Source organism: Pseudophryne corroboree, chromosome 4 (genome assembly GCF_028390025.1).
Source record: "Pseudophryne corroboree isolate aPseCor3 chromosome 4, aPseCor3.hap2, whole genome shotgun sequence".
NCBI classification, from domain to species: domain Eukaryota; kingdom Metazoa; phylum Chordata; class Amphibia; order Anura; family Myobatrachidae; genus Pseudophryne; species Pseudophryne corroboree.
This window is the reverse complement of record NC_086447.1, coordinates 935,172,134-935,244,222: the sequence shown is the minus strand read 5'-3', so window position 1 is coordinate 935,244,222 and position 72,089 is coordinate 935,172,134. Positions and strand designations below refer to the sequence as shown.

The 72,089-nt window shown below is 42.9% G+C and overlaps 2 protein-coding genes across 14 annotated transcripts in view; both read left to right on the top strand.

The window, feature by feature from the left end:
• ESRRG (estrogen related receptor gamma) overlaps positions 1–18,603 on the top strand; it is a 1,264,625-nt gene extending 1,246,022 nt beyond the window's left edge. For all 13 annotated transcript variants that reach the window (XM_063919111.1, XM_063919106.1, XM_063919101.1 and 10 more), the window contains 2 exons: positions 10,884–11,153; positions 14,846–18,603. In XM_063919111.1, the coding sequence (XP_063775181.1) occupies positions 10,884–11,153; positions 14,846–15,090 (515 nt within the window). In that variant the 3' untranslated portion in view covers positions 15,091–18,603. The remainder of the gene's footprint in view (positions 1–10,883; positions 11,154–14,845) is intronic.
• A 22,558-nt stretch (positions 18,604–41,161) lies between these two features.
• Positions 41,162–59,984, top strand: LOC134911038 (putative uncharacterized protein DDB_G0286901). Its single transcript, XM_063919431.1, has 5 exons — positions 41,162–41,411; positions 41,991–42,050; positions 42,126–42,338; positions 42,957–43,417; positions 59,322–59,984. The coding sequence occupies exons 1-5, from the start codon at positions 41,258–41,260 to the stop codon at positions 59,982–59,984; spliced, it is 1,551 nt and encodes a 516-aa protein (XP_063775501.1). The 5' UTR covers positions 41,162–41,257.
• Positions 59,985–72,089: the final 12,105 nt, after the last annotated feature.

The following is a 72,089-nucleotide window of genomic DNA, read 5'->3' as shown; positions in this document are numbered from 1 at the left end:
GGGCGCACCTGCTTCTAAGCAGTCGATTGCTCGTTGGATTTGTAACACAATTCAACTTGCACATTCTGTGGCAGGCCTGCCACAGCCTAAAACTGTAAAAGCCCACTCCACAAGGAAGGTGGGCTCATCTTGGGCGGCTGCCCGAGGGGTCTCGGCATTACAACTCTGCCGAGCAGCTACGTGGTCGGGGGAGAACACGTTTGTAAAATTTTACAAATTTGATACCCTGGCAAAGGAGGACCTGGAGTTCTCTCATTCGGTGCTGCAGAGTCATCCGCACTCTCCCGCCCGTTTGGGAGCTTTGGTATAATCCCCATGGTCCTTTCAGGAACCCCAGCATCCACTTAGGACGATAGAGAAAATAAGAATTTACTTACCGATAATTCTATTTCTCGGAGTCCGTAGTGGATGCTGGGCGCCCATCCCAAGTGCGGATTATCTGCAATACTTGTACATAGTTATTGTTAACTAATTCGGGTTATTGTTAAGGAGCCATCTTTAAGAGGCCCTTTCTGTTGTCATACTGTTAACTGGGTTTAGATCACAAGTTGTACGGTGTGATTGGTGTGGCTGGTATGAGTCTTACCCGGGATTCAAAATGCCTCCCTTATTGTGTATGCTCGTCCGGGCACAGTACCTAACTGGAGTCTGGAGGAGGGTCATAGGGGGAGGAGCCAGTGCACACCACCTGACCTAGTAAAGCTTTACTTTTTTGTGCCCTGTCTCCTGCGGAGCCGCTATTCCCCATGGTCCTTTCAGGAACCCCAGCATCCACTACGGACTCCGAGAAATAGAATTATCGGTAAGTAAATTCTTATTTTTTTTACTCTGTGGCCCTGTGGCCCCTCACATCTGTGATTGCAATTGGGAGTGATTGCATTGTAGTTAGGTATTGCACAAGGGGCCTTGGGGGTCAGTCCGACCTGATCGCACACTAGGTTTTTTTTCGCTGTGGTGCGATCAGGTCAAAACTCGGCAAAACTGCACATGCGTATGCACCGCAATTCGCAGGCGCGTCGTACTGGTACAAAGCGGATCGTTGCTGAGCGATGGATTTAACAAAGAATCCATTCGCATAGCCGATCGCAAGGAGATTGACAGGAAGAAGGCGTTTGTGTGTGTCAACTGACCGTTTTCAGGGAGTGGTTGGAAAAACGCAGGCATGTCCGAGCGTTTGCAGGGCGGGTGTCTGGCATCAATTCCCGGACTGGACAGGCTGAAGTGATCGCAGCGGCTGAGTAAGTCCAGAGCTACTCAGAAACTGCACAAACTGTTTTTGTACCGCTCGGCTGCACATGCGATCGCACACTTGCAAAGCGAAAATACACTCCCCCATAGGTGGCGACTATCTGATCGCAGCGCTGCAAAAAATAGCTAGCGAGCGATCAACTCGGAATGACCCCCTAAATTCAGAGTTGATCGTACCAGCAAATTTGTTAACAGTTGGGCAAAACCATGTGGGTAATTCCAAGTTGATCGCAGCAGGATTTTTGATAGCAACTGGGCAAAACCATGTGCACTGCAGGTGGGGCAGATGTAACATGTGCAGAGAGAGTTAGATTTGGGTGCGGTGTGTTCAAACTGAAATCTAAATTGCAGTGTAAAAATAAAGCAGCCAGTATTTACCCTGCACAGAAACAAAATAACCCACCCAAATCTTACTCTCTCTGCACATGTTATATCTGGCATTGCACATGGTTTTGCCCAACTGATAACAAATTTGCTGCTGCGATCAACTCCGAATTACCCCCATATTTATTATAAACTGTAATAATCTCAAACTGCTGGAAATCATCTGTCACTTTCTTTGTGACACAAATAGAAAGTAAATCTTGAGAAACTGTACCGGGTATCGCTGCCAGTGTACTTATATAAAATGCCCCCCCCGTACGCTGACTTAGGTCTTATATGGAGGCTTGGGCCATTTCCGTTGATTTTCATGTGATATTTGCAAGCTTGGGTCTGTTATCTGAAAAGCTGGCGTGGAAATGGGGGGCGAGATGCAGCCCCGCTCTCCGTCGGCGCTGCACTGATAGGTGTGCAGTGTTGACACAACAGTGCAGTGAGTCATTAGACTATAATTAGCATTCAGCAATGATGGGCGCTGTTAGAGGAGGAATGTCTAACGTGTCAGCTCTGTGTCACACAAGCAGCCGTCAGAGCATCAGAACACGGCCGTCAGTGGCCTACTTTGCTGATTGTGACAGGCGTCTGGGTACGCAGAGACCGCTGAGAGCCAGCTCTGGCTTACAAGTGCACGGAGGGAATGCCTAACAGGGGTTAAACTCATATGCCTTTATTGCAGCCTATTTCTGTCAACACTCGGCTGCGGAAACAAACGTTTATGCCTTGTGAAGTGAGAGTGTATTTTTGAAGGCTAGCCGTCAGATATTTTTTGTCCTTCACACTTTCCTATGCTTAGCCTTTTTTGTTAAGTTGACTGCAAAGTGCATCAGTTCGCTGGGCGAAAAAAAAACGAGAAGCAAAAGTAGCTGACAGCTGCCTATGGCGTTGTTGTCAAACACATGGGCTCTTAGTGCAAAATGGCAGGAGCGCTGGTGAACCACATGCTTCAGCCGACCCTTTCCCTGCCAGGAAGGCTCGTTCCCTGCACGCTGAGCTGTTTGGAAACGTTTCCACTCTCTTTGTTTGATTTGCTCACCGCGCTTTGGCCTCGGTAATGGACACTTGGTTACTGTGAGGGACATGGCAAAGATAGGGACACAAATTAAAGAGGGAATTATTGCTGCCTTTTCCTCTGTGCACTTGGCGAGTCGGCGGTAATTTTTCCGGCATCGCATGCATTGAGCGACGTATGCATATTCACCCTCAGTAACACCTTCTCACTGCACACAGGCCTCCTCAGCAACATCTCCTCACTGCACACAGGCCTCCTCAGCAACACCTCACTGTGCACAGGCCTCCTCAGCAACACCTCACTGCGCACAGGCCTCCTCAGCAACACCTCACTGCGCACAGGCCTGCTCAGCAACACCTCACTGCGCACAGGCCTCCTCAGCAACACCTCACTGCGCACAGGCCTCCTCAGCAACACCTCACTGCACACAGGCCTCCTCAGCAACACCTCACTGCGCACAGGCCTACTCAGCAACACCTCACTGCGCACAGGCCTCCTCAGCAACACCTCCTCACTGCACACAGGCCTCCTCAGCAACACCTCCTCACTGCACACAGGCCTGCTCAGCAACACCTACTCACTGCGCACAGGCCTCCTCAGCAACACCTCCTCACTGCACACAGGCCTCCTCAGCAACACCTCCTCACTGCACACAGGCCTCCTCAGCAACACCTCCTCACTGCACACAGGCCTGCTCAGCAACACCTCCTCACTGCACACAGGCCTCCTCAGCAACACCTCCTCACTGCACACAGGCCTGCTCAGCAACACCTACTCACTGCGCACAGGCCTCCTCAGCAACACCTCCTCACTGCACACAGGCCTCCTTAGCAACACCTCCTCACTGCACACAGGCCTCCTCAGCAACACCTCCTCACTGCACACAGGCCTGCTCAGCAACACCTCCTCACTGCACACAGGCCTCCTCAGCAACACCTTCTCACTACGCGCGTAGGACTCCTCAGCAACACCTCCTCACTGCGCACAGGCCTCCTCAGCAACATCTCCTCACTGCACACAGGCCTCCTCAGCAACACCTCACTGCGCACAGGCCTCCTCAGCAACACCTCACTGCGCACAGGCCTCCTCAGCAACACCTCACTGCGCACAGGCCTCCTCAGCAACACCTCACTGCGCACAGGCCTCCTCAGCAACACCTCCTCACTGCGCACAGGCCTGCTCAGCAACACCTCCTCACTGCACACAGGCCTCCTCAGCAACACCTCCTCACTGCGCACAGCCCTCCTCAGCAACACCTCCTCACTGCACACAGGCCTCCTCAGCAACACCTCCTCACTGCGCACAGGCCTCCTCAGCAACACCTCCTCACTGCGCACAGGCCTCCTCAGCAACACCTCCTCACTGCGCACAGGCCTCCTCAGCAACACCTCCTCACTGCGCACAGGCTTCTCGCCATTATGGCGTACTTTCTATTAAGTCAATTATGCTTTTTTATTTTTATCTGGAATCTCTTCCCTTTATAGAATTCTGTATTCCAGCATTGTGCCCCAATGTATAGAGCACTTCTATTGGCCATTAAGCGGATGACGTGCCAAATCACAAATGACTTCCCCCGGCATAAATGGGTGGGTGGGCTCGCCGTGGGCTCTCAGTTGCGCCATTTGTTCGGATGGATTAAGGCAGTAAGTTAATGACAAACCATAACAATAATGAATAATATTCTCAATTAAATGATAATGGACCCCAGCAGCGATTATCTGTATATGGGAGGAATACACACAAATAAACACAAAGTACTCCCCTAAACCGTTGGGAGTTGATGCTTCCACAGTCTGGGTTGAGCAGGCAAGAGTGGATGGTCACAACGGGGTCAGTTTACTAAGGTGGGAGTTTTTTTTAGAACTGGTATTGTTGCTCATAACAACCAATCAGATTCTATCTATTATCTTCTAGAGGCAGCTACATAAATGTTAAGTAGAATCTGATTGGTTGCTATAAGTAACATCACCAGTTCTAAAAAATTCCCACCTTAGTAAATGTACCCCATCCTCTATAATCCGTAGGTGGGTGGTATATATCTTTCCTTTGTCTCACACAACTGATGACATAAAATCTTAATTAAATGTAATGATATAGACCACAGCAGGACCGGATTATAAAGTAAACATTTATTTAATGTTATTTGTTCACAATCGCTGACATGAAATGACATTATTGTACAGGGAACATTATGTGCTGGGCATAGGGTTATATCTGGCCAGTATATGATGCACTCGCAGTATACTGTCAGCGCTGGCGTCCTTCCTCAGGTGCATCTGTGGCTGGGTATTTCACGGTCCACGCAGAAGAGTGCTGCCATCCCATTGAGTGCATTTCAGCACAGGTCTAAATGTGCTAATGGAACGGGTTACAGGTCCCAGCAGGCCGGCACGTTGGGTTGTGAACTGTGTACAGCTGCTGGACGCACAGGCGCAGTGACGCTAAACAATACAGGCATGTCTGCACGCCACTGCTCCTTAATAATGATTCCCGGTGTGTAATAAACAAACAGCACAAAATCACAACAGGAAAGAGATTCATTTTCTCTACAATTAGATATCATTATAGATAACTGTATAATTAATAACAAATTAGAGTTTGACGAATGAAAATATTTATTTTACCCTTTGTATAATCAGTGTATTTACAACGATCACACCTGAGGTCTCATTATGGATGATCAAAGCAACATTCTGACTATAGTCTAATATAGAGTTTATTTGTTGCCAACTATTCTTATTCCCATCTTTGCCTTTTTATTGCGCAGGAATATTCACATTGCAGCACTGCGCATTACAGCCCAAGTCAGTGACATCATACTAATGGGGACTGCGGGACACTAGAGGCCACCTAGGCTCAGATACACCCGTCCCAGGAAATGTATAACATGTGGACAAGCGTCCTGCACATAAGTATCTAGAGGCTACAGTAACACTGCGGTCATCTGGAGGCAATATTATATGATAATGTAACGCCATGTTTGGATTTCTTCTGCACGCGTTTAGGTTGTGAAATCATTTTGCTAAATATTCATAGGGCGGCTAAATATTGACTGGAACCTTTCAGCAACATATTGATTTATCAGCATTCCATTTAATTAAAACATGTATATTTTGTAATTCATTAGAATGCCTGCAGACACGTAGAGCTATTGTTCCTACTCCCATCCAACATCTGGAGATCAGGTGTACACGGGGAGCATAGTGTCCCATCCACGCGTTTCACTCATGTGCGTGGAATTATATTTATTACTGATTGCGTTTTACTTCACAAACAAAACAAACACTCAGACAGACCATAACGGTGATACAACAGGATTCTAAGTATCTGTAAATGGTTCTTTACCAACTTCCAGTGCTGAGGAGATAGTGACAGAACTGGGAATGAAATGCACATATTCGCCCGTACGCAGAGTTGGGAACTTATTTGTGGTGCATCTACCCCCAGCCTGTTAGTTTGATACTCGTTATCACTATTAGTGAGCACCTGCACTTAGCCTATACTTGGTGCGAATTATACACCTGGCTGAATTAGGCGCCCAATGGTTACCTGCCCAGGTGTTCTCAGTATCTCTGTGTCTGTTCAGTTTGGGCAGAACATTGAATTGCTGGGATCCAGAGCAAAACTGATGTCCAGTAATACCTCCGTAGCCTCCCAGATCAGGGCCTTTTCTGTCCATTCTCATCCAGCGCTTCCATCGCAGGGGAATCGGGGGTTCCTGGGTGGCCTTGTGCAGGTGCCCTGAAGGCCTGACATTGGCAGGACCCTCTCGCCTTGGTGACCCATAGCAGCTGCACTCTTTGCCCCCATGGGAGTTCCACTACTCTAAACACAGCACATTTGCAGAAATGGGTTTCAATATATATATATATATATTGAATTCCCGGAATGACAATTGGCTGTAGATAGATGCAGAGGTAACATACGCTATAATCTGTCAGTTTCTGTTATAACGCAGTGTAGAAAAATATAAGCAAATTGTTTCTGTAGGTTATATCTCCTGTGACCATAGATGTCCCCTAATGTTCTCTACTTCCACCATGCATCTGGCAGCAGTAAGGGGGGCTATTCCTGCACCCAACGCTGCTATTTGTCCCTAAACTCCCCGTAAGTGGCCGCCGTCGCACTTACCTCTGAGTTACTGCTAATGGGAAGATGTAAGGGGAGGAGAACATTAGAGCAGCGTCCCCGGCCCCATTGTGATACCACAACAATATTTATCGCTTTTGGCTTGATTAAACCCCACCGAGCGACCCTGGAGCAGGCCGAGACCTGATATATAAGTGGTTCATTTGTAAATGGCTGGGACAAAGGAGAATGTAGAGGAACTTTAAGGTTTCTGTGCACGTAAACGTCAATATAGTGTCTTCTCCATCATCAGCACTAAATTCACATTGATGCCTCTTTTCTTCTCCGTATTGATCCTTCCATGAGAACGTAGATTTCTATCTGTTAATTAATGCGTCCTGAAACAGCGTTTGTATTAATCAGGCAGATAAGAAAAATTGGATGCCTGCACCCTCGCGACAACTATAAAACTGCTTGCCCTGATAAAATCGTGAATGGACCTCAATAAAAAAAAAAAAAAGTTCCACCTTCCATTCAATAAACTAATCATCCCACTTTTAATTATGCGGTAGAAAGATGTGTGGAGATTGGGGAATGTGTAAATCTAATTATTTACTAACAGCAGTGCCTGGGAGGGGAGAGTAGACTGTCATCGGATGGAGCTGCAGGCTGTGTGCTCTGTCCATCTGCTGCTGCGGAATAGAACACATCTCACGTCTTCAGGCGACTGCAGCATTGTGAGCTAATTGGAAGAGCGTTTGTTCAGCTTGCCGAAATTCCAGTGTGCAGGGGGAGAATGCAGCAGAACCAGTGCGGTTTATGGGAGAGCCCAACTGCAAAAGTTTTTTTGGGGGGGTTTTGGAATTTTGTAAAAATTTTTATTGATGCATCGAGAGTCAAAATCACACACAACGTGACAATTATTAATAAAGTTATTGAAACTCCGATTGTACAACAGACAATATTATAAAATACGATCCATCATACAATGTCAGTGATGAGGTACAATACATTTATATTATATTCAATTAACAATAACATTTGTTATAATCAAAGTTAATAGTTGCTGCGTCACCGGTGCCACGCCATCCCCCCCCCCCCCCCCCAACAACCGATAAGGATGTACTTAAAGCACTTCGAATTAAAAAAGTTTTTGCATTTGCAAAATGAGTGTGAATGGCGGATGTGCTAGAAACCGCATGAAATCCAAATTTTAATTTTTTTTAGAAACAATGTAACTTTAAAAAAAAAAATCTTAGTATTATTTTTAATTTATTGTATCTTCCGTTACCCCTCTGAAAGAGAAAATTGTAATTTACATTCCGTTGAATAAAGAAGACATCAAGTGAAATATATGTCGTTCTGTAGATTGAATATTGGTTAAAAAAAAAAAAAAAAAAGTACAACTATTTATATAATCTGTGAGCAGATGTATCAGTCATTAACCTCGTGGGCCCAGAATGTAATGCATTTCAAATTAGGATCCAGAATAATCATACACTGACGTGTGAGGGGGTGGGGGGGGGGGGGTAGTATTACAGCGTGAGGATTCATTGTAACATTTAGGTACTCTGTAATAACAAAAAGCTCAATGAAAATTCTAGCAGCATTAGCAATTAAAGTGTACCTGATTATTGATTTTGGGCCTAATTCAGTTGATTGCAAAACAACATTTTCCTCTAATGGTCAAAACCATGTGCACTGCAGGTGGGGCAGATGTAACATGTGCAGAGAGAGTTAGATTTGGGTGGGTTATTTTGTTTCTGTGCAGGATAAATACTGGCTGCTTTATTTTTACACTGCAATTTAGATTTCAGTTTGAACACACCCCAACCAAATCTAACTCTCTCTGCACATGTTACATCTGCCTCCCCTGCAGTGCACATGGTTTTGACCATTAGAGGAAAATGTTGTTTTGCAGTCAACCTTGAATTAGGCCCATTGCCAACAGAATAGTCACTATTTTGTTGGCAAAATCAACAATCAGCCTATCATTTCATTAGAAACTAGCAATATTATAGAGGCATGAGGCACTAAATACCTCATGCCTCAGCAATGTGGTTGGTTCCTAATGGTTTGATAGCCTGCCTTTGTCCCCAAGAAAATGGCTGCTTCTGCTCTTTGCGAATCAGCGATACCCTTTAATTCATTATTTTCCAACCTTTTTATTTTTTTTGCACACATGGGCGGATGTACTAAGTCTAACCAATCAGCTCTGTACTGTCATTTTTCAAACACAACCTGTAACATGGCAGTTAGGAGCAGATTGTTGTTGTTTTTTTACTTTATCTGTCTCCATAGAACATTTTGTTAGCGGAAAGTCGGTAAAACTCAGTTGCGGATACGACATGCGTTGCTTCTCTCTGTGTACGCTCGTTCACTCTCCAGACGTGTCTTAAGACCCCCTTAAGAAAATCACTTCTAATCCCTGTTGATGGGTTTATTAAGTCCTGTCATTGTCGGGTGCCAATTGGCAAACTTATGTACTTTACCAACAGGCCAGGGAAATCATTTCCCACTGTATATAGCGCTGATGCTTGTAATGTGACGGAGAAACATTAACAGTCTGGTCTAATGCATGTACCGTCTATTAACTCCCGATCTCGCAGTCATGTAGCGGGTTCCGGAGCCACGGCTGTTTCTAAATGCGTTTTGCAGAGGCTACAGATCAGCCAGGAACATAAATAAAGTGACGATTAAAGTTCATAACTTACCTCTCCTGCAGTCACACACCATCTCTCCACACTCTGCCATACAGTGACTGGATGTCAGCACTCTGATTGCTGGAGAGCTCCAACCATCTTCCAATCAGCAAGCTACACCATCTCTCCACACTCTGCCATACAGTGACTGGATGTCAGCACTCTGATTGCTGGAGAGCTCCAACCATCTTCCAATCAGCAAGCTGAAAGCCGTTTGCTGTCTGGCTGCAAGCTGGACAAAGGAAGAGAATGCTGCACTCTGATTGGTAGCTAGCTCCAGCCAGCCACCAATCAGCATGCAGACAGCCACTCACTGTCTGGCTGATGAGTAGATTGTTGCTGATTCTCTCTCATTGCTCAGTCTGGCTGCTTATTGTTATATTTGGGCAGCAATTGGACTTGGCAGCGACTGAGGCTAAGAGAAATATATGTGCGGTGAGAATGTGATCCGACATTGCAGGTCTGGGTATTGTTCTGCGATGAAGCAGATTAAGAGGCTGATGTACTATGCCTTGGAGAGAGATAAAGTATCAACCAATCAGCTCCTAACAGTCATTTGTCAAACACAGCCTGTAACATGGCAGCTAGGAGCTGATTGGCTGGTACTATATCTCTCTCCAAGGCTTAGTACATAGACCCCTAGTACTGTAGACATAAAGTGTAGCGAGAAAGTGAGGACCACCTCTAGGATCTGCTATGGGGACAGTAACCGCATCTATTACTACTAGTAATACTCTGCAGCACTACAGTATAAAACACAAATATAAATATCTAATTTCATAAACAAAAATACAATAATGTTTCTCTAGTGGCTTAATCATAGTAGATAAACCGGAATTGTCATTGATTTTTATATGCTCCTAATTATGTCTTACGCTGTCAAACGTCAATGTCTCAAGAGTATTGTACACGCAGCCGATTGGAAGACCGCCTTGTGATATGTGAAAGGAATCTATAAAGCACTAACGTAACACTGAGATGAGGGGAACGGCGTTGGCCATCGGTGTGCTTCATGCGTGGTTATTGGCCATTGGTGTGCTTCATGAGTGGTTATTGGCCATCGGTATGCTTCATGAGTGGTTATTGGCCATCGGTGTGCTTCATGAGTGGTTATTGGCCATTGGTGTGCTTCATGAGTGGTTATTGGCCATCGGTATGCTTCATGAGTGGTTATTGGCCATCGGTGTGCTTCATGAGTGGTTATTGGCCATTGGTGTGCTTTATGCATGGTTATTGGCCATCGGTGTGCTTCATGAGTGGTTATTGGCCATTGGTGTGCTTTATGCATGGTTATTGGCCATCGGTGTGCTTCATGAGTGGTTATTGGCCATTGGTGTGCTTCATGCATGGTTATTGGCGATCGGTGTGCTTCATGGGTGGTTATTGGCCATCGGTGTGCTTCTTGCGCGGTCATTGTAGATCAGCGCAATGCTGGGAGTTTATTAAACTTTTGTCCTTTCCTCTCCTCACTTCAGGGTTCTCCACCTTGTCCCTCGCCGACCAGATGAGCCTCCTGCAGAGCGCATGGATGGAGATCTTGATACTTGGCATCGTCTACCGGTCCCTCTCATTCGAGGATGAGTTGGTGTATGCTGAAGACTACATCATGGACGAAGACCAGTCGAAGCTGGCAGGGCTACTGGAGCTGAACAACGCCATCCTGCAGCTTGTCAAGAAGTATAAGTGCATGAAGCTGGAGAAGGAGGAGTTTGTAACTCTCAAAGCGATAGCCCTCGCTAACTCAGGTAGGTCACCCGCATCCCCATATTGCAACTTCTCTTTGTTATCTTATACAGCTATGCATTGCAGGAGGGCAATCTCCGCTCACTCATCACCTCGGTAACACTAAATGTATGTATATATTGAAGGTGCTATAAGTGCATTAGAGCACAGGGGCCAGGTGTTTGCAGGTTGGGGCGGCTTTTTCAGCCTTGGGTGGTGCCTGGTGTTTTTTTGTGCACTAGATAATGCAAACAGGTTATTACCCTACATCACTAAAGCACACGAATGTACGCACTGTGGCCTAAGCTGTAGTGCCCGTTAGTCACCCTAGGCTCTCGCAAGGGCCCAGAGAGCCCTGATGGGCCCAAAATGACTCTATCACATGTGCATCTTACTGGGGGTTTTCCATTGACAAATGGATCAGGGAAGGGCCATTAAACAGCCTAGGAAGGTTATGGGGCATATTTATCATAGTCTGCATTTTTTATGCCCTTTGGATAACATAATAATAAGTAAATTCCAACGAGAATTTAGCAATAATCTCTTGCCAGTATATGGGCTCCGATAGGAGATCCTGCCCAGTGAAGAACTGGAAGCAGAGGGATAGCTTACGCTGCCCCTTTACTCCCGGGTTTGGACCCAGCCAGCCGTCAGACTGTGCATGCATCAGTGGGGGCTTACGTAGAAACTCTGAGGATCCCTCGCTATAAAAATATGTGTTAGAGTAGCCCGTCGGCTCCTATAGGTAATGCCATCTGAGAACTGAGCCAAGTACCAGAAGGTTTTACATTCCATCCAGAGTTTGGTAAATCTCACACTATAGCAGCCCCCACAGACAAGGCCGTTGAGGGTGGCTGCGGGCCTGGGTGCTGGGGGTGGCATGGTCAAATGCAGGAAGGCATAAACACCCCCATCCTCAAAAAATTGTGAAAAAAGACTTTGCTTTGCGGCAAAGGCAGCTAAGCAGTACCGCAAAGGCAACTTATACGAGCCCTCGCCAGATCCCTCCACAAGCGGATTGGGTAAAGTGCACATGTGTGCCCCCTCACTCCTCAGTGCCTTTACCCATAGAGGGCTGCTTTTCTGATTTACTAAAAATTGAGATTCGGGCAGATACTCTCTCTAGGAGTGCTTCAAATTTATGATTTCAGCCTAAAAATTTTTTATATATTTTTTTAGGGATATCCGCTAATTGTTTTTGATAAATATACCCTACTATGACAAAAATTTGCCCTCTGGAACATGACTGTAAATGCCCCTCTGCTTCCCTTCTGTTACCGTTGTACATAGGCGGAATTACACCTCCGGGGGGAATATGGTACACCTAGAATGCACAAGCTTGGTTGGTATCTCTCGGAGATTTGTATTAATTAGCGTTATGTGCTGTATTGCTGCGTAATATCTGGTGCAGGATGGCGCCACTGTTTTATAGTGGGCACAGTCTGTTTCAGTGTCATTTTGCACATCCCTGTGTTTGGTCCACACCTATTAATAGTCATCATCGTTCTAAGTGCGCACTTGGACTAGCACTATCCTTAGTGATCATACGTCTGAAATCAGCCATGTACATACATACGTCGCAGTTCTGTGTCTCTAAATCATGCTTACATGAGCAAATGCCATTGCCACCCAGTTACGCCCCCCCGTCAGCTGCAAGTTGAGATGCATCTGAGTGGCGTACAACTCCATCGCCCGCAGTAGGGTTTGTTTAGTGCAAGGGTATGCGCAGTGCAAAAAACACGCACGACACAACCAAAGTCAACATACCGTGACCTGTGCATCAGCTACAAATGAGAGGATAATTATAGCATTACCAGCTGTAATAATGCAGAGGACATTCTGAATGTCTGTCGTATATATCTGTCCGCAAGAGCTGACCATCTACAGATCAGTCCGCAAATGGGCTATCAGCATCATCTAGTCCGACTGATCAATCTTAGCGGAGAAAAGATCTGTAAAAATGTAGAGATTATAGATGTATTGACTCTGATCCTAACGTCGCAGACAGGTGGCGCGGGATGGGTTAATAAAACATTTAGTCCACACGAGCAACTTAAAAGTGCTGTACGGTGGGAGATAAGTAATAATCGTTCATCTTTGTTCTTTTCTCTTTGTGTCGCCCTAATGGTTTCTCTATGGTCCTTAAGTCCCTTTTAGCATTTGCATATACTGGCCTATAGATCCGTGTTTAATCGCATTCTGATCAGCAGATACCTGTATGCCAATAACACGCTCTGACGCCGTCTGCCAGTGACAGTCACACCGTGCCCCCCCCCATCCCCCCATCTGCTTTTGTTTTGACCCTTTCTTTGAACTTTATCTTGGTTTCTGGCCAGTAGTTTTCCCTTTAATTACAAGAAGGAAACTGTCAATAAAATCTGTTAAATGGGATGCAATGAGCCTTCAATGGCCAGCCGGCTATTTGTTCAAATTCTGAAGCATTCAAAGTATTGACAGTTTGTTTTCTGGGGCCATATGCGACGATCAATCTCAGGCTGAGCTCAGCCACGCTGAAAAATGAAAAACCAGATTGCTATTGCCTACTTGCGGATGACGACATGTGACTTGGCGCAGCTCAAGTGAGATGAGAATTTCTGCCCAAATTGCCCCCCTGAGAGACAGGGGATGCGTGACCGGTTTTAGAAATATTTTTTTTCTAATTGATTTTGCAATTAGCAGTTTGCAATATTGCTGCTGCGACTTTAAAGAGAGAGAGAGCGCGAGAGAGAATTTGGTATCAGCAATAAGGTCATTGTTCTATGTAGATCATTTTAAAATAGATTGACCCTCTGATCTTATCACCGTCACCTGCAGCCTGCGAGGTACCGGGAGCCTCCTTCTTAGTTACAGTAGTTGGAAACTTGGCCGGAGACAGAATAAACCTTTCTATCACATCGGTGCGGCTGTCGTGCCACTCTCTTACTAGTGACAGGCATGAGATAAAGGCTGCAGCGTTTCCTCTGCGCGCTGTTGCTTTAGCACAATTGCAAATTCATAAAGGGATGAATTAAACTGTTTAAAGGCATGCCGTCACATAAAATGTGGTTCTCTGTGTTGTAAGCTTTTAATATGTATTACATTTTACAAAATAAATGTATTTCTTGCAGTCTGTATGTGTAGGTTCACCGCGCCCCGGCACAGGCTGCGCACAGCTGTTACGTCTCAGTTACATGTAAAGCATTTCAATTAGCGTGGCCTAGGATGCTGTGGCTGCAGATAACACTATCAGCTAATTAAGCTACTCAGATATAGGGATCACCATCAATGATGCCATCTCTGATTAACATCAGTGGCATTAAACTATTGACGTAGAACCATGGATGGTTTGCACCTATCGATGGACATTGCTCCCGTAGGGAATGGCAGACAGTGGGTCAGTCATTACCAATCCACAACTGGCTGGAGGGGCTAAGCTCTGTTCTTACCACCTGCTCTGCCACTGATAGCGGAGATCCATCGGATCTCCGCCATCGACTGCAAAACCATTGCCCATTGGTAACCAACCATCGATAGTCATCTCTACATAGATAGCAACTGCAAATTTACTATTTAGTGACATTCTGGCCAACAAGACTTTGGAAGGTCTAAGATTACGTCTTTGGGTGGTCTGTTTACTGTTAAAACATTTACATTATCCTCAAGTTTTGACTAGTGTCCCTTTAATAATTGAAATCAGGATTATCGCTCAATATTTTTTTTTTTTTTTTTTTTTCAGACTCCATGCATATAGAAGATGTAGAAGCAGTTCAAAAACTTCAAGACGTCTTACATGAGGCTCTGCAGGATTACGAAGCTGGCCAACACATTGAAGACCCCCGCCGGGCCGGAAAACTACTGATGACTTTGCCATTGCTCCGACAAACCTCCACCAAGGCCGTCCAACATTTCTACAACATCAAACTGGAAGGAAAAGTTCCTATGCACAAACTTTTTCTGGAAATGCTCGAGGCCAAGGTCTGACTAAAAGCACCTGTGGTGGCCTCTCAGCGCCATTGATAGGATAAGGGAAAAATATGTCTCATTGTTTCTGCAAATAATGTACTGAATTAAATGCAAGTGACTGCACTGATAAATAGCAGCAAGACTGGAGCAGCTCTCGACTTTTCCTCCTGCATTTTAACGGTGCAGAATTTTCCGCTCCCACTTTTTTTTTTGCTGCTGAACTTAAAATAAAGTAACAAAAAAAATTAAAAAGTCTTTAATTAAGAGAGATGGAAGCCAGCCCTGCCAAAGGACAGAAATCCATAGGATGCCACTGAATTTAACACGGACCACAATGCCCCCCCAATAACAAAAGGAATCACTGAGAAAAATCATATCTTGCGTATAGTATAAACAATGACTGATTGCGCTAGTAGGATTCCACGGGAGCAGTCTGTAATTTGACTACCTGAGCGACATGTCATTGGCTGCTTCGTTGCATTTTATTTTCCATCCAGGCCACCCAGCCACTTGATTCCTTTATTGTTTTTTGAAGTCTTCCAGATATTTCTCGGTTAAGTACTATGTGATTTTTTCAGGGAATCGTTTTAAGCTTTATTCATCCATGCAATATTACTTACAAAAAATAAAAAAATAACATTAATAAAAATAATAATAATGATATTAATAAAAATAATAATATTAATACAATACAAAAATGCATTTTTGGTTTGAGCAATGAACAATTAATAAGGACAACTAAATCCTTATGGAAGGGTTTGTTTGTTTTTAAAAGAAAGGTTTTTGATTTATTGTTATAAATAGAGGTTGTTTTGTACCAGCTTTACCACTTTTCAGCCATTTACTGATTACTATGTGGATATGTCTCTTATTCAAGCAATAGTTGAAGGATGGTGCATATTACCACGGATGCAATTAATGTTGTGTGCCAGTCTGGTTCGAAAAAAAAAAATTCTGTTTCTTAAAATGTAAAGCCTAGTGTACCTGTTATGTTTAATACAATATTAGATTACACCTGCAATGTATATAAGTAGTCTAATGTGCGTACCATTCCCCGTGAGGACGCTTGCAATTTGCTAAGGTGTCTTAAAAATAGATAAACTTCAGTTATCAATTGTAATCAAAAAAATCTAAAAAAAATAAATAAATAAAAATAAGAAATGTAAAATAATTTTGCCGGTAAGATAAAGGCCAGCAATAAATTACCGTCTGATTTATATATATATATATATATATATATATATATATACATATATAATGAAAAATGAATAAAATGAAAAATAATTGTAAACATTAGTAATTTCTTCTTAAACAGCAACTTTATACGAATCGCTAAAGCAGTCAATGTGATTTCCTACCCCTGTTGTTGCAGCATGATAGCCATTTCAGTATGAGACTGTTGAAAGGTGTAATCTAATGTAATCTCCCACACCTATCCCGCTCACAAATTTACAGTTACCTATGATACATCAACACGCTCTGCCAGTATACCAGTGTTAATAGTTGCTCCCTGTATCATGTGAAACGCCCATATTATATGTACACAAATGTAATTAAAATTGTAATCTTAATCAACAAAAAGAAACATAGTTCTGCTTTTCAATGTTTCCAGTTTGTTGTGCTTTTTTTCCAATCTTTTTTCTTTTGTCAGCTGCATTTACAAAGCTTGTCGTCCTGTTCTCCTCGTGGTTGTTTGATTCTTGTGACGTGCGCTTTATACACAGGGTAGAATTAGAGGCAATATTGGATGTACAATTCCTCAGGAGCATACAGGAGTTTAATCTGTGGCTTCCTGGTAATAGTCTTATCCTAAATACTACTCCTCGGCAGATTAAAAATCCAATTGAGAAACCACACAACAAGAGGCTTTCAAAGAAAAAATAAAATAAAATAAAACTTTTAAAATTATTCTTAACAGAACGCCAAAAATATCTTCTACTTCTACGTTTAACCAAGCTTAATTTTCAAGTGATGTAAATATGGCTTCTTCTGAATCATCTCAGATGTTAATAACTCGCTCTGTGTTGTTGTAAAAAAACATTTTATTTTATGTCAGATTTTTTTTTTTTTTAGTTGCATACAAATTCCCAAATCTATTGCTAATCTGTGTGCTTTATACAGAATTCAATGGGTTGGTGAAACACAGCAGCCTGATTCTATAAATAATAGTTATATAAGGATTATATTGTAGATTGTGGTTTCTCTGTAGAGAAGTGACTGTAGTGTGGTTCTAGATTACTCATCATTAACAATTCATTCAGGAGGTTGAGTACCTTGAAATGTATAGCTCAGATAGGTATTCAGAAATTGGCACATCCCTATATAAGTAACTAAATTGAAATACTCCTTGGAGAAAAATAAAAGGTGCTGATTGAATGAGAATATTTATTTTAATGTTAAAAATATTTTATTTCCAGGTTTCGTTTTTTTTTCGTAGCAATATATATATATGTAAATGTATTGAACAATACAACTTATACTGTACACATCTATTTCACTGTATTAGCTGTCTGTACTTGGGTATAGCTGCACACATAAGCAAACCTGTTGGATTATAATTGGAAATATGTAAAAATTGAGTAACTGTAATCCACTCAATGATGGCAATCATATACTAGATATAGTTACATAGTGGTGTGTCAGATCTCGTTAAAAATCTGCAAACATTGTTCTCAATATTGTTCTCAGAGCTGCATTTGGTCCGGCGTCTATCCGGACATGGGTGCAATAGATCCGGTAGACCTGAACAGGCAAGAATACTAATTTATATGAAAACCTTGTGTGATTTATTGTTAATTTATGTTTCTGTCAATACTACATAAATAGCATGGGGTGTAAAAAAAAAAATAATAATAATAATAATATAAAGGGATTATGATTTTTAAATTTAAATTATTTAGAGTTTTAACTTAATTTTTAAATTAAATTATTTGTTCTTTTCTTATTTAAAGCAATATGATTGCGTGTTTGTGAAGAGTCACACTCGTTATCTCAAACAAATTGGAAAGTTGTATTTATTACACTATTTTGCATTTAAACGATGTAAAAAAAAAGCATATAAAAAATTTAAACTGCTATTTTTCTTATGGAAGAGAAAATGGGTGTCGGTGATTGTATTTTAATTATTTAAACTTCTCTGTTTACCTGCCTAGGAAAAACATCTGAGGGCAGTCTAATGTGCAAGGATCGTTGAAGGAAAATAAAAAAGATGAATAAAAAATAATAATAATTATGATAAAATGATTATAATACTCCAGGAGTTGCAATATAGCCAGAATTAACAAATAAAACCATGTTTATAGATATCGATGGGCTTCACATCTGTAAAACAATCAACTGTATATTTTTGTGCTGTGTACCATACCATGTGCTCCAGAAATATGTCCATTTGTGTAAATGTATTTATTTTATATTGTATATATTGTTAAATGCAAAAAGGAGACATGACTCTGTAACTTCAATCAGTTCAGATGTGTAAGTCAAATTATTATTCCTTTCAGGATGATGGTAGAGCAATATTAAAAAAAAAGCTTCCACTTTTTGATTGTTTTTGTGTTGTGTTTTTATATAAGACCGTTTACATTTTTATTTGCCATATGTAGAGGATTACAAAATAAGCTCAGCTGAAAGATGCTGCATAATATTGTATAACTTTCCCTTTAGAATGTGGTACAGTTTAGGAATTTTTGGGTTCAATAATTCCATCTCAGGTCTCACAAGGGGTCTACTGCACTCAAAAAAAATAAATCCTCTTCCATAAGACGTGTAATGGCATCCATCACATGCTATTACCGTCATTGCATTCATCCATTTTCACTGTGATGGTGGCAAAGCTACAGTGTTAAAAAATATTGGTGGTCATTCCGAGTTGTTCGCTCGCAAGCTGCTTTTAGCAGCTTTGCACACGCTAAGCCGCCGCCTACTGGGAGTGAATCTTAGCATAGTAAAATTGCGAACGAAAGATTAGCAGAATTGCGAACAGACACTTCTTAGCAGTTTCTGAGTAGCTCCAGACTTACTCGGCAACTGCGATCAGTTCAGTCAGTTTCGTTCCTGGTTTGACGTCACAAACACTCCCAGCGTTCGCCCAGACACTCCCCCGTTTCTTCAGACACTCCCGCGTTTTTCCCAGAAGCAGCAGCGTTTTTTCACACACACCCATAAAACGGCCAGTTTCCGCCCAAAAACACCCACTTCCTGTCAATCACATTACGATCACCAGAACGAAGAAAAAACCTCGTAATGCCGTGAGTAAAATACCTAACTGCATAGCAAATTTACTTGGCGCAGTCGCAGTGCGAACATTGCGCATGCGCAATTAGCGGAAAATCACTGCGATGCGAAGAAAATTACCGAGCGAACAACTCGGAATGACCACCATTGTACCTTTTGGTTAACACATTGTGCTTTGATCATCATCATCATCATCACTCTTTATTCATACAGTTGGGCATAATAACACATACAGTAGATGGATAGTCATGAGCTAGCAGTTGCCGCCAGGGTACAGGTGTGATTTGAGTGAACAATTAGCAGATAATTCTGCTTAAGACATGACATTGGGTTGGCAGGAGGTGGTCAGACATGAGACGTTGGGTAGATCATCTTACCTTGTAGAGTCTGCAATAATTCCATCTGTTCCATGTATTTATATCCGCAAGACAGATTAAGATTTTGCTACTGCCTGCCCAGTGCTACTAGTTCTCTAATTAGAGGATTATGGGGTCTATTTACTAATCCTTGGATGGAGATAAAGTGGACGGAGATAAAATACCAACCAATTAGCTCATAACTGTCATTTTTCAAACCCAGTCTGTGACAGACATGGTAGTTAAGGGCTGATTGGCTGGTACTTTATCTTCACCCACTTTATCTCCATCCAAGTCTTAATAAATTGACCCCTATGTCTCGTGCTGCCCCATAGATGGAGTAGTGAGTAGTCCCACTGTCTGGCAGCAGAAATAACAAAAGTTGGTTGTGTCAATCGCTATGACACTGCTGCTCTAGAGGTGAAGCGAAGTCTGCTTTGAGAAATGCTGGTTTATTTATTATGTGTCCAAGAGCCATGTTGGGAATAAAAGAGTTTTCTGGGTCCCGTACCAAAAGAATTATAACAGTTGCAATAGACTGTTGTACATATCTAATGTCAGGAACCAGACAAACTTTTTGGTGTCCACCAAGAGATGTCAAGACAGTATCTAGAGGCCTAACTTCAAAGTCTAGTACAAGTGATTCTAGCCTTTATCATTCAGTCTTTGAGTCAAAGTAAATGAAGGGAACAAAAGGTCAGTATCATTTTAAAGGTGGACTAATAAAAGCAAAAAATAAGACTTTGGACTGATGTTAGACGGCTGTGCTATGTTCTGGAGTACAGCAAAGCATTTTAACTTTGCTTCAGTATTTAATGGCAATATTTCTGTCATATAAATTGTAATGATATTTGAAGTCATCATTACTTTCTACCTTTCACAATCAAGAACAAAATCAATGTCTTAGATTTTTTTAACATCCAAATTTTTTCCCCAATAGCCATTCAGAAATACATAAACTGAGTAAGTAATACATCATTGTGGATAACATTGAAAGACAGAGGGTCCAGGAGCTACAATAGTAACTCACAATCATAAAATAAAACTCCACACACATTAACGATCATAAACTTTGAGGCTGAAGGGTTGCAGCGTTTAAGCCAAGGGTCACCCCATGCTTCTTCTTGTCACGTCTTATGGGTCCATCAAAGAAAGTGCTAATGTGATTCTCAGCTACATTCGAGTATTTGGATTCCTGTATGGCAACACACTTCTCACCTCCAGAAATGGGAATCCTCCAAAGAATTAGGGTGATGACACACAGGATACCCTGCTAAATGGCATTCTGGGACCTGGAGAAGACAAACAACATATAACGCCATAGCTTTATTCTGCGTGTGTGCTTTGTTATTTCTAAAGTACATTTGTTACATGAAATAATGCCTTCCAATTCGGTTGTAATTATTTTTCCTTTTCTAGAAGTTTATCATTTTTTATTACTATATTTCATTTGAAAAAATGTTTCATAGTATTGTAAAAAAAATATATATATTATTATTATTTATTTTTTTAAAGTTATGTCTGTTCATTGGCGTGGATGACTACCTATGTTTTGGACATGCACCAAATTTGAGGAATTCTGATATTCTGATTTTTTATGGGAAAACATTTTGTGAGCAAAGAGGGAAAGTCAAGTCGTTGGGTCAGAATTTTGTCTGACCTTCCTACTCCTAATCTTCTTGTTGACATCCCTATTGTACACAGCAGAACCCAAGACAATTCTGCTTTGGGGACAGTGTCGGACTGGGGCATGTAGGGCCCACCGGGGGAATTCAGTGGTATGGGGCCCATGTTAGGGGTGTGGCCAGTCTGAAAAGGGGTGTGGCCTGCCACCTCATTGGTTTGACCTTCCATTAGAGAGTGCAGTGTCCGGGCCCCTTCATAAATATATACAGTAATACAGCTGCTGCATGCATGATAATGTACCAGATTAATAACAGCAATGCACTGTGGAAAATACACCATAGTCCAGTATAAGGTAACATATGTATAATGTATATTTCAAGTGCACAGTCTGGAACCTGATCCTTAGAGCAGAGGGTGGGGCCCCAGGCAGTAGGGCCCACCGGTGGTTTCCCCTATACCCCTGTGGGCCAGTCCAAGCCTGTTTGGGGATAGGTGCCCCCAATCCAAACACGATTGTCCATTTTCATTAGCCAGGAGGTTCGGCAGCACTGAGGGGTATAACCAAATAGAATGTCACATGGATGGATCTGATCACATGACTCTCACGTCATTAAAATTCTATATTAGGTGTATTTACTATGATTTACTTTTAAACCTATTTTCGCTTAATAAATCTTATTGAATCAATAATCAAGGCTGTTTTTTTTAATGCAATCCTAAAACAATATAAAAAAACAAAGCAACCAGCAAATTCGTTCATATATTACTTCTCCAAATGGATATTTGGTCTTTCTAGGATGGTAAATAAATACATATCTTCATTGCTATGTTCATATAGCTCTCAGCTATTGTGGTACCTGGTTTCGCACATACCTACTTGTCAAGTGGCCAAGAGTTTAAATCCAGTTAGTAAATGATTACTACTCTCAAATAAATACTTCTTTATAAAGCCTTGATAATGAGTCTCACCTATATTAACGTACGTCAAACTGGTTCAATGCTTTGGAGAATACAACTTAAATTAGACATGATGTAAAATGCAGCTTTTAGTCTTTACAAGAACTCGGTCAGTTTTGATTCTCTAATAGGTTTGTGGATAGAAAATTTGCATGTGCAATATAGTGATAGTACTGACACTCTGAAATAGTCTTTTGCATTCTCCTGGCAACTATCTAGTCTTAAATATCTCGGGATTAAATTAAATAGGGACTGACTTTTCGATGATAGTTTTCGCCCTCTGCTTCATATATTTCGGAGCGAGTTTAGGGATGTGCACAACAGAATCTTCTCCTGGTTAGGTAGGTTTAATGTTGTTAAAATGAACATTCTCCCAAGAGTTCTTTATTTATTACAAATACTTCCCATCCATGTCCCTAAACAGTGATTAAGAGATTTGCTGGAGCTGGTGAGGTAATTTGTATGGGGAGGTCGGAGACCCTGCTTTACTGTTTAGATGTAAGCACATGGGGGGGATTTCAGCGTCCACACTTTCATATATTCTATGATGCTGTTATGCTAGCTTGGGTTATGGACTGGACGAGATCTGGAGTTGTAAATAGGGGGTCACTTTGGAAAATCACTCCTGTACAGCTACTATGTGGATATTAGCTTGGAGATCCAAAGTACCCATCATATCACACCCCACTATTGGCCCTACGTTGGCTCATTGGAACACATTAAGGAGGCAGCCCAGGTTTTCCACTGTATTTCCCCCCTCAGTTTGACAACCCAAATTTTGGTCACAGAGGGAGTTGTCACATGTTGAGGGGTGTCTTAATCTGTTGATTTGTAGGCCAAATGGGCTCGACTGACAATGAAATGGGATTTTACATGTATTTTAAGCACTTGGTTCAAAGTGGAGATGTAAGATTGGCCTGCAGTAGACCCCTGGCCCATTCTGAAAACAAGTGCCTGGTCACTTTGTGTCTGAATCATTAACTTTAAAGGAGCTAAAAACTTTTGATTGAACATACATTTTAGACACCTCCTACGGTCACCGGTGATTGCAGATTGAGTTGGATGCGAATGACATTGGGAACCTGACTTGTAGATCCATGTGGATGCGAATGACTGGCAAAAAAAATCTTGTTCTACTTTCTTTTGCTCTATAAATTATTCTGTAATAGAAACTTTATGTCAATGTCTCTCATGCTGGTACCGGTGCCCCCCATTCTCTGGCAAGAATGTACACTGGGGTTTCTGACAGATGCTGGAGATGTAATATGGCAAAGAGATCTCTGCTCCATATCTGGTGGGACTGCCAAACTTTCTGCCCTTTTTTGGGAGGATTATGGATCAATGGGTCGACCTGGATAATGTCGATAGTCAATAGGTTGACCGCTACTGGTCAACATTGACTAGGTCAACATGGGAGAAAAGTCGACACATGAAAAGGTCAACGTGAGATTTTTGAATGTTTTTGGTGTCTTTTTTTTTGCGTAACATGACCAGGAACACCAGTTAGTGCACCGCGCCCCTGTGGATGGCTCTCTTCGCTCACAATGCTGCAGGCAAGGTGCCTCAGTTCGCTACCACTACGCTCGGCACAGGTTACTATTCCCAGTCGTAGTCCATGTGGATGGTATGTATGAAAAACGTAAAAATATTTTTTTTTTCCATTTTACTGTGTTGACCTTGTCCATGTTGACCAATAGTGGTCATCCTATTGACTCTCGAACTACCATCCGGATACCTTTTGGGAGAAGGTAATATTTCTACCTACCACACTCATGCGTAGTGATGTTCCAACAGATCCCTCTTTCTGGCTCTTAAACCTGTACCCTGGTTCTGTGATGACCTTTAAGAAATCCCCTTCTTATATTTCTCAACAATGCGGCTAAGGCGGTAATCCCAGTTCATTGGAGGGCCACTTCTCCACCTACACTTAAAGAATAGTTCGATAGAATAGACCTTTATATAGCCATTGATGACCGTCTTATAAGGATGGAGAAGCATAAGAAATTCTGTTTAGTCTGGTGTATATGGTTGAATTTAAGTCTTACATAACTGATATTGTGACTAACGTATACAAGGCTCCCATGCAACCCTACTGTCAGCCTATAGCAGACCATTGTTTTGACTCTGATTGTTCTCAAGGAAGAGAAGTATTAGAACATGAGGACATGCACTGAAACTGGGGGGAAGGAGGTACAGGGGACATTTGAGGATAAAAATTACTTTACAGAAAGGGTAGTGGACAAGTGGAGTGGCCTCCCATCAGAGGTGGTAGAGGATAATACAGTATAACAATTTAAACATGCATAGGATAGGCCTAAGAGTATCCGTACAAAAAAAGTCAGGATCAAATAAGGTTGGAGGCAACAATATGGTTGGAAAAGGGGCAGACTACATGGGCCAAATGGTTCTTATCTGCCGTCACATTCGATGTTTCTATGAGATTATCAGAATGAATATGAAACATTGCAGTGACGCACAAATTGAGATACAATGAACAGAACGCCGCTGTAACTGCTTTAGTGTCATTTGTCACAGCTGTGTTTATGACTTTATGCTAATGCCAGTAAAAGCCGTTCACCTGGTGTACAAACGTGGGTCTGAATGTGCAAGGAATGCGATGGCCATTTTGTGGATTCGCAACCATTAGAAGCACCATCGAGACTTGCACAGATTCCACTCTAGGGCCCAGATTTATCAAGCCTTGGAGAGTGATAAATTGCATGATGATAAAGTACCTAAGTACTTAGGAGTATCAGCTCCTAAGTGTCATTTTTCAAACAAAGCATGTAATATGGCAGTTAGGAGCTGATTGGCTAGTCCTGATGATGTCCTGGTTGATAGAGAGGGACGAAACGCGTTGAGCCTGCTCCTGGTTTTGGGACCTCCTATTCCTGATGTCAGTTTGGCTCAGATAAGCTCATTATACACTGATATAATCTGTTCATTTGTTCAATGTACGCTTAATATTTTTTATTTGTAATAAATGTACTTTTTAAAAAAAAATATACTGCACTATATTTTCTGTCACTTGTTTTTTTTGTACTTATGTGATATATGTAGTGAATGAAGTGAGATTGGGCCCTGGTTCTCATTTATCACAAAGCACATACACCCAAGGAACTTCTTTGGGTTAATTTATGGGGGTGTCGTACGGTATGCCGGCGCTCGGGCTCCCGACGCCCAGCATACCGGCGCCGGGAGCCCGATCGCCGGCATACCGACAGCGTGGCGAGCGCAAAGGAGCCCCTTGCGGGCTCGCTGCGCTCGACACGCTGCGGGCACGGTGGCGCGCTACGCGCACCACACTATTTTATTCTCCCTCCAGGGGGGTCGTGGACCCCCACGAGGGAGAATAGTTGTCGGTATGCCGGGTGTCGGGATTCCGGCGCCGGTATACTGTGCGCCGGGATCCCAACATTCGGCATACAGAAGACCACCCATTTATGGTACGTGTGGTCATTACAGCTATATACTCTAGAAGAAGTCACTATTATATTGCACTAGGAGACGCCTCTTGCCCTTTGTTTTACCACAGAAATTCTTCCTACTTGTAATGTAGGATCTGGTGTGTGGCAGCCACTGGAAAGTCCGGGTATATATATATATAGTTATGCATTTCCATTGTCCAATCAATATTGCAGTTCTAGAGCATTAGCAGGTACATACGGTATGTAGACCTCTGCGACAGGCGCTACAACATGAATATTACTTCACCAGTTAAACTTTTAGGTAAGAATCCCAGAGCATTTAATATTATTTTAACAACAAGCAAATAATCCACAATAATTTCTTCATTCTCCATGAAGCTGAAATGTAAACTAATGTACCCAGCACAAATGCAGTGTTCCGTGGCCATGACAGTTGGTCCAAAGGCTCGTTACGATGGTAATGACCTGACGGAACGTGATTTCCTATGGCAACAACACAATTGCCTCAGCTAACCTGCTGGGAAAATATTTCATTATTTTCACATTCTTCCCTAAGAGATTTGTTTTGCTTGTTTCCTTTAAATTAAATTCACAAGCACTTTATTGAGGCTCCGGAGTGCATTTCAGATACCAATCTAGAACTGAAAGCAAAGATAGCAAACTGTTTCCACGGCTTCTGAAAAAAATCTATATGCAGTAAGACTGGAGGTGCTCGGGGACCATCGCAACCACGCACGCGCGCACACACACACACACACACACACACACACACACACACACACACACACACTATGCAAATAACAATAAGAATCCATAGAATATCTTATATAATCAGTAAGCCTGGGTGAGTTCAGGTAAACAAACTATGGTTCAGCTCATTACTGTACATTGGCCCTCATTCCGAGTTGATCGCTCGCTAGCTGCTTTTAGCAGCAGATCAAACGCTAAGCCGCCGCCCTCTGGGAGTGAATCTTAGCTTAGCAGAAGTGCGACCGAAAGGTTAGCAGAACTGCTCGAAAAAATATTCATGCAGTTTCTGAGCAGCTCCAAACCTACTCCTACCTTGCGATCACTGCAGAAAGTTTAGTTCCTGTTTTGACATCACAAACACGCCCTGCGTTCGGCCAGTCACTCCCCCGTTTTCCAGGCACGCCTGCGTTTTTACCTGTCACGCCTGCGTTTTTTAGCACACACCCTGAAAACGGTCAGTTACCACCCAGAAACACCCACTTCCTGTCAATCACTCACCGATCAACAGAGCGACAGAAAAGCGTTGCTAGACCTTGTGTAAAACTGCATAGTTTTGTGTGAAAGTACTTCGCGCGTGCGTACTGCGGCCCGTACGCATGCGCAGAAGTGCCGATTTTTAGCCTGATCGCTGTGCTGCGAACAACGGCAGCTAGCGATCAACTTGGAATGAGGGCCTATAAGTGGTAACAAATTACTATAATGTTATCTGTTCTCATTCTGGTTTATTACCACAGAAAGGAACGTTCTGTATACACGTGTAGCTGTGAGGTCAGCAGTGTCCTGAGAACTTAGCGTAGGTCAAGCTTTTACTTTCCAGAGGTCCATTCAATGTTGGCTCACATATCGGGGTTATTGTCACCCCCATAGCTGGAGAAAGTGGAGACATAGGCAGAGATGCATCAAACCTAGTAGAGAGATTCAGTGGAGTGAGATACGCACCAACCAATCAGTTCCTCGCTATTATTTTTGATGCACAACCTGTGACATGAGAGAAGCTGATTGGTTGGGGCTTTATCTCACTCCACTTTACCTCTTCCATCGTCAAGGAAAGCAGTGCAGAATCACAGCTGTTTACCCTGAGTCTATTTAATGCTGCTGAAAACAGAATCCATCCTAGAGGAGGCCAACAGAATAAGAGTGAAGACTTCTGTAGTCTTTTGAGTCACATAGTTTCACAACACAGTGTGTTTCCCTGGAAGTGCCAGGTGCCAATGGTGAATAGATGTAGTTTCTGACCTCTGGTGGACATCTGATGACTATAGGCCTTGTTATATGTGTCTTCTGGCCAGTTAGCCTAGCAGTCTCTTCCAGGACAACATCTCCACTAGGTGGTCAACCACTTCATCATTGCTTTACCTCAGCACAATGAGCGTGGTGGGCCCACACTAGAACTCGTTTGGCTACAGAACTACTATACAAGTGTGATAACATATAATCAATGGGGAGGGCATATACTGTATCTATTTTTAAAAAGGGTATTTTCTGAGAGATCCCGGCAATACATTTATTTGATTGAGTTATGCTCTTGCGTCTCTGCTCAGTAGTATTCCGAAGAGTATTTGTAGAGTTTGCGTTCTGCTCTATGCATTGAATCGGGATGAGGTGTGGTTGGGGTAGTAGTAGGAATTTCCAAAGGGGAAATATATAAAGTCCTGCCCCCTAATGAAGAACATTAACTCCTCAAGTTAGTCTAAAGTCACGCAGACTGGATGCGTCAGTAGCGATGTTGGCGCCATGTTTCTCTACGTACATGATCGCAGCTAAATACAGATACACAATGTCTATCCACAACATAAGTGAAACAATTTTCTTTGATACAATTATGTAAATTTCTTAAAAACAGAGAATGAAGCAGTAGTTACTGCTACTGAGCTTCTTCTCTACTTACCATGAAAGGTGGAGGACTTATGAAATATTTGGACATCGTGCACTCTTTACATGAATGTGCCTGGTTACCGAGTCATTTTATAGCTGAGGCTAGAATGCCAGAGAGAATGTCTGGCAGGGAAACACAGTCAATAAACCCATTTAAAGAGGAGATCTATAGGGACCTAAAAACATGTCACTTTTTTGAGTGACTGGAACTTTACAGCAACAAAAATACTATATAAAGAATACATATATTGTACTATTTTTGGGAAGATGTCAGACCAGAGTTTCCCAAACTCCACCATTACAGTCCAGGTTTTAAGAATATCAATGCTTCAGCACAGGTACCTCAGTTAATATGGTTTAATTATCTGGAATCAAGCATGGATATCCTTAAAACCTGGACTGTAATGGTGTAGTTTGGGAAACTCTGTACTATGGGGGTAATTCAGACCTAATCGCTAAGGTGTGTTTTTTGCATCCCTGCGATCAGGTAGTCGCCATCTACAGGGGAGGGGGTAATCGCTGTGCAGGAGCTCTGCACAGCCCAGGACTTACTCAGCCGCTGCGATGATCGGGAACCGGAGCTGACATCACGGGTCCTCCCACAAAACGCCGGGTCCCTCCTGGGTTTTTCCAGACACTCTCTAGAAACAGTCAGTTGCCACCCACAAGCGCCCTCTTCCTTTCAATCTTCTTGTGATTGCCGGGGCGATTGGATTTTTCGCACCATCCCGACGCTCCCCGTCGCTGCGACCCGTCACGTCTGCGCATTGTGGTGCATACGCATGCGCAGTTCAGACCTGATCGTCCGCTATGCGAAAATGCACAGCTGCGATCAGTTCTGCATTAGCCCCTATATTATACTATGTGTGCCACCCGGGCCTAATTTTAAGATTGTAGGAGGAAACTAAGATTGGGGACACACACACAAGGGAATGGAGCACTGGTTGCATGAACTGTGCTAGGGTATAGGAATAAGGGGAATTTGCCCACATTAAGTTACATAGTAAAAGGGAGGGTGAGTTGGGAAGGATACACAATACAGGGATAGAGGAAAAGAGTAGTGAGTTAGGAAGAGGGCAGGTACACTTTGATAAAAAGGTCATTTTTAATTACATGTTTAAAGTAGCAGAGAGGAACAAAGTCTGACTAGGTGAGACAGCAAGTTCCAGAGGTACCTCAACTGAAATCTTGGAGGTGTGCGTGAGACTAAGTGACCTGGGTAACGGTGAGGCAGAATTCTGAGGACAGCAGGGTGGGAGTGTGTACAGAGATGAGGTTAGGGAAGGTGTTTTGTGTGTGTGGGTGATTTAAGCCATTATAAGAGTAGATGAGAGGTTGGATGGAATTCTGAGGTTGCAGCAGTCTAAGATGGAAATGATGAGAGCATGAATAAGTCTTTTAGTGGCATCAAGGGAAAGAAGGGTCGGATTCCAGGATGTCCCGGAGGTGGAAGTGGCAAGATTGAGGAGAAAGTGTTGCAGGTGACACCAAGGCAGTGAAAATTGGGGAGACAGAAAAGAAAACCCTGGAAATTGGGAAGAGGGGAAAGCTAAGCTTTATTTCAGGATGTTCCGGGTCATCCAGGAGAAGACAGCAGACAAGCAGTTGGAGACTTGAGATATGTTTGGGGGGAGCAAGGTCAGGCGAGTAGAGGTACTGTAGATAAGAATGACATCAGTGTATACTGTATATGGTATTGGGGGCCAAGATTTACAATGGATGATGTACAAAGGGATAATAATAGGTGGATGAGAACAAAATCATCGGGTGACACCAATAGGCAGAAGAGGTGAGAGGGAGTCAAACGTTGATACAGCAAAGGAGCAGTTGGTGAGGTAGGAGGTGAACCATGATAGTAGTTGTGGAGAATGATGAGTGGAGGGTGTGATGGAGTTGGAGGTTGACAGTGTCAAAGGCAGCAGGCAGATCAAAGAGGCTGAGTAGACATAACAGATCTTTGGATATGGCCTCTCAGAATTTATCCAATTTTCCTCCATTCATAGACCCCATATTGTCAAAAACAAATTGCACAAAGGTTGTTGCAGTGGAATTATCAAATATATATTTTCATTCAAATGTCATTTTTATTTTCAAATTATTTACAAGAAAACCAGTCTGAACCGTTGTGACTAATTCATTTTGATAAAATGAATATTGGACTAAGGTTGATACTATTTCTTCTACATAAAGTATATACACTGTAATAAACCGCAGTAAATTCACATAGAGCACATGTGTATGATGGGCACATCATTTATTTAAAATGAAAAAGAAAGGACGACTAGTTGTCACTATAGAATAATTTACTTTTGTTGGTTTTATTCATATATCTCAGCACAAACTTAAACAACTACAAGTTAAACAGAAAATAAAAAAGAAGTGTCAATACAATACAATGCACTTTAAGTCAATTCTCAACAGGACGGCTGATAAGTGCTTCTCTGTCTCAGGCTGAGAACATCCCTCTATGACAATCCCGTGTAATTACTCCATGTAAAGAAACAGTACTATTTTTTGGCAATTACAGTAACACTAAATCTTGTACTAGCCTTGGGAGAGAGTGCAGCCAGGCTTGAAATGTATTGGCCGAGTGCAGACAATTCTTGTTGCCTGAAATTTCTGCAAGCGTAAAAGAAAAAAAAAAGAACAAAAGTGTTGATTCATGTTTAAAAAAATAGACACACTGTAGAACAATGCAATTCAATAAGTCGATAAACACGATGAGTTGTAAAGAATATTAAAGCATACATTAAAAAGCTCTCAAGTAACAGCTCAGATGTGTTAACAATAACACAGAACCCCTTTAATAAGAAAACTAACAAATGCGCAGGGAACGCCAAGAAAGATTTATTCCGCTAAGAGAAGCCTAGTTAAATGCTACTCATAGGGCAGTAACTTATGATATGGCAGCCGACGAGATGTTACTTATTGTTCAGCTTTATTTACAGAGGATACGCGTCTCTAATCTCCAAGGATTGGGAAAGGGAAGAAAAGTGTTTTCAGTACAATTCTTAACTATTCACAGTGGAGATTAGAGGATGCAAAACAAAATATTAATTCTCCTTCCGCAGTGGCGGATATATAGTACATGGGGGACCAAATGGCCCTTCCAAAAAAATTATTTTATAGAATAGTGTTTATTATTTTTATTATTATTATTATTATTATTATTATTATTTATTAACAGTTTCTTAGATACTATATATTCTTACAACTGGAATAGTAAAGTCTCTATTTCATGTAGCGCTTTTGCCAAGAATTCACGTTAAACAGGATATCCACCATAGAACACATTTTTTTATATAAGCAGTTAGAATGTTGACACCAGACTTGTTGACAATCAACATTCAAAAATGTCGACAGCCAAAATGATGACATAGAATTTTAGTGCTATTCCTAGGTTCAGGGTTAGGCTTAGGGTAATGGTTCCTTTACCAAGATGGCCACTGTTATCTAGTCTGCGCATGCGCTGCGCCATCTTGTCACTGTGCTTGAGCGCAACCGGGCTACACCACAATGCGGCACTGAGCTGCATGGTGGACCCTGCGATATCCTGCATCTATTCGGCTCCGTGGTGAGCTCCGCAACATCTCGTCTGCTTGTATACACAACTGTGCACTACAAAAACACAAGACCCTGGTTAAGTCTTTCCTGCTGGGGGTCTACGAGGTGTCTGCTATTTAATAGCTCTGCACATCACAAAATAGTACACACATATCAACAAGGGTTAGGTTTAGGTTTTGAGACACTGTACGTATAGGGTTAGGGTCAGGGTTAGGGTCAGATGTAGGACCAGGGTTAGATGTCGGGTCAGGGTTAGGGTCAGATGTAGGGCCAGGGTTAGATGGAGGGTCAGGGATAGATGGAGGGTTAGGTTAGGGTCAGATGTCGGGTCAGAGTTAAGGTCAGATGTAGGGTCAGGGTTAGATGTAGGGTCAGGTTTAAGGTCAGATGTAGAGTCAGGAATAGATAGAGGGCAGCTTAGGGTCAGATGTAGGGTCAGAGTTAGGGTCAGGGTTAGATGTAGGGTGAGGGTTAGGGTCAGATGTAAGTTCAGGGTTAGGATCAGATGTAGGGTCAGGGTTTGATGTAGGGTCAGCTTAGGGTCAGGGTTAGGGTCAGATGTGGGATCAGGGTTAGATGTATGGTCATGGTTAGGATCAGATGTAGGATCATGGTTAGAAGTAGGGTCAGCTTAGGGTCAGATGTCTGCTCAGGGTTAGGGTCAGCTGTAGGGTCAGTGTCTGAAGTAGGGTTAGAGTTTGATGTAGGGTCAGGGTCAGATGTAGGATCATGGTTAGGGTCAGATGTAGGGTCAGGGTTAGATGTAGGGCTGCTTAGGGTCAGATATAGGCTCAGGGTCAGATGTAGGGTCAGGGATAGATGTAGAGTTAGGATCAGATGTAGGGTTAGATGTCAAATGTAGGTTCAGGGTTAGGATCAGATGTAGGGTCAGGGATAGATGTAGGTTCAGCTTAGGGTTAGGGTCAGATGTAAGATCAGTGTTAGATGTAGGTAAAGGGTTAGGGTCAGATGTAGGGTCAGTGTTTGATGTAGGGTCAGGGTCAGATGTAGGGTTAGGGTCAGATGTAAGGCCAGGGTTAGATGTAGGGTCAGCTTAGGGTCGTATATTGGGTCAGGGTCAGATGTAGGGTTAGGGTCAGGGTTAGATGTAGGGTCAGGGTTAGATGTAGGGTTAGGGTCAAATGTCAGATCAGGGTTAGGGTCAGATGTAGGGTCAGGGATAGGGTAAGGTGTTGGCTCTGAGTTAGAGTCAAGTATAGGTTAGGGATAGATGTCGGATCAGGGTCAGATGTAGGGTTAGGTGTCAGGTCAGTAAGGGTCAAATGTAGGGTCAGGTGTCAGGTCAGAGTTAGGGTCAAATTTAGGGTCAGATGTAGGATTTTGGTCAGATGTCGGGTCAGAGGTAAGGTCAGATGTAGGGTTAGGATCAGATGTAGGGTTAGGTGTCAGGTCAGTTAGGGTTAAATGTAGGATCAGATGTAAGGTTAGGGTCAGGTGTCAGGTCAGACTTAGGGTCAGATGTATGGTCAGAGTTATGGTCAGGTTTAGGATCAGATGTAGGGTCAGAATTAGGGTCAAATGTAGGGTTAGGGTCAGATGTAGGGTCAGGGTTAAGCTACAAAAGTGATAGTGTTATGTCAACATTTTAACTGTCAGCATGTGCAATGTTGGCATTGTACTGTAGATGTATGTATGCAGATGGCAGAAGTTATAACACTGCCAGCCCCATATGTTTTAGAAAGTGCCTATGCAGCCATTATTCAGCATGACTGCAGCTAGTATAGACACACTTCTGTAGTGCTCCAGAGTCTGTGGTGATTTGCACACATCCCACTTTATAGACTAATGACCATGTCCAAATTTCTGTGTGTCGACACGTTACATGTCGATGTAATGTCCAAATGGACATTCGGACTGACAACATATCATACCTCAGCCAGCTTCTGATACCTGACAGAAGTCATTATTTGTCCCATACCTATCACCCGCCAATGTCACCTGCTCTTCATATGGTCGTCTCATGAAAAGAGATAGTTATAAGTAGATCACCCTCTGTGCACCACCACCCACCCTAACATGAACAATGTTCCCAGAGATATATCCGGCTGGCACCAAATCACTGAATCTCTCCTATTTACTTTCCAAGTGGCTCTGCCTGCTGGACTGATGCTGTGTCCTGAAATGCTGGTCACCAAATTATTACATTGTTAAGTCACAAATATTCTGCAGCGCTATAAAGAGAATATTCCAGTCAATCAGTCCCTGTCCCAGAGGAGTTTACAATCTATGTGCCAAATTCAGAGATGTGCACAAATATCAGCATGGCTGCAAATGTGTACGCAGCCACTGGGCAAAATCAGCAGATCTCCAGGAACATGGCGACAAATCTATGGGGCCAGATGGGATACATCCAAGGATACTAAAAGAGCTTAAAGAGGTGCTGGTAGCACCATTAACAGAATTATTCAACCAGTCATTAGCTACAGGAGTAATTCCAGAGGACTGGAAAAGAGCGACCGTAGTCCCACTGCACAAAAGTGGAAGCAAGGAAGAGGCAAACAGCTACAGACCAGTGAGTTTTACATAAGTAGTAGGGAAATTGATGGAAACACTCTTAAAATAAATAGTTGTAGATTATCTCAAATCCAGCAATTTACAGGATCCCAAACAGCATGAATTCACTGGGGGAAGATCATGTCAAAGAAATCTTATTGACTTTTATGACTGTGTGACTAAAGTGATGGATATAGGTGGAGCCATGGATATAGCTTATCTAAACTTTAGTAAGGCTTTTGACACTGTTCCACATCGCAGACTGCTAAATAAACTCAAAAGTTTGGGATTGGATACTAAGATTGTTGAATGGATAAGATCTTGGTTGCAGGATAGAAAACAAAGCGTTGTAATAAATGGAGTGCATTCACAGGAGGGAAATGTTACCAGTGGAGTACCCCAGGGATCTGTACTTGGACCAGTGCTTTTTAATATCTTTATTGGAGACACTGGAAATGGCATTAAAGGGACAGTATGCCTTTTTGCTGATGACACAAACAAATTATTGAGGATCTAGGTAGACTAAAGAAATGGTCAAGAGTGTGGCAATTACAGTTTAATGCCAAAAAATGCAAAATCATGCACATGGGTCTCAAAACTCCAAGGCTAAATATAGTATCAATGGCACTACACTGGAAACTACTGAGGAGGAAAGGGATCTAGGAGTCACTATTTCATGTGACATAAAGGATAAATATAGTAATAATGGCGCTATACTGGAAACTACTGAGGAGGAAAGGGATCTAGGAGTCACTATTTCATGTGACATAAAGGATAAATATAGTATTAATGGCGCTATAATGGAAACTACTGAGGAGGAAAGGGATCTAGGAGTCACTATCTCAGGTGACATAAAGGATAAATACAGTATTAATGGCAGTATACTGGGAACTACTGAGGAGGAAAGGGATCTAGGAGTCACTATTTCAGGTGACATAAAAGATAAATATAGTATTAATGGCACTATACTGGAAACTACTGAGGAGGAAAGGGATCTAGGAGTCACTATTTCAGTTGACATAAAGGATAAATATAGTATTAATGGCGCTATACTGGGAACTACTGAGGAGGAAAGGGATCTAGGAGTCACTATTTCAGGTGACATAAAGGATAAATATAGTATTAATGACACTATACTGGAAACTACTGAGGAGGAAAGGGATCTAGGAGTCACTATTTCAGGTGACATAAAGGCTAAATATAGTATTAATGGCACTATACTGGGAACTACTGAGGAGGAAAGGGATCTGGGAGTCACTATCAGAGGTGACATAAAGGATAAATATAGTATTAATGACACTATACTGGGAACTACTGAGGAGGAAAGGGATCTAGGAGTCACTATTTCAGGTGACATAAAGGATAAATATAGTATTAATGGCACTATACTGGGAACTACTGAGGAGGAAAGGGATCTAGGAGTCACTATTTCAGGTGACATAAAGGATAAATGTAGTATTAATGGCAGTATACTGGAACTACTGAGGAGGAAAGGGATTTAGGAGTCACTATTTCAGGTTATATAAAGGATAAATATAGTATTAATGGCACTATACTGGAACTACTGAGGAGGAAAGGGATCTAGGAGTCACTATCTCAGGTGATATAAAGGATAAATATAGTATTAATGGCACTATACTGGGAACTACTGAGGAGGAAAGGTATCTAGGAGTCACTATTTCAGGTGATATAAAGGATAAATATAGTATTAATGGCACTATACTGAAAACTACTGAGGAGGAAAGGGATCTAGGAGTCACTATCTCAGGTGACATAAAGGATAAATATAGTATTAATGGCACTATACTGGAAACTACTGAGGAGGAAACGGATCTAGGAGTCACTATTTCAGGTGACATAAATGATAAATATAGTATTAATGACACTATACTGGAAACTACTGAGGTGGAAAGGGATCTAGGAGTCACTATTTCAGGTGACATAAAGGATAAATATAGTATTAATGGCAGTATACTGGAACTACCGAGGAGGAAAAGGATTTAGGAGTCGCTATTTCAGGTTATATAAAGGATAAATATAGTATGAATGGCACTATACTGGAACTACTGAGGAGGAAAGGGATCTGGGAGTCACTATCTCAGGTGATATAAAGGATAAATATAGTATTAATGGCACTATACTGGAAACTACTGAGGAGGAAAGGGATCTAGGAGTCACTATTTCAGGTGACATAAAGGATAAATATAGTATTAATGGCACTATACTGGAAACTACTGAGGAGGAAAGGGATCTAGGAGTCACTATTTCAGGTGACATAAAGGATAAATATAGTATTAATGGCACTATACTGGAAACTACTGAGGAGGAAAGGGATCTAGGAGTCACTATTTCATGTGACATAAAGGATAAATATAGTATTAATGGCGCTATACTGGAACTACTGAGGAGGAAAGGGATCTAGGAGTCACTATTTCAGGTGACATAAAGGATAAATATTGTATTAATGGCACTATACTGGAAACTACTGAGGAGGAAAGGGATCTAGGAGACACTATTTCAGGTGACATAAAGGATAAATATAGTATTAATGGCACTATACTGGAAACTACTGAGGAGGAAAGGGATCTAGGAGTCACTATTTCAGGTGACATAAAGGATAAATATAGTATTAATGGCACTATACTGGAAACTACTGAGGAGGAAAGGGATCTAGGAGTCACTATTTCAGGTGACATAAAGGATAAATATAGTATTAATGGCGCTATACTGGAAACTACTGAGGAGGAAAGGGATCTAGGAGTCACTATTTCAGGTGACATAAAGGATAAATATAGTATTAATGGCACTATAATGGAAACTACTGAGGAGGAAAGGGATCTAGGAGTCACTATTTCAGGTGACATAAAGGATAAGTATAGTATTAATGGCACTATACTGGGGACTACTGAGGAGGAAAGGGATCTAGGAGTTACTATTTCAGGTGACATAAAGGATAAATATAGTATTAATGGCACTATACTGCGGACTACTGAGGAGGAAAGGGATCTAGGAGTCACTATCTCAGGTGATATAAAGGATAAATATAGTATTAATGGCACTATACTGGGGACTACTGAGGAGGAAAGGGATCTAGGAGTCACTATCTCAGGTGATATAAAGGATAAATATAGTATTAATGGCACTATACTGGGGACTACTGAGGAGGAAAGGGATCTAGGAGTCACTATCTCAGGTGACATAAAGGATAAATATAGTATTAATGACACTATACTGGAAACTACTGAGGAGGAAAGGGATCTAGGAGTCACTATCTCAGGTGACATAAAGGATAAATATAGTATTAATGACACTATACTGGAAACTACTGAGGAGGAAAGGGATCTAGGAGTCACTATTTCATGTGACATAAAGGATAAATATAGTATTAATGGCACTATACTGGGAACTACTGAGGAGGAAAGGGATCTAGGAGTCACTATTTCAGGTGACATAAAGGATAAGTATAGTATTAATGGCACTATACTGGAAACTACTGAGGAGGAAAGGGATCTAGGAGTCACTATTTCAGGTGACATAAAGGATAAGTATAGTATTAATGGCACTATACTGGGGACTACTGAGGAGGAAAGGGATCTAGGAGTCACTATTTTAGGGGACATTAAGGATAAATATAGTATTAATGGCACTATACTGGAAACTACTGAGGAGGAAAGGGATCTAGGAGTCACTATTTCAGGTGACATAAAGGATACATATAGTATTAATGGCAATATACTGGAACTACAGAGGAGGAAAAGGATTTAGGAGTCACTATTTCAGGTTATATAAAGGATAAATATAGTATTAATGGCACTATACTGGAACTACTGAGGAGGAAAGGGATCTAGGAGTCACTATCTCTGGTGATATAAAGGATAAATATAGTATTAATGGCACTATACTGGAAACTACTGAGGAGGAAAGGGATCTAGGAGTCACTATTTCAGGTGACATAAAGGATAAATATAGTATTAATGGCACTATACTGGGAATTACTGAGGAGGAAAGGGATCTAGGAGTCACTATTTCAGGTGATATAAAGGATAAATATAGTATTAATGACACTATACTGGAAACTACTGAGGAGGAAAGGGATCTAGGAGTCACTATTTCATGTGACATAAAGGATAAATATAGTATTAATGGCACTATACTGGGGACTACTGAGGAGGAAAGGGATCTAGGAGTCATTATTTCAGGTGACATAAAGGATAAATATAGTATTAATGGCACTATACTGGATACTACTGAGGAGGAAAGGCATCTAGGAGTCACTATGTCAGGTGACATAAAGGATAAATATAGTATTAATGGCACTATACTGGAAACTACTGAGGAGGAAAGGGATCTAGGAGTCACTATTTCATGTGACATAAAGGATAAATATAGTATTAATGGCACTATACTGGATACTACTGAGGAGGAAAGGCATCTAGGAGTCACTATTTCAGGTGACATAAAGGCTAAATATAGTATTAATGACACTATACTGGGAACTACTGAGGAGGAAAGGGATCTAGGAGTCACTATTTCATGTGACATAAAGGATAAATATAGTAATAATGGCGCTATACTGGAAACTACTGAGGAGGAAAGGGATCTAGGAGTCACTATTTCAGGTGACATAAAGGATAAATATAGTATTAATGACACTATACTGGGAACTACTGAGGAGGAAAGGGATCTAGGAGTCACTATTTCAGGTGACATAAAGGATAAATATAGTATTAATGGCACTATACTGGGAACTACTGAGGAGGAAAGGGATCTAGGAGTCACTATTTCAGGTGACATAAAGGATAAATATAGTATTAATGGCAGTATACTGGAACTACTGAGGAGGAAAGGGATTTAGGAGTCACTATTTCAGGTGACATAAAGGATAAGTATAGTATTAATGGCACTATACTGGAAACTACTGAGGAGGAAAGGGATCTAGGAGTCACTATTTCAGTTGACATAAAGGATAAATATAGTATTAATGGCGCTATACTGGGAACTACTGAGGAGGAAAGGGATCTAGGAGTCACTATTTCAGGTGACATAAAGGATAAATATAGTATTAATGACACTATACTGGAAACTACTGAGGAGGAAAGGGATCTAGGAGTCACTATTTCAGGTGACATAAAGGCTAAATATAGTATTAATGGCACTATACTGGGAACTACTGAGGAGGAAAGGGATCTGGGAGTCACTATCACAGGTGACATAAAGGATAAATATAGTATTAATGACACTATACTGGGAACTACTGAGGAGGAAAGGGATCTAGGAGTCACTATTTCAGGTGACATAAAGGATAAATATAGTATTAATGGCACTATACTGGGAACTACTGAGGAGGAAAGGGATCTAGGAGTCACTATTTCAGGTGACATAAAGGATAAATATAGTATTAATGGCAGTATACTGGAACTACTGAAGAGGAAAGGGATTTAGGAGTCACTATTTCAGGTTATATAAAGGATAAATATAGTATTAATGGCACTATACTGGAACTACTGAGGAGGAAAGGGATCTAGGAGTCACTATCTCAGGTGATATAAAGGATAAATATAGTATTAATGGCACTATACTGGAAACTACTGAGGAGGAAACGGATCTAGGAGTCACTATTTCAGGTGACATAAATGATAAATATAGTATTAATGACACTATACTGGAAACTACTGAGGTGGAAAGGGATCTAGGAGTCACTATTTCAGGTGACATAAAGGATAAATATAGGGGTAAATTTACTAAGATTCGTATTTTCCCGTTTCAGGTCAAAGTTCAATCACGAATGACATCGAAAGTGTAAAACTGCAACTTTTTGAATTGATTACGACTAATTTACTAAGCTGTCGTATTCGGGTTTTTCTTTTGATCCGATGTCGATGTCATTCGTGGTTTTCAGCTGTAGAATGCGGCCGATTTTGTTGTTTTGCGGCCGTGTTTGTGGGTTTTTTTTACGACTGCGTCACATGTCTGTTACGGCAGTGATTTTGATATTGCGGCCGCGTTTTTAGTCCTAAGTTTTGTTTTTGTCACGCGTCCGTGATTGGTTGTATTCGTGAAGGAGGAGTGTCTGTGCATATTACTATAAAACCGCCCCAAACACACCGCACCTCGTGGGTTTAGCTAGTGGAGAGGAGAGAGGAAGGTGTATTTGGAGTTGGTGAGTTTGGTGGTGTTTTTGGTGGATTTGGAGAGGAGTTTTGTGATTGTTGAGTGCTGTACTGTGTGTGTAAGTAGTCTTGTCATATTTGTAGTATTGTTTTTTCACAGTTTGTCAACTTTTTTGTCCTTGTTTTTTTTTATAGTCTTTTGTCATTGTTTGTGAGTGAGTGAGTGAGTGAGCGTGTGTGTTGGCTGTGTGGTGTGTAGTAGTAGTAGTAGTGGAGGAGTGTGTTTTTTGTATTGATTTTTCTGTGTTTTGTGTCGTTTGTCCTCATGTCAGACTCAGAGGTCAGTGTGGTGGCGGAGGTTAGTGAGGTGGAGGCTGGTAGTGAGGTGGAGGCTGTTAGTGAGGTGGAGGCTGTTAGTGAGGTGGAGGGGGGTAGTGAGAGGGAGGAGGTTAGTGAGGAGGAGGAGGAGGGGGTGCCTGTTGCTGCATTCTCCAGTGATAGTGATGGTGTTGTGGCTCCGCAGCCACGCACCACTACCAAGACTGGCAGGAATATTAAGTTCAGCTATGCTGAAAACATGGCGTTGGTGCGTGAGCTGATGAAGCACCATCGCCAATTGTTTGGTCAGGATGCTGGCAAGGTGTCCTCCCGCAGGAAGTCTGTCCTGTGGGGGCAAGTAATAGTTGCCGTCAATAGTGAGGGTGTGGTGAGGCGGACTGAGGACACGTGTCGCAAGAGGTTCTATGACATAAAGCGGCGTGTCAAGGCCAAGATGGCCAAAGAGGCAAAATCAGCCCGCAAAACCGGAGGTGGCCCCCCTTTCCGGGCAACCTATCGGGAGTGGGAGGAGCCTGTGCGGGCACTGATTCCTGCAGAAGTGGTGTCTGCAACTCATGTCCGGGATTCGGACCGACCCACGCAGGATGGTGAGTTGGATATTTGTTAAATATTGTAAAATGTCCTCAAAATGATAATGTTGTTTTTTTTAAAGGTTAAAGGATGCAAAAATTGTTGGTCATGTATTGCAGGCCTATGCACCCTTAAGGTGTGTTTGTGTTTAGAAACTGCATTTTCCATCTTGCCTTGGCTGTAGCTTTATAATTTTTCTTGGCAAAAACAGGTGCAATGCCTGCTGGTATGTGTATTTGCAATAATTATTATGAGATATTGCTTGGACATCGGTGTTGTATCTAATAGCATTTTTTTATATTTTAATATTTTTAAAATAAAAAAAGGTTTCTACAAATTCAAATAAACATTTTGGTTCAATTTGCAAGTATTCAATCTATGCAATATCTGACACATAATTCTCAAATGTAACAGATTTATTTGGTGCAACACCATGTACATTTTGATATACACCACAAATTAAGGAAGCACGAAGATCTTAAGCAGAAATTAGTTTAATTTACAATACCTAATAGATGGTTACAGTACACTAAGGCTTTGCAGTTAGAATTTTTACACAAAGTATGGTAATAATGTTTTCGCCACTTTTTCAACAGTCCGACAGACCAGCCGGCCAGACAGGCCTCAGACAACTCAGGATGATGCTGGGATTGCAGGTAAGAATTCACTGTAGTCACATATTCTGCAAACACATAGAAGTACAAAATATTAATGTTTATATATTCTCATAGGTTCTGCTTCTGTAAGCCTACCTCCTCTAAGGCGCCCATCACAGGGCTCGGGGCACTTACCCAGGAGGCCAAGTAAGACACGGCGTCTTGGCACGGAATCTGCGGCTCCATCTTCCCCACCCAGGCGGCGCATTTCTGCAGTGTCACCCCAGCCACCACTGGCACTATTGGCGAGTCCACAGAGTGATGAGCCCCGATCACCTCAGTTATCTGGTGAGTCAAAACAGAAACTAAACACATAGCAAATAATCTACACAGTACAGTTACTATGTTGTGAGTTGGAGTTGAGATTACATGTTTGCCATAACAAGCAATGTGATGTTACTTCTTCAATTGTTAAAGGTGCAAATGCTTAATTTTTCAATGTCTTAGTGGTTGATATCGCCAACATCATTTTTAAAAAAGAACATACATTTGTAAATATTTTGACCACACACGTGCACATAAAAATTTAAAACATTAAAAAAAAAACTTTTTTCAAAAACACCCTCCACAACATTATAGTGTTCACACACCTCCCCTGTCCGGTATGTAGACTGCTTACTTGCTCCGCTCCTCTGGACTATCCAGGTAAGCAGTCTATATCGTGGACAGGGGAGGTGACATAACACTGTAATGCTGTGGAGGGGAGGTAGTTAGGTGAGGATTCCGCAAGTCTGTCTATGTGCACGCCTGTGATGGTATATATGTTTTTTGAGAACAAACAAATTATAAGTTAAGAAAAACAACTCTAAAAACTTGAGAAATGGAGTATTATGAATGTAGTAATGTTTAGAACTAGCAAATATATTTTTAGAAAAGTAAACATTGCATGTTGGCCACCCCATACAGAGCCAAGCTTGATGGCCGACGTGGACCAGCAGGGACAAGACCAACAGGCAACCTTCACACTGCAACTAACACCTGTTGACCCGAGCCAGCCAATACAGCTGCAGGATATCCCCCAAGCCTCCATGAGTCCACAACTGGCACAAGCTTCACCCCAGCCACAAATACCAGATGACTTTTGGTCCAGTTGGACAAGCCAACAGGCCCAAAGCAATGCCAGCCTGACCGCACATACCCAACACCTTGCCAGTCTGCCCCATCATCTACCGCGCATTAGTCGCAACTCGGGCAGACTGATTGTCCAAGTAGGCCGAATCGCAACATCGATGGAGCAAATACGGGCAGACAACAACCAAATGCTGGCTCATTTAACGCGCATCATTGATGAGCAACAGCGCCACCAACAAACACTCGTACAACTAATACAGCACAACCAGGTTGTGAATGAGTCTTTATACCGGATTGTAGCCAGCCACACTGCAACCAACACACAACTGAATGCAAGCATAAATAATTTGAGCAACAACATAACATTGATGGCAGCTCAACAAGTGACCTCCAGCTCTGGAACCACGACCCCTATCCAAACGCCAGTAACCTCCCCTGTTCGGCGTTCCTCCCGAGCACGTGCCAGTGAGCCAGCACAAAGCACAGCACCCAGCACACACAAGCGGAAAAAATAAGACTTTTGAAAAATTTGAGTAACGCAATAAAAATTTAGTTTTGTCAAACACACAACTTCCTGTGTCCGTCTCAAACATTGTAGAAGCTGCTATGTATGTATGTATGTTTTTCATGGGTAATGTCTGAAAATGTATTGATAACATAAACTAAGTACAATGTACACACCACTATAAACAACAAACAGTAAGTAACAAAACACACAATTGATTGTATTGCAAAGTGTTTAGTCAAGGATAATTACATCCGACAAAAACTTACCTGAAAAATACCGCTGGATCACTTCTTGCCGTACCTGCCTCCCTACATATGTACTCACACTGTCACCAGATGTTTCTAACTCCTCTGCTTGCTGACTGCTTTCTCCCTCATCATGTGCCAGATGTTGACTTAAACACAGATTATGGAGAAAACAGCAGCAGAACACAATTCTAGTCACCTTTGAGGGACTATACAACAAAAGGCCTGCAGATTTATCCAGACACCGAAACCGTGACTTCAGCACACCAAAACATCTTTCTATCACATTCCGCGTAGCCTTATGTGCATGATTGTAACTGTGTTCAGCAGGAGAATCAGGTTGGGACAATGAGTAAGGAGCCAAGAGTAGCAGCCGTAACCCCCATCAGCTGAAAAACAGATATAGTCAACATTAGTACATGTGTTAGATTATTCATTCCCCTAGTCAAAACTCGAGTTTGTGGTTAAAAGACATACACACAAAACATTTTAAACATACCCAACAGCCAGCCATCAGGCATTTGTCCGTCCTCAAATTTATCGAAGAGCGATGACTGACTGAGGATGAAGGAGTCATGGCAGCCACCAGGGTAACCTGCAACAACACTAGAGATGAGCGCCTGAAATTTTTCGGGTTTTGGTTTTGGGTTCGGTTCCGCGGCCGTGTTTTGGGTTCGAACGCGTTTTGGCAAAACCTCACCGAATTTTTTTTGTCGGATTCGGGTGTGTTTTGGATTCGGGTGTTTTTTTCAAAAAACACTAAAAAACAGCTTAAATCATAGAATTTGGGGGTCATTTTGATCCCAAAGTATTATTAACCTCAAAAACCATAATTTACACTCATTTTCAGTCTATTCTGAATACCTCACACCTCACAATATTATTTTTAGTCCTAAAATTTGCACCGAGGTCGCTGTGTGAGTAAGATAAGCGACCCTAGTGGCCGACACAAACACCGGGCCCATCTAGGAGTGGCACTGCAGTGTCACGCAGGATGTCCCTTCCAAAAAACCCTCCTCAAACAGCACATGACGCAAAGAAAAAAAGAGGCGCAATGAGGTAGCTGTGTGAGTAAGATTAGCGACCCTAGTGGCCGACACAAACACCGGGCCCATCTAGGAGTGGCACTGCAGTGTCACGCAGGATGGCCCTTCCAAAAAACCCTCCCCAAACAGCACATGACGCAAAGAAAAAAAGAGGCGCAATGAGGTAGCTGTGTGAGTAAGATTAGCGACCCTAGTGGCCGACACAAACACCGGGCCCATCTAGGAGTGGCACTGCAGTGTCACGCAGGATGTCCCTTCCAAAAAACCCTCCCCAAACAGCACATGACGCAAAGAAAAAAAGAGGCGCAATGAGGTAGCTGACTGTGTGAGTAAGATTAGCGACCCTAGTGGCCGACACAAACACCGGGCCCATTTAGGAGTGGCACTGCAGTGTCACGCAGGATGTCCCTTCCAAAAAACCCTCCCCAATCAGCACATGATGCAAAGAAAACGAAAAGAAAAAAGAGGTGCAAGATGGAATTGTCCTTGGGCCCTCCCACCCACCCTTGTGTTGTATAAACAAAACAGGACATGCACACTTTAACCAACCCATCATTTCAGTGACAGGGTCTGCCACACGACTGTGACTGATATGACAGGTTGGTTTGGACCCCCCCCAAAAAAGAAGCAATTAATCTCTCCTTGCACAAACTGGCTCTACAGAGGCAAGATGTCCACCTCATCATCACCCTCCGATATATCACCGTGTACATCCCCCTCCTCACAGATTATCAATTCGTCCCCACTGGAATCCACCATCTCAGCTCCCTGTGTACTTTGTGGAGGCAATTGCTGCTGGTCAATGTCTCCGCGGAGGAATTGATTATAATTCATTTTAATGAACATCATCTTCTCCACATTTTCTGGATGTAACCTCGTACGCCGATTGCTGACAAGGTGAGCGGCGGCACTAAACACTCTTTCGGAGTACACACTTGTGGGAGGGCAACTTAGGTAGAATAAAGCCAGTTTGTGCAAGGGCCTCCAAATTGCCTCTTTTTCCTGCCAGTATAAGTACGGACTGTGTGACGTGCCTACTTGGATGCGGTCACTCATATAATCCTCCACCATTCTATCAATGTTGAGAGAATCATATGCAGTGACAGTAGACGACATGTCCGTAATCGTTGTCAGGTCCTTCAGTCCGGACCAGATGTCAGCATCAGCAGTCGCTCCAGACTGCCCTGCATCACCGCCAGCGGGTGGGCTCGGAATTCTGAGCCTTTTCCTCGCACCCCCAGTTGCGGGAGAATGTGAAGGAGGAGATGTTGACAGGTCGCGTTCCGCTTGACTTGACAATTTTGTCACCAGCAGGTCTTTCAACCCCAGCAGACTTGTGTCTGCCGGAAAGAGAGATCCAAGGTAGGCTTTAAATCTAGGATCGAGCACGGTGGCCAAAATGTAGTGCTCTGATTTCAACAGATTGACCACCCGTGAATCCTTGTTAAGCGAATTAAGGGCTCCATCCACAAGTCCCACATGCCTAGCGGAATCGCTCCGTGTTAGCTCCTCCTTCAATGTCTCCAGCTTCTTCTGCAAAAGCCTGATGAGGGGAATGACCTGACTCAGGCTGGCAGTGTCTGAACTGACTTCACGTGTGGCAAGTTCAAAGGGCATCAGAACCTTGCACAACGTTGAAATCATTCTCCACTGCGCTTGAGACAGGTGCATTCCACCTACTATATCGTGCTCAATTGTATAGGCTTGAATGGCCTTTTGCTGCTCCTCCAACCTCTGAAGCATATAGAGGGTTGAATTCCACCTCGTTACCACTTCTTGCTTCAGATGATGGCAGGGCAGGTTCAGTAGTTTTTGGTGGTGCTCCAGTCTTCTGTACGTGGTGCCTGTACGCCGAAAGTGTCCCGCAATTCTTCTGGCCACCGACAGCATCTCTTGCACGCCCCTGTCGTTTTTTAAAAAATTCTGCACCACCAAATTCAAGGTATGTGCAAAACATGGGACGTGCTGGAATTTGCCCATATTTAAGGCACACACAATATTGCTGGCGTTGTCCGATGCCACAAATCCACAGGAGAGTCCAATTGGGGTAAGCCATTCCGCGATGATCTTCCTCAGTTGCTGTAAGAGGTTTTCAGCTGTGTGCGTATTCTGGAAAGCGGTGATACAAAGCGTAGCCTGCCTAGGAAAGAGTTGGCGTTTGCGAGATGCTGCTACTGGTGCCGCCGCTGCTGTTCTTGCGGCGGGAGTCCATACATCTACCCAGTGGGCTGTCACAGTCATATAGTCCTGACCCTGCCCTGCTCCACTTGTCCACATGTCCGTGGTTAAGTGGACATTGGGTACAACTGCATTTTTTAGGACACTGGTGAGTCTTTTTCTGACGTCCGTGTACATTCTCGGTATCGCCTGCCTAGAGAAGTGGAACCTAGATGGTATTTGGTAACGGGGGCACACTGCCTCAATAAATTGTCTAGTTCCCTGTGAACTAACGGCGGATACCGGACGCACGTCTAACACCAACATAGTTGTCAAGGCCTCAGTTATCCGCTTTGCAGCAGGATGACTGCTGTGATATTTCATCTTCCTCGCAAAGGACTGTTGGACAGTCAATTGCTTACTGGAAGTAGTACAAGTGGGCTTACGACTTCCCCTCTGGGATGACCATCGACTCCCAGCAGCAACAACAGCAGCGCCAGCAGCAGTAGGCGTTACACGCAAGGATGCATCGGAGGAATCCCAGGCAGGAGAGGACTCGTCAGAATTGCCAGTGACATGGCCTGCAGGACTATTGGCATTCCTGGGGAAGGAGGAAATTGACACTGAGGGAGTTGGTGGGGTGGTTTGCGTGAGCTTGGTTACAAGAGGAAGGGATTTACTGGTCAGTGGACTGCTTCCGCTGTCGCCCAAAGTTTTTGAACTTGTCACTGACTTATTATGAATGCGCTGCAGGTGACGTAAAAGGGAGGATGTTCCAAGGTGGTTAACGTCCTTACCCCTACTTATTACAGCTTGACAAAGGCAACACACGGCTTGACACCTGTTGTCCGCTTTTCTGTTGAAATACCTCCACACTGAAGAGCTGATTTTTTTGGTATTTTCACCAGGCATATCAACGGCCATATTCCTCCCACGGACAACAGGTGTCTCCCCGGGTGCCTGACTTAAACAAACCACCTCACCATCAGAATCCTCCTGGTCAATTTCCTCCCCAGCGCCAGCAACACCCATATCCTCCTCATCCTGGTGTACTTCAACATCTTCATCTTCAATCTGACTATCAGGAACTGGACTGCGGGTGCTCCTTCCAGCACTTGCAGGGGGCGTGCAAATGGTGGAAGGCGCATGCTCTTCACGTCCAGTGTTGGGAAGGTCAGGCATCGCAACCGACACAATTGGACTCTCCTTGTGGATTTGGGATTTCGAAGAACGCACAGTTCTTTGCGGTGCTTTTGCCAGCTTGAGTCTTTTCAGTTTTCTAGGGAGAGGCTGAGTGCTTCCATCCTCATGTGAAGCTGAACCACTAGCCATGAACATAGGCCAGGGCCTCAGCCGTTCCTTGCCACTCCGTGTGGTAAATGGCATATTGGCAAGTTTACGCTTCTCCTCCGACAATTTTATTTTAGGTTTTGGAGTCCTTTTTTTACTGATATTTGGTGTTTTGGATTTGACATGCTCTGTACTATGACATTGGGCATCGGCCTTAGCAGACGACGTTGCTGGCATTTCATCGTCTCAGCCATGACTAGTGGCAGCAGCTTCAGCACGAGGTGGAAGTGGATCTTGATCTTTCCCTAATTTTGGAACCTCAACATTTTTGTTCTCCATATTTTAATAGGCACAACTAAAAGGCACCTCAGGTAAACAATGGAGATGGATACTAGTATACAATTATGGACTGCCTGCCGAGTGCAGACACAGAGGTAGCCACAGCCGTGAACTACCGTACTGTACTGTGTCTGCTGCTAATATAGACTGGTTGATAAAGAGATGTCTATGTAACTATGTATGTATAAAGAAGAAAGAAAAAAAAACCACGGTTAGGTGGTATACAATTATGGACGGACTGCCTGCCGAGTGCAGACACAGAGGTAGCCACAGCCGTGAACTACCGTACTGTACTGTGTCTGCTGCTAATAATATAGACTGGTTGATAAAGAGATGTCGTAGTAGTATGTATGTATAAAGAAGAAAGAAAAAAAAACCACGGTTAGGTGGTATACAATTATGGACGGACTGCCTGCCGAGTGCAGACACAGAGGTAGCCACAGCCGTGAACTACCGTACTGTACTGTGTCTGCTGCTAATATAGACTGGTTGATAAAGAGATGTCTATGTAACTATGTATGTATAAAGAAGAAAGAAAAAAAAACCACGGTTAGGTGGTATACAATTATGGACGGACTGCCTGCCGAGTGCAGACACAGAGGTAGCCACAGCCGTGAACTACCGTACTGTACTGTGTCTGCTGCTAATATAGACTGGTTGATAAAGAGATGTCTATGTAACTATGTATGTATAAAGAAGAAAGAAAAAAAAACCACGGTTAGGTGGTATACAATTATGGACGGACTGCCTGCCGAGTGCAGACACAGAGGTAGCCACAGCCGTGAACTACCGTACTGTACTGTGTCTGCTGCTAATATAGACTGGTTGATAAAGAGATGTCTATGTAACTATGTATGTATAAAGAAGAAAGAAAAAAAAACCACGGTTAGGTGGTATACAATTACGGACGGACTGCCTGCCGAGTGCAGACACAGAGGTAGCCACAGCCGTGAACTACCGTACTGTACTGTGTCTGCTGCTAATATAGACTGGTTGATAAAGAGATGTCTATGTAACTATGTATGCATAAAGAAGAAAGAAAAAAAAACCACGGTTAGGTGGTATACAATTATGGATGGACTGCCTGCCGAGTGCAGACACAGAGGTAGCCACAGCCGTGAACTACCGTACTGTACTGTGTCTGCTGCTAATATAGACTGGTTGATAAAGAGATGTCTATGTAACTATGTATGTATAAAGAAGAAAGAAAAAAAAACCACGGTTAGGTGGTATACAATTATGGACGGACTGCCTGCCGAGTGCAGACACAGAGGTAGCCACAGCCGTGAACTACCGTACTGTACTGTGTCTGCTGCTAATATAGACTGGTTGATAAAGAGATGTCGTAGTAGTATGTATGTATAAAGAAGAAAAAAAAACCACGGTTAGGTGGTATACAATTATGGACGGACTGCCTGCCGAGTGCAGACACAGAGGTAGCCACAGCCGTGAACTACCGTACTGTGTCTGCTGCGACTGGATGATAAATGATATAAAAAATATATATATATCACTACTGCAGCCGGACAGGTATATATTATATATTATATAATGACGGACCTGCTGGACACTGTCTGTCAGCAGAATGAGTTTTATTTTTATAGAATAAAAAAAACAACAACACACAAGTGAAGTCACACGACGAGTGTTTAACTTTTTCAGGCAATCACAATATAAGTATACTACTAACTATACTGGTGGTCAGTGTGGTCAGGTCACTGGTCAGTCACACTGGCAGTGGCACTCCTGCAGCAAAAGTGTGCACTGTTTAATTTTAATATAATATTATGTACTCCTGGCTCCTGCTATAACCTATAACTGGCACTGCAGTGCTCCCCAGTCTCCCCCACAATTATAAGCTGTGTGAGCTGAGCAGTCAGACAGATATATAATATATATAGATGATGCAGCACACTGGGCTGAGCCTGAGCAGTGCACACAGATATGGTATGTGACTGAGTCACTGTGTGTATCGCTTTTTTCAGGCAGAGAACGGATATATTAAATAAACTGCACTGTCTGGTGGTCACTCACTATATAATATTATGTACTCCTGGCTCCTGCTATAACCTATAACTGGCACTGCAGTGCTCCCCAGTCTCCCCCACAATTATAAGCTGTGTGAGCTGAGCAGTCAGACAGATATATAATATATATAGATGATGCAGCACACTGGGCTGAGCCTGAGCAGTGCACACAGATATGGTATGTGACTGAGTCACTGTGTGTATCGCTTTTTTCAGGCAGAGAACGGATATATTAAATAAACTGCACTGTCTGGTGGTCACTCACTAGTAAACTCTCTGCACTCTCTACACTTCTACAGTACTCCTCCTAGTCCTAAGCTCCAGTAAATCTCTCTCTCTTATAATCTAAATGGAGAGGACGCCAGCCACGTCCTCTCCCTATCAATCTCAATGCACGTGTGAAAATGGCGGCGACGCGCGGCTCCTTATATAGAATCCGAGTCTCGCGAGAATCCGACAGCGTCATGATGACGTTCGGGCGCGCTCGGGTTAACCGAGCAAGGCGGGAGGATCCGAGTCTGCTCGGACCCGTGAAAAAAACCATGAAGTTCGGGCGGGTTCGGATTCAGAGAAACCGAACCCGCTCATCTCTAAACAACACTCATAATTTTAAAGTTTGCATCACAGACCACCTGGACATTAGTTGATTGGGCCAGATGTCTATTCGTATATATGTATTGGCGGCCCCTAGGTGATCTCAGCTGAACGTGTGTGCAATCTATGGCCCCCAGCACATTGGGCATGCCAGCAAGCTCATAGAAAGCTACCCTGACAGCACGCCACTCCGACTCCTGGGTAGGGAAGCAGATTGAGGCATTAATATGTGGATCCAAGACATCCAAAACCTGAGTGGACATTAAACAAGCTAAGGTGAGTGTCATGTTAGGTATTCTATACAATACTGTGTTGTTTGTACTTACAGAAGCAACACTTAGACATAACCGGCTATGTTTTTTTTGACTCACCTGATTCAAATATCTTGAAAAGGTGGGCTGTGAGATACCAATCACGTCGCCTGCCACAGCCTGGAAGCTCCCAGTAGCCATAAAGTGTAACACAGCCAGGAGTTTGTGTAGGCCTGAGACAGAGCGAGAGCGTGCTGTCTCAGGGTCTAGGCCCAGTTTGACAAGGTCATACAGGCGGAAAATGTTGGTTCTATTTAGGCGGAACATCTGTATGACCCTATCATCGGACAATGCGTTTAAGTTTAAACGACCTCTAAAAAAACGAGGCTGGCGCAGCCTCCGCGGCACCTGGACAACCTGCTGACCATGTTCACTTACCTGGCCCTGATTTCTGGAAGCCTCATGGAGCAGTCTAAGGTATCCCACAGCAAACATAAATTCATTGGCACACACCACAGCCGCCATTTCAGAGTGAGAGAATTTCAAAATGTGCCTGGAACACTTTTATAGGGCCAAACATTCAGGTGTGAGTAATGGATAATTGAGTACACATGTAAACACGCTTTTCAAAAGCAGCCGCGTTTTTTTTTAGGACTTTTTTACGAATTGTATTTTTTCACGGCCGCAAATGCATTTTCACGGCAGATATTACAATCACGAATGGTTAGTAAATGACCGAGATTCATATCTAAACAGGCGTATTTTGACCGATGGTGTATTCATTCGTGATTTTTACCTTGAACTTCCAAAATATTACGAATGCCCACATCACTGCCGTGATTTGAGTTTAGTAAATTACCGAGATGACACTTTGATGAAAAAACGGCATCTCGGTCAAAATCGGGAGCTTAGTAAATTTACCCCATAGTATTAATGGCAGTATACTGGAACTACCGAGGAGGAAAAGGATTTAGGAGTCACTATTTCAGGTTATATAAAGGATAAATATAGTATGAATGGCACTATACTGGAACTACTGAGGAGGAAAGGGATCTAGGAGTCACTATCTCAGGTGATATAAAGGATAAATATAGTATTAATGGCACTATACTGGAAACTACTGAGGAGGAAAGGGATCTAGGAGTCACTATTTCAGGTGACATAAAGGATAAATATAGTATTAATGGCACTATACTGGAAACTACTGAGGAGGAAAGGGATCTAGGAGTCACTATTTCAGGTGACATAAAGGATAAATATAGTATTAATGGCACTATACTGGAAACTACTGAGGAGGAAAGGGATCTAGGAGTCACTATTTCATGTGACATAAAGGATAAATATAGTATTAATGGCACTATACTGGAACTACTGAGGAGGAAAGGGATCTAGGAGTCACTATTTCAGGTGACATAAAGGATAAATATTGTATTAATGGCACTATACTGGAAACTACTGAGGAGGAAAGGGATCTAGGAGACACTATTTCAGGTGACATAAAGGAAAAATATAGTATTAATGGCACTATACTGGAAACTACTGAGGAGGAAAGGGATCTAGGAGTCACTATTTCAGGTGACATAAAGGATAAATATAGTATTAATGGCACTATACTGGAAACTACTGAGTAGGAAAGGGATCTAGGAGTCACTATTTCAGGTGACATAAAGGATAAATATAGTATTAATGGCGCTATACTGGAAACTACTGAGGAGGAAAGGGATCTAGGAGTCACTATTTCAGGTGACATAAAGGATAAATATAGTATTAATGGCACTATAATGGAAACTACTGAGGAGGAAAGGGATCTAGGAGTTACAATTTCAGGTGACATAAAGGATAAATATAGTATTATTGTCACTATACTGGGAACTACTGAGGTTAAAAGGGATCTAGGAGTCACTATTTCAGGTGACATAAAGGCTAAATATAGTATTAATGACACTATACTGGGAACTACTGAGGAGGAAAGGGATCTAGGAGTCACTATTTCAGGTGACATAAAGGATAAATATAGTATTAATGGCACTATACTGGGAACTACTGAGGAGGAAAGGGATCTAGGAGTCACTATTTCACGTGACATAAAGGATAAGTATAGTATTAATGGCACTATACTGGGGACTACTGAGGAGGAAAGGGATCTAGGAGTTACTATTTCAGGTGACATAAAGGATAAATATAGTATTAATGGCACTATACTGCGGACTACTGAGGAGGAAAGGGATCTAGGAGTCACTATCTCAGGTGATATAAAGGATAAATATAGTATTAATGGCACTATACTGGGGACTACTGAGGAGGAAAGGGATCTAGGAGTCACTATCTCAGGTGATATAAAGGATAAATATAGTATTAATGGCACTATACTGGGGACTACTGAGGAGGAAAGGGATCTAGGAGTCACTATCTCAGGTGACATAAAGGATAAATATAGTATTAATGACACTATACTGGAAACTACTGAGGAGGAAAGGGATCTAGGAGTCACTATCTCAGGTGACATAAAGGATAAATATAGTATTAATGACACTATACTGGAAACTACTGAGGAGGAAAGGGATCTAGGAGTCACTATTTCAGGTGACATAAAGGATAAGTATAGTATTAATGGCACTATACTGGGGACTACTGAGGAGGAAAGGGATCTAGGAGTCACTATTTCAGGGGACATAAAGGATAAATATAGTATTAATGGCAATATACTGGAACTACCGAGGAGGAAAAGGATTTAGGAGTCACTATTTCAGGTTATATAAAGGATAAATATAGTATTAATGACACTATACTGGAAACTACTGAGGAGGAAAGGGATCTAGGAGTCACTATTTTAGGTGACATAAAGGATAAGTATAGTATTAATGGCACTATACTGGAAACTACTGAGGAGGAAAGGGATCTAGGAGTCACTATTTCAGGTGACATAAAGGATAAGTATAGTATTAATGGCACTATACTGGGGACTACTGAGGAGGAAAGGGATCTAGGAGTCACTATTTCAGGGGACATAAAGGATAAATATAGTATTAATGGCAATATACTGGAACTACCGAGGAGGAAAAGGATTTAGGAGTCACTATTTCAGGTTATATAAAGGATAAATATAGTATTAATGGCACTATACTGGAACTACTGAGGAGGAAAGGGATCTAGGAGTCACTATCTCAGGTGATATAAAGGATAAATATAGTATTAATGGCACTATACTGGAAACTACTGAGGAGGAAAGGGATCTAGGAGTCACTATTTCAGGTGACATAAAGGATAAATATAGTATTAATGGCACTATACTGGGAATTACTGAGGAGGAAAGGGATCTAGGAGTCACTATTTCAGGTGATATAAAGGATAAATATAGTATTAATGACACTATACTGGAAACTACTGAGGAGGAAAGGGATCTAGGAGTCACTATTTCATGTGACATAAAGGATAAATATAGTATTAATGGCACTATACTGGGGACTACTGAGGAGGAAAGGGATCTAGGAGTCATTATTTCAGGTGACATAAAGGATAAATATAGTATTAATGGCACTATACTGGATACTACTGAGGAGGAAAGGCATCTAGGAGTCACTATGTCAGGTGACATAAAGGATAAATATAGTATTAATGGCACTATACTGGAAACTACTGAGGAGGAAAGGGATCTAGGAGTCACTATTTCATGTGACATAAAGGATAAATATAGTATTAATGGCACTATACTGGATACTACTGAGGAGGAAAGGCATCTAGGAGTCACTATTTCAGGTGGCATAAAGGCTAAATATAGTATTAATGACACTATACTGGGAACTACTGAGGAGGAAAGGGATCTAGGAGTCACTATTTCATGTGACATAAAGGATAAATATAGTAATAATGGCGCTTTACTGGAAACTACTGAGGAGGAATGGGATCTAGGAGTCACTATTTCAGGTGACATAAAGGATATATATAGTATTAATGGCACTATACTGGAAACTACTGAGGAGGAAAGGGATCTAGGAGTCACTATTTCATGTGACATAAAGGATAAATATAGTATTAATGACACTATACTGGAAACTACTGAGGAGGAAAGGGATCTAGGAGTCACTATTTCATGTGACATAAAGGATAAATATAGTATTAATGGCACTATACTGGATACTACTGAGGAGGAAAGGCATCTAGGAGTCACTATTTCAGGTGACATAAAGGCTAAATATAGTATTAATGACACTATACTGGGAACTACTGAGGAGGAAAGGGATCTAGGAGTCACTATTTCATGTGACATAAAGGATAAATATAGTAATAATGGCGCTATACTGGAAACTACTGAGGAGGAAAGGGATCTAGGAGTCACTATTTCAGGTGACATAAAGGATAAATATAGTATTAATGGCACTATACTGGGAACTACTGAGGAGGAAAGGGATCTAGGAGTCACTATTTCATGTGACATAAAGGATAAATATAGTAATAATGGCGCTATACTGGAAACTACTGAGGAGGAAAGGGATCTAGGAGTCACTATTTCATGTGACATAAAGGATAAATATAGTAATAATGGCGCTATACTGGAAACTACTGAGGAGGAAAGGGATCTAGGAGTCACTATTTCAGGTGACATAAAGGATAAATATAGTATTAATGGCACTATACTGGGAACTACTGAGGAGGAAAGGGATCTAGGAGTCACTATTTCAGGTGACATAAAGGATAAGTATAGTATTAATGGCACTATACTGGGGACTACTGAGGAGGAAATGGATCTAGGAGTTACTATTTCAGGTGACATAAAGGATAAATATAGTATTAATGGCACTATACTGGGAACTACTGAGGAGGAAAGGGATCTAGGAGTCACTATTTCAGGTGACATAAAGGATAAGTATAGTATTAATGGCACTATACTGGGGACTACTGAGGAGGAAATGGATCTAGGAGTCACTATTTCAGGTGACATAAAGGATAAGTATAGTATTAATGGCACTATACTGGGGACTACTGAGGAGGAAAGGGATCTAGGAGTCACTATCTCAGGTGACATAAAGGATAAATATAGTATTAATGGCACTATACTGGGGACTACTGAGGAGGAAAGGGATCTAGGAGTCACTATTTCAGGTGACATAAAGGATAAATATAGTATTAATGGCACTATACTGGGAACTACTGAGGAGGAAAGGGATCTAGGAGTCACTATTTCAGGTGACATAAAGGATAAGTATAGTATTAATGGCACTATACTGGAAACTACTGAGGAGGAAAGGGATCTAGGAGTCACTATTTCAGGTGACATAAAGAATAAGTATAGTATTAATGGCACTATACAGGGGACTACTGAGGAGGAAAGGGATCTAGGAGTCACTATTTCAGGGGACATAAAGGATAAATATAGTATTAATGGCACTATACTGGGGACTACTGAGGAGGAAACGGATCTAGGAGTCACTATTTCAGGTGACATAAAGGATAAGTATAGTATTAATGGCACTATACTGGGGACTACTGAGGAGGAAACGGATCTAGGAGTCACTATTTCAGGGGACATAAAGGATAAATATAGTATTAATGGCACTATACTGGGGACTACTGAGGAGGAAAGGGATCTAGGAGTCACTATTTCAGGTGACATAAAGGCAGGTAAGCAATGTAACACAGCAATGAGGAAGGCTAGTCAGATGCTTGGCTGCATTGGGAGAGGAATCAGCAGCAGAAAGTAATAATGCCTCTGTATAGGTCATTGGTGCGGCCTCATCTAGAATACTGTGTTCAATTCTGGAGGCCAAATCCTCAAAAGGATATTAATACATTAGAGACTGTACAAAGAAGGGCAACTAAAATGGTGCATGGCCTACATCACACAACTTACCCAGAGGGACTAAGAAATCTCAATATGTATAGTGTGAAGCAGACATGAGGACATGCACTGAGACTGGAGGGGGGAGGTTCAGGGGAAATTTGCGGAAAAATTACTTCACAGAAAGGGTAGTGGACAAGTGGAATAGCCTCCGATCAGAGGTGGTAGAGGCTAATACAGTAGAGCAATGTAAACATGCATGGGATAGACATAAGGATATCCTTACAAAGAAACAAGGATCAAATAAGGTTTGAGATAAAAATATGGTAAAAAAAGGGGCAGACTAGATGGGCCACGTGGTTCTTATCTGCCGTCACATACCGTGATGCAGCTATGTGTTGGGGATCACCAGTGTGTGGGGCCCTCTGGATGACCCCCCTGCCTGTCCTGTTTTTAATCCGGCCGTGTAGGTGACTACATCAATCTTATACTTCAGGGGAACATTCCCAAAACACAGAAGCTATAAGTGAGCATCCCCTTTAAGTGCCAGGACCCTCTACCCACTCCATCTATTCTCTGCCCCCCGAAAGTCTGTTTACACACTACATGAGAACCTGTGAAACCAAAACAAAATGAAACCATCAATTCATTAACTTGAAGAGTGTGGAATGGATACACCGCATGATTTCCAATTAAATAAAGACATTTTCCGCTGCCATTAGTTTCCATATTCAGTTTACGTTTTTTTTTTTTTTTTTTTAAAGCAAGTCAAATTATTATTTCAGAGCAATGTAACGGAGCTCCATGCCAGACATTAACATTCAGCGCTGGAATTTTACAAGATGTCTTTTATTAATTTAGTAGACTTTGTATCTCAGTACAAGGTGCTTAAATATCAGAAGGGAATTAGAAGATGAAAATGTGGAGAGAGAAAAAATAATAGCCTACATTCCCTGTTTTTGAGACATTTTCAATCTGTTTAAAGATTGAGTTTACAGGGACAAATGGGAATCGATATTACCATAATATATGCGTCCAAACTCTGCTAATTGTCACATCGCATGAAGGGGAGAAAATTCTCCTAATTTTCTGCAGCAAACAAGTCGATGTAATCTGAACAGATTAATTTCCTCCTCTCGCCCCGGTTTATGGAGCAGCAATCTTGACTTACTTATTGATTATCAGACAAGAGTACTAATCCCCTTTCGGTCATTAAAAGTACTTAATTAAATAGCAGTTAGCAAATGTCTCTATACAAAAATAATTGAAGCTGTTCACAGTGATTTATATTTATTACCAATGGGAAGTTTTTAGAGATCGATGTGTTGTTGTTGTTTTTTGTTGTTGTTGTTGTTGTTGTGCTAAACTAACGCATCCGATGGGTGAATTGGTGCAACGCCCCCAGGAGGAGACTTCTTCCAAATTTAAAAAAAAATGCTGATTAATCTCAAGGGGTTTGAACACATTCAGCCAATATGGGATCCCAGACAGAAGCCAGTGACTGAATGCTGCTGAGATGGATCACAAAGCTGGAATAGCAAAACGTAGCAAACACCTTCAAAACAGCGATGATGTCACTGGTTGTGGCGCTGTGCTTATCTTGCAGTTTGCAATTCATTATTTTCAGTGATTGCAACATAATCACGACATCTGTACATTCTACAAGATCATACGGCAGAGGGGCCACGTGGCTGAGTGGCTTAGCAGCAGAGATGTTCCTCTAAGGGGCAACTGGACACAGTTGTCTAAAGGTGAGCGCCATATTTTGTAGGCATTAATAGTATTGACATTCATTATTCAGAATATGGTCGTATTGTCAAAACTGAACATGTCAACATTCAACCTGTTGACACTGATGTTATGTCAACTTTGCTGAAATAACAGTCTTTTTCATTTAATTCTGTCCCTAACGCTATCAGTAACCCTAAATTTAATGCAAACCTAACGGTAACACTAACAAAAACCAGAACCCTAATGAAAACCCTGATGCTAACCATAATACTAACAGTAACCCTACCTCTAATATAAACCCTATCCCTAATGGTAACACTAACAGTTACCCTGCCTCTAATAGAAACCCTATCCCTAACACTAACAGTAACCATACCTCTAATATAAACCCTATCCCTAACACTAACAGTAACCCTACCTCTAATATAAACCCTATCCCTAATGGTAACACTAACAGTTACCCTGCCTCTAATAGAAACCCTATCCCTAACACTAACAGTAACCATACCTCTAATATAAACCCTATCCCTAACACTAACAGTAACCCTACCTCTAATATAAACCCTATCCCTAATGGTAACCCTAACACTAACAGTAACACTAACAGTTACCCTGCCTTTAATGGAAACCCTATCCCTAACACTAACAGTAACCCTACCTCTAATATAAACCCTATCCCTAATGGTAACCCTAACACTAACAGTAACCATACCTCTAATATAAACCCTATACCTAATGGTAACCCTAACACTAACAGTAACACTAACAGTTACCCTGCCTTTAATGGAAACCCTATCCCTAACACTAACAGTAACCCTACCTCTAATATAAACCCTATCCCTAATGGTAACCCTAACACTAACAGTAACCCTATCTCTAATATAAAAACCTATCCCTAATGGTAACCCCCAACACTAACAGTAACCCTACCTCTAATATAAACCCTATCCCTAATGGTAACCCTAACACTAACAGTAACACTAACACTAACAGTTACCCTGCCTTTAATGGAAACCCTATCCCTAACACTAACAGCAACCCTACCTCTAATATAAACCCTATCCCTAATGGTAACCCTAACACTAACAGTAACCATACCTCTAATATAAACCCTATACCTAATGGTAACCCTAACACTAACAGTAACACTAACAGTTACCCTGCCTTTAATGGAAACCCTATCCCTAACACTAACAGTAACCCTACCTCTAATATAAACCCTATCCCTAATGGTAACCCTAACACTAACAGTAACCCTATCTCTAATATAAAAACCTATCCCTAATGGTAACCCCCAACACTAACAGTAACCCTACCTCTAATATAAACCCTATCCCTAATGGTAACCCTAACACTAACAGTAACACTAACACTAACAGTTACCCTGCCTTTAATGGAAACCCTATCCCTAACACTAACAGCAACCCTACCTCTAATATAAACCCTATCCCTAATGGTAACCCTAACACTAACAGTAACCATACCTCTAATATAAACCCTATCCCTAATGGTAACCCTAACACTAACAGTAACACTAACACTAACAGTTACCCTGCCTTTAATGGAAACCCTATCCCTAACACTAACAGCAACCCTACCTCTAATATAAACCCTATCCCTAATGGTAACCCTAACACTAACAGTAACCTTACCTCTAATATAAACCCTATCCCTAATGGTAACTCTAACACTAACAGTAACCTTACCTCTAATATAAACCCTATCCCTAATGGTAACCCTAACCATAACACTAACAGTTACCCTACCTCTAATGAAAACCCTATTCCTAATGGTAACCCTAAAAATAACTCTAACCCTAATCTTAATCCCAGCAGTAACTCTAATACTAATCCTAAACCTAACCTTATCCCTAATGGTAACCCTTACCCTAATACTAACCCTAATAGTAACCCTAATGGTAACCCAAACACTAACTGTAACCCTACTAGTAACCCTAACACTAACTGTATCCCTAATGGTAACCCAAACACTAACTCTAATGGTAGCCCTAACACTAACCCTAATGGTAACCCTACGACTAACCCTAATGGTAACCCTTTTACAAACCCTAATGGTAACCCTAACCCTAATGGTAACCCTAACACTAACCCTTATGGTAACCCTGACGCTAATGGTAACCCTAACACTAACCCTTATGGTAACCCTGACCCTAATGGTAACCCTAACTCTAACCCTGACCCTAATGGTAACCCTATCTCTAACGCTGACCCTAATGGTAACCCTAACCCTAATGGTAACCATGACCCTAAAGGTAACAATAACACTAACCCTAATAGTAACCCTAGCAGTAATCCAAAATTTAATACTAACATTAAACCTAACAGTAACCCTAATGGTAACCCTAGTAGTAACCCTAACGCCAAAGGACATTATGACGATGTTGACATTTTGGTCCCGACATTAATGCTGTCAGCATTTTAGCCATGTTTACATCATCAATGCTACGTTTCTGCTGTCGTCATTGTGAATGTCAACTTTCTTTACGGAGACATACTGACTGCAATATGTTTAAAGCCGCAGGTTTGGGGGTACACATCTTTGAGACTTTGGGGGTGATTGTACTAAAGAGTGATTTTAGATGGATCTAAAAATCAAGCAACGTCAACATCGTGTTCCAGGATAAAAAAATTGCCATGTTTACTAACAATCGGTTTTAAAACCAATGTCGCTGTTGGTTGATTTTTATCACTTCCATTTAACACCGCCTGCAAATAGACGTAAAAATTGATCTAAAATTGACTAGCAATTTACTTGTTTTTCCTAAGGTCTGGTTTCAACTTTTTTTTGGGCTGATTTTATACCTTTAGTAAATATCTGATTTGCAAACTCGACCACAAATCGGTAAATATATGCAAATTCGACCTTTAGAGAATACAGTATACTCCTAGGCGTGTAACAAGTCTGCTGACATACTCGTCCCTTGTCTTTCTGTCCCAGCACATCTGCGTCTGCTTCCAGTCACCGCGCTTCCCATACACTGAGTGCTGGACGAGCTTTATGTAATCATCCTGCTGTTTGACATGGGAGGGGTATGTTATTGTGGAGGAAGGGTAACGTATGCTGGTGGACTAAGGTGAAATCATCATCATCATCATCATCATCATCATCATCATCATCATCATCAACATCAAGAAAATATAAACAGAATAAAATATATATAAGAGCCAAAAGAAACAATAGTATACTTTAGTGGATAATACAAACAGTAACTACATAAGATGTGACAACAAGAACAAAGGAAACCTTTTATAAGAGGATGAAAAGAAAAGAGGTACTGGGGGGGGGGGAGCATACGGAAATGAGAGGGGCGGAGAGATATGAGTGGCAGGGCGGAGTGGAGGACGGAGCGAGGAAGGAAGTGGTTTCAGCGAGTTTGGAGAGAAAAGAGTGTAAAAGGGAGGAGTTGTCCAGGATTGGATGGGGTAGGGGAGTGTGGAAAGCTGAGTGTGAGTGAGAGTATAAAAGACTGGAGGTTGGGGGCTGCTCTACTTTGGCGGTGTAGGGACTTCCATGGGAGGCGGGCAGCACACAAATAATAAATCATGGCATCAGTTGAAGTGTCAGTGGCCGGGCTTTAGGTACAGTAAATATTTGGGGGCCCCCTAGCATTATATTGAAGGGGCCACTAAGGTTACAAGGGGGGACACACCATCTTCTCTACTCCCTTGCCCTCCCTACACTCATCTCACTGTCCATTTCCAGCTCAGAGAGCCCCCCTCAATGTGATACGCAGCTGCCCGGCCCGGCAACGGCTGCTACTCCGGTGTCTATGCCAGTGGTCACGGGGGCTTAAGTGACGCGTTGTACTTACCATATAGGCAAATAAGTCACAAAACCGAGCAAGGGCAATGCGACAGCCCAAGGAAGGGTATAACATGTCATGAGGACTACATGGGAGAGGTCTATTCCTTGGGATCACTGGCGTATTTATAATGGGTGCAGGGTGCCAGAGGGCCCACACCGCTCACCCTGCACCCATTTTTTTCAATACTTACCCTCCAGAGTCCTTCGTCAGCAGCAGCGAAGAAGAAATCACAAGGAAATGGCGTGGCGGACATTTTCTCAGCATTTTGCTTTTTGCGCACTACGGAAATCACTGGATTATGGCTGCAGCATAATTTTCCCAAGGGAATAATAACTGGAACTAATTTAAGGGTCTAAGGGCGGGATGTAGTAAAGGGAAAATGCGATAAAACCCCCATTTTGGGTTTTTTTTATTGCATTTTCATATGTACTAACCCCCGGCAGCAGCGTTTTCGCCCCTGAGGGTATCACCATCTTTGGATTGCAATACCCTATAGAAGCCTATGGGCTACTTATCACCTGCCGCTGCATCCCGCCGCCGCCTCCCACCCTCCCCCCAGCATACCTCCTTCCAGGCAGGCCTGGGCCCAGAAGCTAAACTCCTCCTCCCCCTAGCAACACAGCCAGAGGTCCTTCCGGCTGCAGGGAGGAGGCGCCCAGGACAGCCTGCTGCTGCTTCCCGGCAGGTGAGCAGGTGGAGACCCCAGGAATGTGACGGGAACCCCCCGCACACCACCTCACAGGTATTGCGGGGGGGGGGGGGGGGCCTCCGTCACCGCATCACAATGTGCGATTAACATCGCTGCGAGGGGCGGCGATGTATGTTAATACATCCCGCCCTAATTGTGGGTGTGTAGAGAGGATACGAGGGCTTCCTACTTGGAGTGGAGTCACTCGTGAACCTTAGTGGTGGCAGAATAGTGAGTGTGTGAGGTAACAGTAGAGTGTGAGGATAACAGGCAGTGTGTAAGGTAGTGGGCATTGAGGGGCAGATTTATTAAGCTCGGTGAAGTGATAAAGTGGATGGAGATAAAGTACCAGACAATCAGCTCCTAACTGCCATGTTACAGGCTGGGTTTGAAATATGACTGTTAGGAGCTGACTGGCTGGTCCTTTATCACCTTCCACTTTATCACTTCACCGAGCTTAATAAATCAGGTAATGGGCAGTGTGTGAGGTAACGGGCAGCATGTGAGGATAACGGGCAGTATGTGAGGTTAACGGGCAGTATGTGAGGTAGTGGGCACTGTATGAGATAATGGGCAGTGTGTGAGGTAACGGGCAGTATGTGAGGTAGTGGGCACTGTATGAGATAATGGGCAGTGTGTGAGGTAACGGGCAGTATGTGAGGATAACGGGCAGTATGTGAGGTTAACGGGCAGTATGTGAGGTAGTGGGCACTGTATGAGATAATGGGCAGTGTGTGAGGTAACGGGCAGTATGTGAGGATAAAGGGCAGTATGTGAGGAAACGGGCAGTATGGGGGTCATTCCGAGTTGTTCGCTCGTTAGTTTTTTTCGCAACGGAGCGATTAGTCGAAAAAGCGCATACGCAATGTTCGCAGTGCGCCTGCGCCAAGTAAATTAGCACAAAAGTTTGGTATTTTACTCACGGCCTAACGAAGATTTTTCATCGTTCTGGTGATCGGAGTGTGATTGACAGGAAGTGGGTGTTTCTGGGCAGAAACTGTCCGTTTTATGGGAGTGTGCGGAAAAACGCAGGCGTTTCTGGGAAAAACGCGGAAGTGGCTGGAGAAACGGGGGAGTGTCTGGGCGAACGCTGGGTGTGTTTGTGACGTCAAACCAGGAACGAAACTGACTGAACTGATCGCAGTGTAGGAGTAAGTCTCGAGCTACTCAGAAACTGCTAAGAAATTTCTATTCGCAATTCTGCTAATCTTTCGTTCGCAATTCTGCTATGCTAAGATACACTCCCAGAGGGCGGCGGCTTAGCGTGTGCAATGCTGCTAAAAGCAGCTAGCGAGCGAACAACTCGGAATGAGGGCCTATGTGAGGTAACGGGCAGTATGTGAGGATAACGGGCAGTATGTGAGGATAATGAGCAGTATGTGAGGATAACGGGCAGTATGTGAGGTAACGGGCAGTATTTGAGGATAACGGGCAGTATGTTAGGTAACGGGCAGTATGTGAGGATAACGGGCAGTGTGTGAGGTAACGGGCAGTATGTGAGGATAACGGGCAGTATGTAAGGATAACGGTCAGTATATGAGGTAACGGGCAGTATGTGAGGATAACGGGCAGTATGTGAGGTAACGGACAGTATGTGAGGATAACGGACAGTATGTGAGGTAACGGGCAGTATGTGAGGTAACAGGCAGTGTGTGAGGTAGCAGGCAGTGTGTGAGGTAAGGGGCAGTGTGTGAGGTAGCAGGCAGTGTGTGAGGTAATGGCAGTGTGTGTGAGGTAGCAGGCATCGTGGTGAGGTAATGGCACTGTGTGAGGTAGCGGCCATTGTGTGAGGTAACGGGCAGTATGTGAGGATAACGGGCAGTGTGTGAGATAATGGGCTGTGTGTGAGGTAGGCATTGTGTGAGGTAGCGGGCAGTGTGTGAGGGTAACGGGCAGTTTGTGAGGTAACGGGCAGTGTGTGAGATAATGGCAGTATGTGAAGATAACAGGCAGTATGTGAGGTAACAGGCAGTGTGTGAGGTAACGAGCAGTGTGTGAGGTAATGGGCAGTGTGTGAGGTAGCAGGCAGCATGTGAGGGTAACGGGCAGTTTGTGTGGTAACGGGCAGTGTGTGAGGTAATGGGTAGTGTGTGAGGTAGCGGGCAGTGTGTGAGGTAATGGGCAGTATGTGAGGTGACGTGCAGTGTGTGAGGGTAATGGGCAGTATGTGAGGTAACGAGCAGCATGTGAGGATAACGGGCAGTATATGAGGATAACGGGCAGTATGTGAGGTAACGGGCAGTATGTGAGGATAACGGCAGTATGTGAGGTAATGGGCTGTGTGTGAGGTAGCAGGCATTGTGTGAGGTAGCGGACAGTGTGTGAGGGTAACGGGCAGTCTGTGAGGTAGCAGGCAGGGTGTGAGGTAACGGCAATGTGTGAGGTAGCAGGCATTGTGTGAGGTAATGGCATTGGGTGAAGTAGAGGCATTGTGTGAGATTAACGGGCAGTGTGTGAGGTAATGAGCTGTCTATGAGGTAGCAGGCATTGTGTGAGGCAGTGGGCAGTGTGTGAGGATAACAGGCAGTGTGTGAGGTAACGGGCAGTGTGTGAGGTAACGGGCAGCATGTGAGGATAACGGGCAGTATGTGAGGTAACGGACAGTATGTGAGGATAACGGGCAGTATGTGAGGTAATGGGCAGTGTATGAGGTAGCAGGCAGTGTGTGAGGTAACGGGCAGTATGTGAGGATAATGGGCAGTATGTGAGGTAACGGGCAGTACGTGAGGATAACGGGCAGTATGTGAGGTAATGGGCTGTGTGTGAGGTAGCAGGCATTATGTGAGGTAGCGGGCAGTGTGTGAGGGTAACGGGCAGTCTGTGAGGTAGCAGACAGGGTGTGAGGTAACGGCATTGTGTGAGGTAATGGCAGTGTGTGAAGTAGCGGGCATTGTGTGAGGTAACAAGCAGTATATGAGATTAACGGGCAGTGTGTGAGGTAATGAACTGTCTATGAGGTAGCAGGCATTGTGTGAGGCAGTGGGCAGTGTGTGAGGATAACGGGCAGTGTGTGAGGTAACGGGCAGTGTGTGAGGTAACGGGCAGCATGTGAGGATAACGGGCAGTATGTGAGGTAACGGACAGTATGTGAGGATAACGGGCAGTATGTGCGGTAACAGCCAGTATGTGAGGATAACGGGCAATATGTGAGGATAACTGGCAGTATGTGAGGTAACAGACAGTATGTGAGGATAACGGGCAGTATGTGAGGTAACAGGCAGTATGTGAGGATAACGGGCAGTATGTGAGGTAGCGGACAGTATGTGAGGATAACGGGCAGTATGTGAGGTAACGGGCAGTATGTGAGGATAACGGGCAATATGTGAGGATAACGGGCAGTATGTGAGGTAACAGGCAGTATGTGAGGATAACGGCCAATATGTGAGGATAACGGGCAGTATGTGAGGTAACTGGCAGTATGTAAGGTAACGGACAGTATGTGAGGATAACGGGCAGTATGTGAGGTAACGGGCAGTATGTGAGGTAACGAACAGTATGTGAGGATAACAGGCAGTATGTGAGGTAACGGCCAGTATGTGAGGATAACGGGCAGTATGTGAGGTAATGGGCAGTGTGGGAGCTAGCTGGCAGTGTGTGAGGTAAGGGCAGTATGTGAGGTAACGGGCAGTATGTTAGATTAACGGGCAGTGTGTGAGGCTGTCTGTGAGGTAGCAGGCATTGTGTGAGGAAGTGGGCAGTGTGTGAGGTTAACGTGCAGTATGTGAGGTAATGGGCAGTGTGTGAGGCAATGGGCAGTGTGTGAGATAATGAGCAGTATGTGAAGATAACGGGCAGTATGTGAGGTAACGGGCAGTGTGTGAGGTAATGGGCAGTGTGTGAGGTAGCAGGCAGCATGTGAGGGTAACGAGCAGTTTGTGAGGTAATGGGCAGTGTGTGAGGTAATGGGCAGTGTGTGAGTTAGCGGGCAGTGTGTGAGGTAGCGGGCAGTGTGTGAGGTAATGGGCAGTATATGAGGTAATGGGCAGTGTGTGAGGGTAACGGGCAGTATGTGAGGTAGTGGGCAGTGTGTGAGGGTAATGGGCAGTGTGTGAGGGTAACGGGCAGTGTGTGAGGTAATGGTCAGTGTGTGAGGTAATGGGTTATTTGTGAGGTAATGGGCAGTGTGTGAGGTAACAGGCAGTATGTGAGGTAACGGGCAGTTGTGAGGTAAGAGGCAGTGTGTGAGGTATTGGGCAGTGAGTGAGGTAACAGGCAGTGTAATCATTGCTAGACAGACCAGGTGGTTGTGTTTGTGTGTGTGTGTGTGTGTGTGTGTGTGTGTGTGTGTTTGTATGTGTTCGTGTCACACCAATGTCAGGGTTATTGGCAGCAGTGAGTGACTGGAATCTCTTAGAACTGGGTCCATGACACCAATCATCATCATAATTTTTTTTTTTTACCAGAGTGCGGGTGACAGAGGGTATGACCACTTGAGGAGCTCAGTTAGTAAAATGTGTGTATGGTGAATACTGTAATATTGATGCCAGGGGCCAGTTAGACCCAGGTCACATAGACGCATCAATACATGACCTGGGTTTTTTCCCGGGTCATGTCTTCAGTGTGAAAGGGGTATCAACACAGGTTGCAGGCATGTTCATTATTCCCGGATGGGAGCGGTAAGGGGCATTACACTGCTATGGCTGCACCATCTGCCCTGATTGTCAGCGTATAGGGAAGGTACGCCCCTACACAGCACAAGACGCCTTCATGCTTTATTATTGCTTATACTTCTTGGTATTCTTGTAGTTTCAGATTTCAGCTAACGCTATACAACAGAATAAATAGTAAGCCCAGGATAATCAGGAGGATACAGCCATATTTGCATTGCTCCATTTCTGCAGAAACAGGGATATCAATTAATTTCCTACTGTTTTCTTTGATAGTGGCAAAATAATGACTATTTACAATCTACTTAAGGCCGGCACCTTTGCGTGATATCAGAGACAATGGACAATGCGCCTGAATTATTTACACATGCCGGCTTATACAATGGGGTCTTATGCAGCAGGAGTATCTGCAAATTATTCATGAATGATTATGATATGAGACGCTTCTCTCCCGCAATCTCTTAATTGGAATCCTGAGCCGTGAACCCTGTTGCTCTTCAGTCATGTCTAAAACTACAATATTCTTCCTCACTGAACTCTGCATACGGCAACTTTATTCCACTAACAAAACCATATTAAATATAAATAAAGCAAGGTTAATTCGGAACAATCTGAGCTACAATTACTGCATGTTTAGCGGATTAAATCTGTAACCAGGAGCGTTGACCCGCTATCACTGGCGCCAGTAGTGGAACCGCTTTGCCGCTAATGGGTTGCCCCGGCCCTCCTGGGGAAGTCTATTTGTGATCCTGGTATTCACTAAGGATCCTTCCAAGGAGGACGTATCCACAGTCATAGCCCCCTCCCCACAGGTGTGGTCAGTGACATGCCAAGGGTCAGGGCAAGAAGCACAGTGTCGTGGGGTGTTCACAGGTCATAGCCCCTAACTAGTCCCAAGAGGCATCGGGTGACAAACGACACAGGGTATAAGCCATCCAGCGATCTATTGTAATTGCAACTTGCTAATACACTTTAAGCTAACTCATCACTAAGACACAGACACCACTGCATTGGATTATAGGCTATGACATTTATTAATTGGATGACCAAATTTTACTCATGGAGGTTGGCAAGGAAGACGCTACCATTAACCAGCTCCAGCCAATTAGATCTCTTAAAAACTGTCGGCGACTAAAACGCCCTCACTCTGTATAAGCATAACCTGCGCTTTGAAGGACTCACTACCCTTTACTATGGCACAGTACGGACACTCCCGCAGAGAAGAGCCCTTTATTGTTCCCTCGCAAGGGCAGGACACGCCCGCCATCTTTCAAAAGGGAAAGTGCCCCACAATGACCACTTATGCCACATGTGAACGCTGGCTAGTAGCGCCTGTCCACCTGCTTAACTTCAAAAATGTTATTAGAAAATATAAAATTAAGTATAGGAAACCGTTCTGCAAAAACAAAAATTTGGAGGGGAGGGAGGGACTTCCAACTGGAACAGAGGCTGTATAATTATCAATTTTTTGTTAAATAAATAAATAAATAAATAAATAAATAATAATAATAATAACAACAAAAAAGGGTTATTAAAATAACCCTTAAATACCCCAACTGAGGTAAACACCCCTAAACAAACTGAACCCTAGCAAATGAAAAAATCACCCTAACTATAATCTACCTAGCAACAGTAAAACCACTATCCACTCACAAAAAATCTGGACGCCTATATGGCTTTGTGCCTATGCAGCCCTCACCTAATCAAAGTGGGATAAGAGAATCCAAGAGATGTGGTCAGTAACATGCCAAGGGTCAGGGCAGGCAGTCACTGTGCCCAAGTCTACTGCGCATGTGCAAGTCTCCATAAACATGAAGACCGTCATGGTTCGGAGACTGATTTGCTATGGCGCTTGCGCGGCGGCCATTTTGGGAATGATTTTTTGCTGTAGCATTCATCGCAGGACTACGGAAAGATAAGTATTACAACAATATGGGTGCAATGTATGTGGTGTGGGCCCCCTGGACCCACAATGCACACATGATAAAAATGCCTATGGTCACACCATTGGAAAGTGTGTACTTATCTCAGAGGAGGCAGCAGCGATATTCAGACTGCATTTACCTCTTTTTGGAGATGTCTCACGTTTTGATTTTGCTTCTAATTTTATCACCCTTCTAATTTCAACCACCCTGACGTGTTTTGGTTTGGAATTCGTATTTAAAGTCTGAATCTTGGATTTTAGATTTCTTGAATATGGATAAAAACAGCTACAATCATATTATTTTGGCAATCCAAAACCCGAAATTGAGATTTAATGTCCGAATTTCGAACAAGAAGAAGATTTAAGGCAGGTGCTCAGTTCAGATCAGATCAGGAGAGCTGGATCGGGTCTTGGTTTGGCTTGGGTCCACATAATTCGGGTGGGTTTGGATTTCTAGAGAGATGGGGGGTCATTCCGAGTTGATCGCACGTAGCTGCTTTTTGCAGCCCGTGCGATCAACTATACTACGCCTATGGGGGTGGGGTTTTTCCCATAGCAAGGCTGCGTTCGCTTGTGCAGCCCTGCTATGGTAAAAAAAATTGGTGCAGTTTCTAAGTAGGTCTAGACATACGTACCAGCTGTGACGTTTTCAGCCTGTTTGGTCCTGGCTCTGACGTCAAACACCCTCCCTGGACACGCCTGCGTTTCTTCAAACACACCTGCGTTTTTCTTACCACTCCCAGAAAATGGGTCCGAACGCTGTGTTGCCACCCAGGAACACCCATCGCCTGTCTATCTTCAGCGGCGATCGCCCGGCAACAACACACGTGTGCATTACGACCCCCGCGCATGTGCAGTAGTGACCCGGTCGCAGCTGTGCGAGCGAAAGCATGCTGTGATCGGGTCGGAATGACCCCCATGAACCGCACATCTCAACTTCTTTTTATTTTGATATTTCATTGTTGCCGTGCAATGAGTATAAGGGTAATAGGGCGAGGCTCAGCCACCCCAAAGCTTGCATCCCTTCTCCGCCACTTAGTTAGTGTTCCACCTGAGCGCTATGCAAGTCTTAGAGATGTGACTGATTAATTAGATCTCTCACAATGTAACATTTCTCTGTCACAGAATATCAGTGCACATTGCAGAAAAGTATATCCAGTTTTCTACCCCTATTAGGTAGTTAAGGGTTAAGGTTCTAGCATCAGGTATAACCGTCATACTGCGCACCAACTTAATTGCATATAGATGCAGACTACGGGGTGGAATATATTAGATTTTAGAACAATTTTCCTCCAGAGGGAGCTGTTGAGATAATGTTCAATGTCCAGTTTAAATTTATGGAAGTAAAATGTAAACTTGTTCTTCACAATGTGAAACTAAACTTTTCTATCATTGGTATAACAAGGATTTCTGACTCCTTTACTGCTGAGGAGGTAATAATAAGCAAATACATAATAACTATCCGAGCACCCCTTCTCTACGGCTGCAGTCAATTTACCAGCTGCCGGGATCCCGGCGTTCAGGAGATTCTCTACAGCTGCAGTCAATCTACCAGCTCTTGGGATCCCGTTGTTCAGGAGATTCTCTACAGCTGCGGTCAAAATAATGGCTGCCGGGATCCCGGTGTTCAGGAGATTCTCTACAGCTGCAGTCAATATAACGGCTGTCAGGATCCCGATGTTCAGGAGATTCTCTACAGCTGCGGTCAAAATAACGGTTGTCAGGATCCTGGTGTTCAGGAGATTCTCTACAGCTGCAGTCAATCTACCGGCTGCCGGGATCCCGGCGTTCAGGAGATTCTCTACAGCTGCAGTCAATATAACGGCTGTCAGGATCCCGGTGTTCAGGAGATTCTCTACAGCTGCGGTCAAAATAACGGTTGTCAGGATCCTGGTGTTCAGGAGATTCTCTACAGCTGCGGTCAAAATAACGGCTGTCGGGATCCCGGTGTTCAGGAGA

Coding starts and splice junctions, on each gene's coding strand:
- LOC134911038 (XM_063919431.1), top strand. CDS start 41,258: ATGGCCAAAGAGGCAAAATCAGCCCGCAAAACCGGAGGTGGCCCCCCT. Junction 41,412..41,990: donor GGACCGACCCACGCAGGATG/GTGAGTTGGATA, acceptor CTTTTTCAACAG/TCCGACAGACCAGCCGGCCA. Junction 42,051..42,125: donor GGATGATGCTGGGATTGCAG/GTAAGAATTCAC, acceptor ATATTCTCATAG/GTTCTGCTTCTGTAAGCCTA.